The sequence below is a fragment of the Taudactylus pleione genome, unplaced genomic scaffold (genome assembly GCF_031769625.1).
Source record: "Taudactylus pleione unplaced genomic scaffold, aTauple2 ptg000202l, whole genome shotgun sequence".
Lineage (NCBI taxonomy): Eukaryota > Metazoa > Chordata > Amphibia > Anura > Myobatrachidae > Taudactylus > Taudactylus pleione.
This window is the reverse complement of record NW_028284604.1, coordinates 6,842,856-6,914,944: the sequence shown is the minus strand read 5'-3', so window position 1 is coordinate 6,914,944 and position 72,089 is coordinate 6,842,856. Positions and strand designations below refer to the sequence as shown.

At 43.4% G+C, this 72,089-nt stretch overlaps 1 protein-coding gene across 2 annotated transcripts; it reads left to right on the top strand.

The window, feature by feature from the left end:
- Positions 1-38,506: 38,506 nt before the first annotated feature.
- NREP (neuronal regeneration related protein) lies at positions 38,507-68,305 on the top strand. Of its 2 annotated transcripts, none has more exons than XM_088477721.1 (4): positions 38,507-38,977; positions 40,236-40,298; positions 57,451-57,528; positions 66,383-68,305. In XM_088477721.1, the coding sequence occupies exons 2-4, from the start codon at positions 40,254-40,256 to the stop codon at positions 66,503-66,505; spliced, it is 246 nt and encodes an 81-aa protein (XP_088333847.1). In that variant the 5' UTR covers positions 38,507-38,977; positions 40,236-40,253; the 3' UTR covers positions 66,506-68,305. The 2 variants fall into 2 exon arrangements, with proteins under 2 accessions (XP_088333847.1, XP_088333845.1); XM_088477719.1 differs by having other exon boundaries at positions 38,507-38,981.
- The last annotated feature ends 3,784 nt before the right edge of the window (positions 68,306-72,089 follow it).

Sequence of the window (72,089 nt, the reverse complement as noted above, 5' to 3'; positions counted from 1 at the left end):
CCTGGGGTACCAGACTTGAAACCCCCTCCTGGGGTGAGAAACCTTCATCCGACTTGCAACTGGCAGAATCCGGGATGGGACTGGAGTGGGCAGAATCCAGGATGGGACCTAAACAGGAAGAATCCAGGACGGGACCGACAGGCAGAATCTGGAACGGGCAGAATCCGTAATGGGCAGAATACGGGATGGGACCGGAACAGGCAGAATCCAGGCTGGAACCGGAACAGGCACTGGGACGTTGACACTTGCTATTACTGTTGGAATTGCAAAGGGAACAGTCTTTAATGAAGTGGTCAGAACCTTCACAATAGACAGAGATGTAAATCTTTGCGCTGCTGGCGTTCAGCCACAGAGAGCTTGGGGCGTGGGTAACTTCGATGTCTCACTTTACTTGGTATGAAAGAAGTTTTGGTTCTTAGGAATTCCAAGGCAGAGGTTTTAGTTGAGACAGAGGTAGCTCTAAGAAACTCGGGAATGATCCGAAAAATTTCGATGAATAAAGCTTGTAGCTGTTCCAGCAGTTGATGGAAGGTAATTAGGGGTTCAGGTATGATTTGAGTATCATCTAGCTGACTAGTCAGAATTTGCAAAAGCTGTTGCACTTGATGCTGTACAGCCTCCTGTGAATGCAAGTGAGCGACCAGGTTACGGAAAGCATTTGGCTCAGTATTATGTGCTTGATCCGCCACCATCGTTGGGCCTGAACATACTGTCATGGTTGGTGTCTGAGAGTTACCTGACTTGATGATAAATGACAGGAACAGGAAACTTGTAATGTTGGAGGAGAACCAGTAGAAAACTTGGAGGAACAGGACTGGGACCGGCAGGAAGGCTTGCTGTACTGGACGGGGTACCAGTAGGTGAGCTTGCAGAATTGGACTGAGAACCAATAGATAACTTGGAGGAACCGGACTGGGACCGGCAGGAAGGCTTGCTGAGCTGGACGGGATACCAGTAGGTAGGCTTGCAGAATTGAACTGAGGACCAGTAGATAACTTGGGGGAACCGGACTGGGACTGGCAGGAAGGCTTGCTGAATTTGACTGTGAACCAGTAGGATTTCTGGATGCTCCAGGTATAGCTATTAGCAAGATTGCTGACTGAACTGGTCTGGGAACCAGCAGAATTTCCGGATGCGCCAGGTATAGCTATTAGCAGGATTGTTGAATGAACTGGTCTGGGAACCAGCAGGATTTCCGGATGCGCCAAGTATAGCTATTAGCAGGATTGCTGAATGAACTGGTCTGGGAACCTGCAGGATTTCTGGTTACGCCAGGTATAGCTGTTAGCAGGATTACTAAATAAACTGGTCTGGGAACCAACAGGATTTATGGCTATGCCAGGTATAGCTGTTAGCAGAAATACTAGATGAACTGGTCTGGGAATCAGCAGGATTTTCAGATGTGCCAGGTATTGCTGCCATCAGGAGCCTGGGATACACTTGTACACAGGGAGTCAGAAATAGCATAATCTGTACACCACAGGAAGTAACAAGATGTTCAGGCCCTGCATGCTATCAGAGGAGGATGTTTGTACCATGGGTCTTGCAGGAATTGGTGGATACAGTCAGGTGGTCTAGCAGTAGCATTCTGAGTTGTGAAGGGCACAACATGCAGAGGGAGCAAACATATCTGCAGTACTGAGAGTCAGAACTACACCTGCAATTCCAATCAAGACTAGCAGTGTTCACAGTCAGGAAAGGACCCAGGCGAATAATTACTGTGGAAAGGAGAGCACAGTCCAAATGCATACACAGAAGTGTTGCAGCCACCATGATCAGGATAGATCTCCCAAGCGAATTACATATACAGATCCACGGGACAGTTGGCAGGAGTAAGTCATTAGGCAAAAGGTGAAAAACTAGCCAGGGTCATGACAACAGCTATCTGAGTAGTTGAAAGGCTTAAGCAGCAAGGTTAGTTTGAAGGACCTTTGCACAAAGAGCAAGGGTTCATCCATTTTCTTGCCCAATATTTATTTCCAAACTCATGGAGGACTCTCCCACCAAAAACCAAGGCAGTCTCTCACACCAGAGGCACTACTAGGGATATTTATATACTCTGATACTGGCGGAACAATTGGTTTCTTCAGTTATGCATCACTCAGACACATGAATGTGGTACACACTTCACTTATACAGACATCAGCTACTCCCCTGGAGTGTCATTAGTTTACGTTTTCCTCTCCAAGCACGCCACATTTTGGAGCTTAATGCAGTGTCTCCAAAACTGTGTGCCACAGCGCACTTAGAGGCATGCTAGGCTGTATGGAGCTAGCGCAGTCTCTGGGGCCATGCATTTCTCCCGATTTTGGGAGAACCGCATTAGGGAAACGCCGGGTAGTGGTGTGACATACAGAGCAGCTTCTTCAGGCCTTCTTTTCTGCTGCTCTATGCTGGTGAGACTCCAGAGTTAGAGGAGTGTGTGCTGAGTCCTGATTGTTGGAGCCCAGCACATGCTGCCCTTACCCCAACAGTTGGAAGTTGGAACTAAAGTGGCATGTCCTGGCACCATGAAGGAAGGAGCTGCTGGCTCTACATCAAGGTGAGAGGTACCTCAGTCTGTCTGTCAGGTTGTATCTATGTGTGACCCTCCTTGCCTGTATGTATGTGTGACCATCCCTGCCAGTATGTATGTATGTCTATGTGTGACCATCTCTGCCAGTATGCATGTATGTATATATCTATGTGTAACAATCCCTGCCTGTATGTATATATGTATGTGTCTATGTGTGACCCTCCCTGCCTGTATGTGTCTATGTGTGACCCTCCCTACCTGTAAGTGTGTATGTGTCTGTGTGTCCACCCCTGCCAGTATGTATATGTCTATGTGGGATCACCCCTGCCAGTATATATGTATCTATGTCTGACCCTCCCTACCAGTATGTACCCATGTGTGACCATCCCTACCTTTCTGTGTGTATGTATGTGTCTATGTGTGACCATCCTTGCCAGTATGTACATACAGTATGTGTTTGTGTGTGACCCCGTCTGTATGAATCACGATGTCAGCATCACGACAGGGTTATTACCGACACGTGCAGGTAAGTATCCTAACCCTCCCTGCAGCCTAAACCTCCCCCAAAACCTAACCTAACCCTCTCTTCCCGCAGTCTAAACCTAACCCTCCCCCTAGTGCCTAATCCCTAACCCTCCCCCTAGTGCCTCTCCCTAACCCCAATACTTATCATCGGTCAGGATTCCAGCGCCGACATTACGAGCGCCGGCATCCCGACAGCCAGGATATGAACTACATCCCATGTATATGTATGTCTTATGCACACATAAGGTTATCATTGTAAGAGAATTGTATTGTATTGAGAATTACCAATTAAACCTCAACGCTAACTGAATCTATCCCATGGCCTAGGGGTGCCGCAAAACAATTCTTAGACAATAAGGGTGCCATGAACCAAGAAAATTTGTGAACCACTGGCTAGCTTACTTAAAATGGCGATTGTCACACACGCATGTAAACTTCTCCCAATGGATGTGTGTCTTCTTACTATATTCACACCAGAACCCAGATAATTTGCTTCTCCGTATTCTAGTCATCTGCACAGACAGAGGTTACTTTGAAGAGAACTTGACGGAATTTAGCCATATTGATTGTTATATGCTGTAATTAGCAGTTTCTTTTTATTGTGGTAAAGTATGTGAACTGTGCAGTGAATTGTTGATTTATCTCATGAATATTGTTCAGGATTAGTGTATTTTCCTATTCACTTTCTAGCAATTGAGTTAAATATTCTTTATGTGTGGTTTTTAATATGCTTTCTGTATTTATATTACTGTATTTTAATTGACGTCTCTCGGTCTATCTAAAAAAAAAAAAAAAAAAAAAAGATTATAGAGGACCTATCACTTTTTAGATAAACTGACTACTAAGTAGTGTTTTTTGAACTACTAAGTGTACAAAATGAATCTGAAACCCTTGTGAGGCAGGGGAGCAGTTATATATGGAAGTAGAAATAGCTCAATACTGTATGCTTTTATATATAATGTCACAAGGCGGGAAAAATCAGGTCCAGCAGTACGGTAAAACAGTGAATAGTTTATTCACTTCAGCTTAGCAGCCACTTCATAACTACCATCAAGTCAAGTCTGGTATTACCATAGGTCACAAACATCATACAAGATGAAGCAGTAACAGTACCTGGTTTGCCACTCTAGCTTACATACAGCATGCATAAGATTTGTGGACCTTCCAGGTCCTGGCACCCTAACGCTAACCACCACTCCCAGCCTATCACTTGGCCAGCTTGGCTGGCGCCAGGAGCACTGTGCTCTGCTTCCAGCAAAGCCTTAAATCCAGCTCACAGGTGGTGCTGATTGCTTGGTTGGGAACCCCAGCACACTGCAAAACCTGGACAGGACCTAACAACCAGCCTACACCAAGATAATCAAGTGGTGAATATTGCCTCTGTCTTGTGGCACCGTGGCCTCCCTGTGTCGAAGCTGAATAATTGGCTGAGACAAGTTCAGTTTAAAATTTAATCGCAGCGACGCCATCTTGCGAATGGCCACAAGCCTCCATTTTAGAAATGCGATCACAAGACGCCATTTTGTGAATGGCCGCCTAAGCGCCATTTTAGGTGAACTCACAATATAGTACATGTGGCGATATTTATATTAGCACAATGCGATCGCTTCTTTCATCATTTCTCATACACACAATAATACTCACAAGAGCGCTATTAACTAGTCGCATATTAGCGAATGCACGCATCTGTCCCAAGTTAACTAGCGTCCTTATACCAAACCCTGAACACCCACACATTTCATATTCACTCATAAGGTTCAATAAGCATCAAATGTATGATTCAAGTTGGTTTAGTTAGTTTAAATGCTGAGAAATAAAGGTTTTTGATAACTAAGGTATTATACATGATAAGCAAGGTGTGTTTGGTCTTGTTCTGATGCGTACGTTTTTTACAGCATCCCGGTGTTATCGGTGGAGAGATCACATCATGCAAACTCAAGTTACGGATCGCAGAACTCACAAGCAACAAAATGTTTAGCTGTTGGAATGTTACAGGAGGCGTTATTAGAAAGATTCCCCTGCTGTTAGAGGCAGGGGGAGTCTATTTGAACCAGCCTGTTAAATGTGCGGTAACATATGCTTCTCCTCTGGGAACCAATGACATCAGCAGGAAATTTCCCCTTTGTCCTGTTTTAGTCTGGGGGGGATAAATACATGTGTCCGAATACTGGTTAGTGAGTCCATGCTGAATGCTGTATGTACTGAGGGTCTCTAGTCTGAGGTCTATCTCTGGGTCCGGAGGCGCGGCGTATGTATACTGTACTTGGGGTCTGTATAATTTCCTTTTACGCCTAAATTGTGCATGTATCAATTGCGTGTAACTGACTGTACTTTTACCTGAATAATACTTGTGCGTTGGAACCACAGATTCCACTCCTGTCTTTATTTGCGGTCAGACTGCGTATGTAAATTAGCGTTATTCTTAGAGGTTTATAGGAAGGGATATATATAAAGGTTCTGATCCAGTTTCGTTAGTTGGGGGCTCGTAAAGAAGTCACTTACCTGCTCACGCGGTACACACGGTCATCGATATTTCAGCAAAGGGTGGAGTGGCCACATGCAGGGTTTGCCTGCAACGGCTTTGTGCTGAAAGATCGCTATCCGTCTCCGTGTGAACTAAGGAAGCTGACTAGAATCCAGGGACAAGAGAGGAAAAAGTTTGTGTTCCTCTGTTGATAGAACCTTGCGTTTAGAGGGGTGCCGCAGTATTGCGTACGCGGCTAAAATTTATTTTTGCGTACGCAGTTAAAAAGTCATTATACGGTTGTGTGGTAGTCACATAATTGTGTATGCAGCTGGTCGCACAATAGCGTATACACACTTTCGGTTCTGCTGCCACGTGTTTGAACAAAGCCATTGAGGTTTACATTTTTTTCTATTACCAATATCTGGGTTAAACGTGTATTTTTCTGCGCAGGAAAAAAGTGTGTAACAGTGAATACTTGTTGAACAAAGTTTAGGGTATCGTATGATCCTTAAGGGCTAGGTGCAAGGGTTAGCCTAGCCGCTCGATAAGCAGCTTTACCGTTCTATACACAGTAGCAGGTGTACATGTTGTCTTTGTTGTATAGAGGTGCGTGAGAGTGGCCGACATATAAACTCTCATAGGTCTGGAAGTTACCTTACTAAAGCTTATCCGGGTGTGGAAGTTGCCTGTTTCAAATCTTATCCAGGTGTGGAAGTTGCCTTACTAAATCTAATCCAGGTGTGTGGGCGCAGCCGACTTAAAATCGTCCACAGGTAAGTGAAATATCTTGATTGTCTTTCACCAGTTTAAATTTTTATTGAAAAGCGTAGGAGTTGTCTCAGAATGGGAGCCACGCAAACAGTAGAGATGTTAGGCAATGATGTGCTGCTAATGGAGGCTCCGATTGGATCGGCCCGTTGTATTATGCATACTAAGTACGGTACTTATGCAATAAGGTATTGTGATTTATGGTTTAATATGACGAGGAAGAGTGTTAGACCGTTTCCCAGAATTGGTAGTTTTGACAAAAGTGTGTTAGACAATGTCCAGGATCACATCAGTATGGTGCGATCCCGAGAGAAAAAGATTAAGTATTTTGAATGTTTAAAACTATGGCAGCATGAAGGGGATGCTTGGCTTAAGAATGTGCAAACGACGCAAACTAGAGTTGCGAGCGGATTGCCAGAAAATACGTCCGCGACGCTGAGTTGCAATACGGGCGAGCCGCAAATTGGGCCGCATGTGCTGCAAGGTAGCGTCGTGGAGAGTATTGCCAGCAGTTCACGCTCACCTCCCCCACCTTATGTGGATGGAGGTGCAAGTACAGTTACCAAAAATACCCATAAAAATGTAAAGTAATTTGTACCCCCTCTTAATAACCATAAAGAAAATGTTTATGATGTAGATGATGAGCCTATTGTAATGTCTGCCATTTCCCATGCTGTGCAAATGATAGATGCTGCATCACCACAATCACAGGTGGTGCCGCCATCTCCATCGGTAACAGCAAGGGAAGTGTTAATACACTCTGCACCCATTGAGGAAGTTGTTAATACCATACGTAGCAGCAGCAGATTAAACCCCCAGCCATGTAACCAGGTCAGAGGTAGCAACGCTGCCGGTCTGCATCCCATTCGGACAATAACTGTTCCGAATGGAAATGCGGATGCAAACGGTGTAGTGCCCACGAGGGAAGTAGTAATGCATTGTCCATGGACAAGAGCAGAACTAAATTCCATCATAAATGATTTCCCTGATCAAAAAAAGGAATTAGCCAAATGTCAAAGATTTTTGAGAAATTTGGGTAGTTCTCATGAGCCCACTAATAAAGAATGGCGTTTGGTGTTAAGGGCCTGTCTACCATGCAATACCGACGTGACAAAATTTATCACGGATTGTGTATTGGATGGCGACGTTCCCTTAACAGACCAAGTAAACCAAGGTAACATTTCCCGCATTGTGACTCAATTAGGTGTATATTTTCCAGTAGTAGTTAACTGGAACAAAATCTTCACAATCAAACAAAAGGAGAGTGAAACTGCAGAAGACTATTGCGACAGGGCTCTGCAGGCTATCGCCCAGTACACTGGGATAGAAGATATTAAAGATAGCATTCACCACAGGGGAATGATAGTCACGATATTGATGGGACGGTTTAAAAGAGAATTTAAAAACTCGGGTTCAGACCTCACAGCCTGGCTGGAGGGGACTTACAATAGATAACCTCATAGAGTCTGCCATAGAACATGACAAAAACATCTCAAAAAAGAGGGATACCCAGAGCGAAAAATTAATGGCTGTCAGTATACAAGCTCTGGAGGGAATGACGGTAACATCACAGCCAACAGACAAGCTTGCACTTGCACACACACTCATGTCAGAACAAGTTGCTCTCACTAACCCCACTCAACAACAAACACAACTCTATCCCACTAACCCAATGCAACCACAGGTCCCAGGATATCCACCTACTTCTTATCTCCCACAATACCCTTACCCTCCCTATCCTTACCCATATCCACCACCTTTACCCTCTGCTCAAACTTCACAACAACACATGCTTTCACCTGAATCACGGACATGTTTTAATTGCAAACAAACAGGACACTTAAGTAGAAACTGCACAGTAAAAAGAGTATGGACCCCACATCAGGGCAAACCTAGATATCCCCATAAGGGATATGCACAGAGGCCAGCAAATGTTCAGCAAGCACCAGCTCCAATTGTAGCCGTAAATGCTTTATTGGAGAATGGTAGCCAACGCTAGGGGTCAGGTCATACCTGTAGTATACAGATAGTCAGGTTAACGGGAAGTAATAGGGAAGAACCGGTCTTGATGGTTGATGTAGCTGGTACTGAATATCCTTTTCTTGTAGACACAGGGGCGACCAAGTCAGTGATGAAATCTCCCGTTAATTTACAGGTGACCAATGAGACAATACCAACAATGGGTGTGACAGGTAAAGTGGAACGTTATCCTTTAACAAAGTCCGCAGAGGTTAGTATTGGGCCATTTCATACCAGACATTCTTTTCTCCTGGCTGCCGCGGCTTCTACTAACCTGCTGGGCAGAGACTTGTTATGTAAAATGGGATGTGTCATATATTGCACCCCTGATGGTGTATTTTTAGATATCCCAGAGAGAATGGTATACGAGGTGCGGGATATGTTAGACACTCCTCAAAGGATAATGTATCACTCTACCATTTTAAAAGAAAATCCATCACAAGTAGATGAAATGTCCCAAATTCCAGATTCCCTTTGGACAAAAGATGGACAGGACACTGGATTAATGGCAAACGTAAGCCCAGTAATGGTAAACTTAAAAGGCGGTGGGCAAGCACCAAAAATTCCCCAGTACCCACTAAAACAGGATGTAGAACTAGGGGTGTTTCCAATAATTGAGCGATTATTGCAACAGGGAATTTTAGTTCGTACAGCTAGTGTAGCCAACAGTCCCATCTTTCCAGTAAAGAAGAGTGGTGGGAGGGGTTATAGGCTGGTGCAAGACCTTAGAGGTGTTAATAAGGTAGTAGAGAGCCAATTCCCTGTAGTGCCAAATCCAGCTGTCATCCTGATACAGAGCCCACCAAATGCAACCCAGTTCACTGTCATTGACCTCTGTTCTGCTTTCTTCTCTGTGCCTCTCCACCCTGACTGTCAGTATCTATTCGCATTCACATACAGAGGTGTGCAATATACATGGACACGATTGCCCCAAGGTTTCATAGACAGCCCCAGTATTTTCTCCCAAGCATTGCATGACTGTTTACAAGCTTTTCAACCTGCCAATGGATCAGTTCTAATTCAATATGTGGACGATTTATTGCTATGTTCTGACTCTTTTATGTAATGTGTGAATGATACTAAACTTTTGTTACTTCATCTCTCGCATACAGGACACAAAGTGGCTAAGGACAAGTTACAGCCATGCCAGCCCAGAGTAAAATATTTGGGACACTGCCTAACCCAGGGGTTACGACATCTCACAAATGATAGAATCCAGGCCATACAAAACATGACACTGCTGCAGAATCAACAGCGAATTCGTACCTTTCTATTTTGGCCTTGCCTTTACAGGAACTAGTCTCTTCCTCAAATCCAGATCGCGTCATACACACTGAGGAATCAGAACAGGCTTTTCTTAATCTTAAAGATAGTCTGACAAAAGCTCCTGCATTGGGAATACCAGATTATGAAAAACCTTTTGATTTGTATTGTACTGAAGCCGATGGTTGTGCTGCAGGTGTCCTTACACAAAAACATGGTGATGCCAGTAGGGCCGTAGCATACTACAGTGCCCAATTGGACACGGTAGCAAGATCACTCCCCACCTGTTTGAGAAGTGTAGCAGCCACCGCTTTATTGGTGAGTAAAAATTAGGACATAGTATTGGGCCATGATATGATTGTCTACACTCCCCATGCTGTGTCTGCTCTGTTGAACTCAGCTCAAACCAGACACGTCTCCTCGGCTAGGTTCACCAAATGGGAACTACCTCTAATCGCTCCTGCAAATATTACTGTCAAACGTTGCAGTATGCTGAATCCAGCAACATACCTACCATATGTACAACATGATGTACAAAGGGTGGAAGGAGAAGAGTTGCTGGCGAGAGGTGAGTTCGGCAGACATGATGATACTCACGATTGTATGACAAATCTGAATCAGACCTTTACTGCTAGACCTGACATACATGACACACCTTTAGAGAATGTGGATGTAACTTTCTATTCGGATGGGAGTTGTCATAGACAAACAGACACAGGTGAATTATGTACAGGTTATGCTGTTGTATATGACTCAGACATCATGGAGGCTAAACCTCTCGGTCCTCCTCACTCAGCCCAGGTGGCAGAGTTAGTAGCACTGAATAAAGCATGTGAACTGGCAGCAGGCAAATCTGCTAACATTTACACTGACTCGAGGTACGCGTTCGGGGTGGTGCACGATTTTGGGACTCTATGGCGTCTGAGAAATTTTATGACAGCAGCAGGCACACCAGTTGCACATTCCCGACACATAAAACATCTCTTAGAAGCAATCCAACTGCCCAAAGCAGTGGCAGTAATTAAATGCAAAGCCCACACATGTGAGGATGACCCGGTGTCACTGGGCAACAACAGAGCCGATGAAGCTGCAAAATGGGCAGCAGGGTTAAAAATGTCTTCCCCAATTGAAACAATTATGTCATTCCAAACCATTGATATGCTGAAATTAATTGAGATGCAAAATGTGTGTTCAATTCAGGAAAAATCCATTTGGAAGTCCAAGGGGTGTGGGCAAGAGTCCTCTGGGCTCGGACATGGTAGCCAGTAGCCCCCAAGGCATATTACCCCAGCCTGGCTGAGGCAGCACACGGTCTAACTCACCTAGGTAAACAGGGTATGTGCAAGTTGGTGAGGGCATACTGGTGTGCGCCAGGTTTTTCTTCACAAGCAGAGAAGATAGCAATGTCCTGTCTGACCTGCTTGAGAAAGAACATAGGGAAAGCAATCCCTACCGAACCGTCCCACATTCCACCGACTGATGGACCTTTCCAGGTGATACAAATTGATTTCATCCAATTACCACCCTGCAGGAACCTTAAGTATGTATTAGTGTGCACAGACGTATTTTCCAATAGGGTTGAGGCCTACGCAGCGGCCACTAATACTGCCTACCCAGCGGCCACTAATACTGCTGCGTTTACCTCCAAGAAAATAGTTCAGGAATTTGTATGCAGGTACGGTATCCCTAGAATCATCGAGAGTGATAGGGGTACTCATTTCACAGGTGATGTTTTTCAAAATATGTGTAAGCTGATGGGTATTAATAGCCGACTTCATACCCCCTACCGACCGCAAGCCAGTGCCAAGGTGGAGAGAATGAACGGGACTATTAAAAATAAATTAAGTAAAATTATGGCAGAAACTGGACTAGGATGGTCAGAAGCGTTACCTTTGGTCCTACATAGCATAAGGACCACTCTTAGACCTCCTCTGAATCTGTCCCCATTTGAAATACTATTCGGCAGACAACCTCATTTGATTATAAGTCCCCAGGAAGACTTGAAGGGTAACAACGAGGTAACTGTAAAGTATCTTACATCAATGAGTAGGCAGTTAAAGCAACAGCAGCAGAAACTGAAATTGTTGTCTAATGATATGCCTGAAACTAACTGTCATGATGTTGAACCAGGAGAATATGTAATGATCAGAAATTTCTTGCGTTCAGGTTGTTTGACTGATCGGGGGGAAGGTCCGTACCAGGTGCTGCTGACGAGTACTACATCTTTGAAGGTGGCTGAGAGAGATACCTGGGTCCATTCCACTCACTGCAAAAAGGTCAATCAACCTGTGGAGAAACAAGGCGGAGACAAGGCTGATAGGTGGGACCTGTCGCTCGCGAGCTTGTTACGGGAGGATTGAAAAGGTCGTAGTGAGATACCTGAACTGAGAGAAATTTTTGCAGGACTTGTTGTTAAAATGGACGGGCCTGCTGTGTTCATTCTCATATTCTCTTTTAGAGTGTTCACCATCCTGGTCGGTTCGGGAATATCCAGTTTCTGTGATGGGGGACCGATTGAGGAAACGGGAGCTGATGGCAGTGCTGATGGAGTGGAGAAAGGAGGAGTGCAATGCCAATCAGGGGAGTGTCTTTCCAATCTTAGTACTGTTATTGTTAAAAGAGCTGTCATTCCGGATACTCGTGGAAGGTGTGGAGGGTTATCGTCTGAAGATTCCTGTATTTGTGAGCTTTGGGTCCCTAGTTGATGAGAACTGTATCCAACGGTGCCAACCTAAATATAATCCGTACTGGGGTGGGTATCCTCTAGAGGATTATCATAGCATGGTAGGCAAAGTGTTAAATCAAACTGATTGCTGGGTGTGTTCACATGTGCCACAGGGACAGCATAATGTAGGGTTGGTGCCATTTCCGCTGAATACCACGGAAATTTTAGAATTACAAAAAGGGAAAACATTGGATGGAAAATTCCTCTAATCCAAACCACCTCATTTCAAACTCTATCAATTCCAAGTAGATAGATCACTTTTGTGTTTAAACATAACCAACCCCAATAAACCCGGAGGTTGGGAAGTGACGGGGAATAATCAGACGATGACCTTCTCGCAAAGAGCTGATAATGAGTCCATAAACTATGATCTGTTACGCTCAATTAAATCAAGTGGGAAACATTTTAGGTACCGGTATACATTGAGTTCCACCAAAGAAATGATTGGTAAAGTACCAGATGGTTATTGTGCTAAAATAATACAACCAGAAACTTGCATATACCAGATGGAAGAGCCTGAGATAGGATTGTTTGCAAGAGAAATGTGTTTAATGATAATGATGCATACCATTCCTTATGTTCTCCCTGATAATGTATATTTTATATGTGGAAGAAAAGCATATAAATGGCTCTCCCCGAGTTCCGAAGGTTTGTGTTATCTGGGAAGAGTGGTCCCAGAAGTTATGACCCTCACACATGTCAAAATGTTGGGAATACATAAAAACACACCGTCACCATATCTTCACACACAATATGAACACAGAGGCAAGAGAAATATGATACCTGGTGATATGCATAAAGCCGCTCAGTTAATCAGTGAGACAACTGGCTTCCAAGTTTTAGTCGCCCTGGATCCCACCAGAATTGCTAGGGGTACATTAAATTTTAGATATATCCAGGAACTTGCTAAATTAATAGATAATATCACCGAGATGTACAATGACACATTCAGGTACACAGGGAGAGAATTGCAAGCGTACAAGAAAGAACTAGTGCAACACAGGCTAGTGGTGAATTATTTAACTGCTGTTACTGGAGGGTATTGCGTAACATTAGCCACCCAATTTGGAGTAAAATGTTGCACTTATGTCACCAATGATACCAGCGACCCTAAGGAGGTGATAGACCAGAAGATGGATGAGATTCTGCAGCTAAAGTGGGAATTTCGTAAGAACCATAACGCATCAGTGGCTGAAGCAGGGGAAAAGATAGAAGGATGGGTGTCATGGCTGAACCCAGTGAAATGGTTCTCAGATCTAGGGGAATGGGTCCAGGAAGTGATCGCCAGCATAGGCAAATTCTTAATCCTTATACTGATTGTCATCATAGTAATTGGCATATGCGTCCGGTGTGTTCCTATTGTGTTGAAGTGTGGAAAAGGTAAAAACAGTGAAACGAAAGAATGAAACTATGATGGTGGTCAGAAATGACAATATGTATACCGAGGTAGATACAGAACTGTATTACAACCCTGAGCTAGGAAGTACCATCATTTAAATGTATAATATTTAGACATGCATAGAAGATATTATTGAAATGTTATTTATAGAACACCTCAGACAATGTAAAGTCTCAAATTCCCCTTCAAGACTGCTGTTATAAGACTGGTGCATCCCCACACCTGTCACATGATCTCCCAAGATCCGCGGTGTGTGTATAATAGTAGTTTTATGTCCCCACTCAGAGACACATTATTGATGGATTAAGAACCACCTTGTGCCATCCCAGAATAACACTAAATAATATGTAAATGTAAGCCTAAAATAAATTTAAATAGCAAATTGTGATAGTATGTTGTTTGCTATCAAAGGGTGGACTGTCGAACCTGAATAATTGGCTGAGACAAGTTCAGTTTAAAATGTAATCGCAGCGATGCCATCTTGCGAATGGCCGCAAGACTCCATTTTAGAAATGCGATCGCAAGACGCCATTTTGCGAATGGCCGCCTAAGCGCCATTTTAGGTGAACTCACAATATAGTATATGTGGCGATATTTATATTAGCACAATGCGATCGCTTCTTTCATCATTTCTCATACACACAATAATACTCACAAGAGTGCTATTAACTAGTCGCATATTAGCGAATGCATAAGACTTTATATGAAACCGCTGAAAAAGTAGCTTTATGCGCACGCATCTGTCCCAAGTTAACTAGCGTCCTTATACCAAACCCTGAACACCCACACATTTCATATTCACTCATAAGGTTCAATAAGCATCAAATGTATGATTCAAGTTGATTTAGTTTAAATGCTGAGAAATAAAGGTTTTTGATAACTAAGGTATTATACATGATAAGCAAGGTGTGTTTGGTCTTGTTCTGATGCGTATGTTTTTTACAGCATCCCGGTGTTATCGGTGGAGAGATCGCATCATGCAAACTCAAGTTACGGATCGCAGAACTCACAAGCAACAAAATGTTTAGCTGTTGGAATGTTACAGGAGGCGTTATTAGAAAGATTCCCCTGCTGTTAGAGGCAGGGGGAGTCTATTTGAACCAGCCTGTTAAATGTGCGGTAACATATGCTTCTCCTCTGGGAACCAATGACATCAGCAGGAAATTTCCCTTTGTCCTGTTTTAGTCTGGGGGGGATAAATACATGTGTCCGAATACTGGTTAGTGAGTCCATGCTGAATGCTGTATGTACTGAGGGTCTCTAGTCTGAGGTCTATCTCTGGGTCCGGAGGCGCGGCGTATGTATACTGTACTTGGGGTCTGTATAATTTCCCTTTACGCCTAAATTGTGCATGTATCAATTGCGTGGAACTGACTGTACTTTTACCTGAATAATACTTGTGCGTTGGAACCACAGATTCCACTCCTGTCTTTATTTGCGGTCAGACTGCGTACGCAAATTAGCGTTATTCTTAGAGGTTTATAGGAAGGATTTTAGAAGGTATAGGCAGGGGTATATAAAGGTTCTGATCCAGTTTCGTTACCTGCCACTATATATATATATATATCTATATATGTATATATAGCAATACACATGGGACCGGCAGCACTCACTGAAATATAATGTCAAGGAGTGCAATCACATGTTACTGAAAAAAGTAAAAACGAGTCCGCACATCCATAATAATCCATAGAAGAGTATATTGTTCATAAAGAAAAGGTGCATATTCAAACAATGTCAAGGTAAGAGAGGGGCTTGTAAATCAAGTGGCAGCAATAATAGCATCATGGACAAGTACTCATCCCAAGCAGACCCTCTGGTGTATCCCGCCCTACACCAACTTTTTCTGTTATTTTTCCCTTATATTTACTAGAGATGAGTGGGTTCTCAGAGATCCGAACTAATCTGAACTTAGTGATCCGAGCCGAGATCCAAGTCAGCTCAGGTTTTCCCGCCTGACTCGGATCTCAAAACGAGGCAAATCGTCACCATCCCGCTGTTGGATTCTCGTGGGTTTTGGATTGTATAAAAGCTCCCGCGATCGCCGCCATTTTCATTCCTGCTGTGGAGAGTGAAGGAGGGGGCTATGGTTGCTGTGTATAGGGGCCGGCTGTTGTCCATAGGGGCTGGCTGTGCTGCTGTGTTGTCCAGGGGCTGCTCTGTCCATCAGGGGTGCTCTTCACCTCCAGTGTGCGTGTTAGCCACACTTATCAGCAACGTAGCTACGCAGAGGTGCTGCCTGTGTCATTTATCAAGGGGCTGCTGCCTCGTTCAGGGGTGCTCTTCCCCCCAAGTGGCCAAAAAAAATTAATCCAATCAATCATTGTTTTTTGTTTCTGTGTGTGTGCGCATTAGCCACACTTATCACCAACAATGTAACTGCGCGGGGGTACTGCCTGTGTCGTTTATCAAGGGGCTGCTGCCTCCTTGAGGGGTGCTCACCCTCCCAAGTGCCAAAAACAAATTAATCCAATCAATGTGTTTTTTTTTTCTGTGTGTGTGCGCATTAGCCACACTTATCACCAGCAATGTAGCTGCGCAGGGGTGCTGCCTGTGTCATTTATCAAGGGACTGCTGCCTCGTTCAGGGTGCTCTCCCCCCAAGTGCCAAAAAAAATGAATCAAATCAATCAAGGTGTTTTTTTTCTGTGTGTGTGCATTAGCTCCACTTATCACCAGCAACTTAGCCGCACAGGGGTGCTGCCTGTGTCGTTTATCAAGGGGCTGCTGCCTCGTTCAGGGTGCTCTCCCCCCTCAAGTGTCAAAAAAAAAATTAATCCAATCAATCAAGGTGTTTTTTTTTTTCTGTGTGTGTGCGCGTTAGTATGACATCACAAACGCCTCAGCTGAGATTGCAAAAACATTTTCAAAAGGTGAAAATAGAGGCTATGGATTAAAAAATGGAATAAAGCAGCTAAAACTGTGTTATCTGATTATAGTGTCCCTACTCCCTACCCATGGCCCCTTTACCTGAATTTCGGTGAGTCAGAGGGGCAACTCCATGCAACCATATTCCAGAGTGATGCTGCTCCTCTTGTAGCCCAGGTCAGAAGATGTGTAGGGGGTTTGGTGATATGGACTAAAATGGAGCTCAAATCCACTACAGTGGACAATGAATCCTCAATCTAACCTAACAGGGAGCGCAGATGTAATTAATACACAACATAGGATGGGATGACGATATAGGCTTGGGTGATGGTATATTCTGGGGTGATGGGGAATTTGTCCCGCTGGAATTCACCATTACAGGTGCCTCTGTAATTTTTGCACGTAATTGACGGTAAAGGTCTTTCTCGTAGAATTTGTAGTTCATTTTGATGGACATCATCTTTTCCACATTCTGGGGAAAAAGTCTCAAGCCGGTACACACTGGAAGGTGGGTAGCTCAAGTAATGCAAAGGCAGTTTGTGTCTACAAATTGCCTCTTTTTCCTGCCAGCAGTTCTTTACATCTCTTCAGATCTGTGTCCGTTGGGAAGAAAAAAACAATGGGCCTGATTCAGAGCCACTCGTAAGCGGCCGCTCGTTCGCTCCGAGCGATGTTTGCCCAACTGCGCATGCGTACGGATCGTTATACGCATGCGCGAACCAGTCAGTGCAGCCGAAATTCATGTGCTCGCAAAATAGCGAATGTCTGATAATTTGAGTGACAGAATGAGGCGTATGTGGGTGGTAACAGGGGAAGGTGCTTGAAAACGGGGAGTGGAGATCCGATCGCAGGCGTGCTTAAAGGTCAAAACGGGCGTTTTATGGGTGTGCATAATTAAAACAGCAGCGTCATTGACCACGTCACTGGGTTATTTAATAGCCAGAACTGCTGGCAAAATTGTGGTAGCAAAAACCAACCACAAGAATAGCGAGCAGTTCATACCCTGGTCGATGTACTCGATTAATCTAATAAATAGCGGACATGACGTAGGATGCGAGCGGCCAAGGGGCGTAGTTTCCCAAAAAACGACCGCAAGTTTTGTTCGCTCGTTCAGACCTAGAGGCGTGAACAGACCGCAAACAGCGAACGGTTCATTTGAATAGCCACCCCTATTTTCTGGACGAGCGAGCGCTAATTGCGTCCGGCTCTGAATCAGGCCCAATATCTTCAATCCTTCTGGGATGAAAATCCACTTCTAGCAGCAGGCATGGTGCTCAAGAATTCTCAAGAAAGACACAACATAAGACTTAAACCTTAAATGTTGCATTTGTTGCTCTGTCCGCTTGTCCACATATCTGCTCTGGTTAATTGGACAGTGGGTACAAACTGTCCACTTAACCACTGGAATCCTGCAGAGAATCCACACTTTACAATACTAATGAACATTGGAGCACTATACATTTTTTTACCATTAAAAGTAGAGCAACCTCACATTTACTAAGTGGCGGGCTTAGTAACCTCCGCAAATCCATGAAAAAAATTAGGTGGTTGTGATGCACGAGATAATGTAGCTGAGAAAAACATGCTGTTTGTGCGAGCAATCACAATTCACAAATACTAGGGAAATTATGTATTGAATAAGCACGAGATACTGTAACACTGATCATTATCTTTTGGTGGAAATATTATTTTAATAATATATTAGTGGGAAAATGATTGTTTATTTTTACTAAAAGAGCAATATTATTTACTGTATTGATTATATTAAAGAGGCAATATTGATTTTTAATTGGTGTTTAAAAATGTTTTTATGATAGGGAAATATTTATCATTTTTTGATGTGGTTGAAATAAATATAGCCATAAAATATTAAATGTTGAATACATTATAAAAAAATGTTTTAACACCAGTTAACAATTAATTAATACTGCCTCTTTAATATAATTAATAGAGCAAATTCTACAAATTGTAAACTTTGTGGTTAGGCCATGTAGCAACAAAACATCATAAGATGCAAACTGTTGAAAATTATTGTTAATTGTATGAATCACTACAGAAAAACACAATTATTAAAATAGTATAAGAGAATTATTATTGTTATCTGCCTCCCTATTCAATACATAATAATAGCTCTTAATAATAAATGTATTGTGATTCCTCACCTTTTTATTGGCCAGATAAATGTGGAAGTTTTGTGGCGGTTTTGGTAAAACAAACAAGGAAAAAATCCACCACAAAACCAATGAACATTGATGGCGATTTACAAAACCCTATCAAAACCACTGAATAGTAAATTTAGTAATTTGGTTTAGTGCTTCAATTTGCCGGAGATGAGTAGAGCTTTCAAAACCCTAGCAAAACCACTGCTTAGTAAATTTTTCCCTTAATGTGATTTTATCAAAACTCTGACTACAAGGAGTCAAACTAAATCTTTGTTAGTGGCTTGCACAAACTTGTAAATACCAGCATTACCATCTATGGATCTGCAGTTATTAGTAACTACAGCACACTGTTTGCATGCAGCAGGTCTCCTTTTGGAGCATAAAACAAATGGATAGGGTTTGGGGAATACTTTTCATTGCCCGACCAACAAGCTGTGGGATATCAACTATATTTATAAAAGGGCACATTTAATAATTATAAATTAATATCAGCAAAATAATTAGATATTCAGGAGATTTTGATGCTGAATAAACAGGAAGTTTGCCTTACCCTGACATGGCTGAACATTTGCTTTGCCCTGAATATTGGAGTTTATAGTCATTTTTTTTTATCTTTTTTTTTTTTTTTTAATGTATTATATTAAACAAGGCTCAAATTCACAAATGGCACAATTGCAGAATAAAGCACTCTACACTATGCATTTTAATTTTGTAGAAAGCACAATTTTTCCTTTGACCTAGCCTTTTGGTTGGGATTATTTTTATATTTTTAGCTACAAGGCTAGGCCTTATGGCTCTATTTATTTCATTTGTTTCACATTTTCCCACTCCTCACATAGGGCCCGATTCAGTACGGATCGTAATTGCGATTGCAATAGCGATTACGCACGCCTTCTCACTGTGAAGATATGCTAATCCTCTGTGATCACTATGCCGTCGCAGCACAACATAAGGACGCCCACCTTACCTTACACACATCAGTAATACTTAGCAAGACTGTGAGACCATCGGTAACATCGAGTACCATCACAGCCTCACGCACACTTTCACAAGGTCTGACCTTACTCACCTCATTACACGCAGTGAGTACACAAGCGGCTTATGGCATCTCAGTGGATAATTTATGCATGCCCATGCAACGACATTCAAACGCACTGGCACGCCTGCATTTCGCTGACCACCCCTTCATCACCACCCCCAAACGGTACTTCCTGTGAATCACTTTGCGATGGGTCCGCAGTCCCGATCACAGTGGAGTGTTTGCGCACTGCGATGCATACGCAGAATGCAATAATCATCTGATTGCGTGCGTACTGCTTGCTGAATCAGGCCCACAGTAAAGTTTGTGTGTTTTTGTTTGTTAGGTTTTTTTTAGGTGTTTGGGAGAGTCCTTTGCGGGCAAACCTCACCACAAGATGTTGGAGGCTCACTCCTTATGGGAGCCAGTCTGCCAAAGCTTTCCCAGGGAAGAATGGGGCTGGGAGTGTGCTGCTGGGGTGTTGGTAAGGAGGGGGGAATGTGCTGCTGGGGTGTTGGTAAGGGGGGGACATTCCATACACCGCTGGTTTTGTATGCGGAAAAGTATCGGGCGTGCTCCCGCTATTCGCCATATTCAATTAGAAAGGATGCAAAGAACGGCACCCAGCGAAACTCAAACAGGCGAAAAGTCCTGTCAAAAATGGGGAACTCAGCCTGACACCCCCCTAAAAGATGCACTAACATTGGGAATCACTATAGATGCCCCCGATTAGCCCTAATGAAGGTATTAAGTTGTGTCAATTGGTGCCAATTAGCGCATTAACACAAGTGATGAAGAATAGCATTAAGCAGTTTTTTTATGTGAAAATAAGTACTCCCAGCAAATTTGGGGTACTTGAAAATGGGTGCTAGCATGTTTTTAAGTTGCTAAAGTGAAGTTTTAAATTATGTAAAAAATCTACCTTCCGCAAGCACCTGCAATCAAAAAAACACCTGCCCCATACTTGGGGACCCACCAGAAGTCTATTTCGATAGTTTTTAAGTTTATCTCCCAACTTTGAACTTTTTCACCCCCAAAAATGAAAGTACCTTTTTGGGGTGCTGTAAAGTTTTTTTTTTTTTTTTTTGTAACTATTTTTGACACAGTTTATCTTTGGGGGACTGCCCCAAGGGTACAGGGGGGTTTCCAGAAGTTTGCACCCCAAAACCGCAATTCTGCACTTTTTTCCGCCTGCTATTCACAGGCGAAACTTTTCTGCCGAGTACAATGCATTGACTTTTCGCGTACGCGAAAAGTCTTTGGAATTGAATACGGCGGAAACTTTCTGCCTGGCGAAATGACGTCATCCGCTATACTTTTCCGCGTCTAATTGAATACGGGCCTTACTGATATAGAAATCAGGCTGACTGTTACTACCAGGCATTTGCAAGACTTTATCAGCCCCTTGTGATTTCAGCGAATTGCTATGGATGTTATGTTAATCACAGCACTCTCGGCCTGATTCAGAGCTGGACGCTCTGAATCAGGGTGTTTTTTTTATTTTTTTTTGGTGCGGCCTCCAGGCCGCTCGCATAGCTGTGAGCTTCTCGCTCAACCCTCCAGAAAAAGGTTCATACGTAGGTGCTGGGCTTTCCTCCAAGCTCTCCCCTCATGATGAATAATTGCCATGCACAGTAATGTGCCTTACACAGTAATGCCCTTTACAATACATTGTAGGAGCCGGTCTTCAGTAGTATCTGGGTATGTGAATGAGACTGCCTTCAGTAGTCAGTCTCTAAGGTTAAGTGGCACCTTTGTATGTGTAGGAGCCGGTCTCGAGTGGTGAATGGTATTTGGGAATGTGGAGGAGTCTTCCTCCAGTAGAAAAGGGTATAGAGGTAGGTGGCGAAGCCTGCCTCCAGTGGTGAGTGGTATCTGGGTATGTGGAGGAGCCTACTGCCTCAGTGGTAAGGTGGACCTTGGTTATGTTGCCACCCAGTGATAAGGGCTACAGGTGTATATGGATGACTCTCAGTGGTAAGGGGTACCTGCCTGGGTATGTTGCTGAGCCTGCCTCCATTACTCGCTCCCCCCTTGACCAACACCCTAATACCAGCGGCAATTAAACCCCCCCTCCCTTGCAACAGCCCCCTCCAAAACACCAGCAGCAGTTACACACTCTCCGCCTTACCAACACCCCAGCACCTGCAGCACACTCCCCCCCCTTACCAACACCCCAGCACCAGCAGCACACTACCTTCCCTTACCAACACCCCAGCATCTCACTCCCCCCCTTACCAACACCTCAGGATCTCACTCCCCCTCTTACCAACACCTCAGCACCAGCAACACACTCCTCCTTACCAACACCCCAGCAGTACACTTCCCTTCCTTACCAACACCTCAGCAGCACACCTCCCCCTTACCAATACCCCAGCACCACACTCCCCTCCCTTATCAACAGCCCAGCAGCACACTGTCCTCCCTTACCAACAACCCAGCATCACACTCCCCCCCGTACCAACACCTCAGCACCACACTCCCCCCCCTTACCAACACCCCTCTCCCCTCCCTTACCTACACCCCAGCACCTGCAGCACACTCCCCCTCCTTACCAACACCCCAGCACCACTCCCCTCCCTTACCAACAACCCATCACCACACTCCCCCCTCACCAACACCCCAGCAGCACTCTCCCTCCCTTACCAACACCCCAGCACCACACTCTCCTCCCTTACCAACAACCCATCACCACACTCCCCCCCCTTACGAACACCTCAGCAGCACACCTCCCCCTTACCAACACCCCAGCACCACTCCCCTCCCTTACCAACACCCCAGCACCACTCCCTTCCCTTGCCAACACCCCAGCACCACACTCTACTCCCTTACCAACACCCCTCTCCCCTCCCTTACCTACACCCCAGCACCTGCAGCACACTCCCCCTCCTTACCAACACCCCAGCACCACTCCCCTCCCTTACCAACAACCCATCACCACACTCCCCCTCTTACCAACACCTCAGCAGCACACTCCTCCCCGTACCAACACCCCAGCACCACTCTCCTCCCTTACCAACAACCCATCACCACACTACCCCCCTTACGAACACCTCAGCACCACACTCCCCCCCCCTTACCAACACCCCAGCAGCACACTCTCCCTCCTTACCAACACCCCAGCACCTGAAGCACACTCCCCCCCTTACCAACACCCCAGCACCTGCAGCACACTCCCCCCTTACCAACACCCCAGCACCACACTCCCCTCCCTTACCTACACCCCAGCAGCACACTCCCCCCCTTACAAACACCCCAGCAGCACACTTGCCTCCCTTACCAACACCACAGCAGCACACCTACCCCTTAACAACACCCCAGCACCAGCAGAACACTCCCCTCCCTTATTAACACCCCAGCAGCACACTCCCCTCCCTTACCAACAGCTCAGCACCACACTCCACCCCTTATCAACATCCTAGCACAAGCAGCACACTCACCTCCCTTACCTACACCCCAGCACCTGAAGCACACTCCCCCCCTTACCAACACCCCAGCACCTGCAGCACACTCCCCCCTTACCAACACCCCAGCACCACACTCCCCCTCCTTACCAACACCTCAGCACACACCCCCCTTACCAACACCCCAGCACCTGCAGCCCCCCCTTACCAACATCCCAGCAGCACACTCCCCTCCTTTACCAACACCTCAGCACTAGCAGCACACTCCCCTCCATTACCAACACCAGCAGCACACACCCCCTTACCAACACCCCAGTAGCACTCTCCCCCCCTTACCAACACCCCAGCAGCACTCCCCCCCCTTACCAATACCTCAGCAGCACACGCCCCCCCTTACCAACACCCCAGCAGCACATTCCCCCCTCCTTACCAACACCCCAGCAGCACACTCCCCCTCCCTTACCAACATCCCAGCACCAGCAGCACACTCCCCCCCCCTTACTAACACCAGCATCAACTTCTAACAGTTCACTACCTGATGCTCGTCTTTCAGTCCGAGTTGCCTCTGTAGTCTGCGCAGCCTCCCACACACTTGTTGCAAGCAGCCATGCCTGGGTGGGAAGCTCCCAGAGCACTGAGAGCAGAGCTCAAGGGGGCGGAGCTTCTCAGGCTCAGCCTCCAAGACTTCGAGTATGCTGCTGCTGCTATATAAATCCGGCTAGGGGCCGGCACTCCGGGTGACAGCCCTGTTAGCCTGCCCCTAGAACCATCCCTGCCCGAGGTCACGCATGTGCACAGCAGCCAGGGAGGTAGCGAGGAGGCGGTGGAGGGATCCCCGGAACTCTTTCTGTTTTCTGAGTTTGCTGAATATCAGGGGTTCATTCCGGATCCGATAATGAATGGTCCGGTAACTAAAATAATTTTACCGAGCCATTTATTGTTGATGAATTAGCTCTCTTGCCTAGCCTCACTTCTATCTGCTTACAGTCTACCTTATTATCTGAATTCTGCACACATTAGATCCCCACTTTTAATCCACTCAATAACAAACTTGGTAATCTGCATACATATTTACCAACACTGTTCTTTCACTTGTATTTCTACAAATCTCTTGTGTTCAAATTTAATTTAAATTTCCAATTACAACCCTCTAGTTTACTTAACAACACCATGACTAGGTTTTCTTCAACTCCCTCCTCCAATCAGTCTCTACCTAATCCTCTGTTCAGCCCCCTACTTCCACCTTTATCCTTTCCCCCTGGTCTCTTCCACCTCCTCCTTCCCTTCTCTCCCCTCCTCTCCCATTACTCCACTTTCATCCTGTTCTACCACCCCTTTGTCCTACTACCCCACCACTAATCCCTCCTCCTACTCTCCTCTACCTGTCACTTCACCCCACTGCCGTCCACAGCTCCCTCCCTGCCCACCTCCTACAGGTTCCCTTTCTAGCTCAGGTGCCCACACATCACTAAACTCTATTCATATCGGTTCCCCAAATTAATCTCACCTCCATGTTACAGCAACCTGGATAATCTTATTCACATCTCCCCCACAATCGCTATCTCTCTATCCTGTGCCCTCTGGAATGCCAGGTCAGTCTGTAATAAACTGGTCCCCATCCATGACCTATTCATCTCCAACTCCCTACATCTCCTAGCCATTACTGAAACCTGGATTTCACCCTCTGACACCACTTCTCCTGCTGCTCTCTCCTCTGGGGGCCTCACCTTCTCCCGCACCCCCCGGCCTGGGGGTCGCCATGGTGGTGGTGTTGGGGTCGTTCTATCCGCCAATTACTCCTACCAGCTAATACCCTCTGAACCATCCATTACATTTCCCACATTTGAGGTTCGTGCTATACGCCTCTTCTAACCAGTAAACCTCAGAGTATCTGTCATTTACCGTCCCCCTAGCTCTCCCTCTAAATTCCTTGATAACTTTGCTTCCTGGCTCCATCAATTTCTCTTCTTAGATCTTCCCTCCATTATCCTAGGTGATTTTAATATTCCTATTGACATTCCCACAGAATTTTCTGCCGCTAAACTCCTTACCTTCACCTCTTCATTTGGTCTCGCCCAATGGACCTCATCACCCTCCCATATAAGTGGGCATTCACTTGACCTGGTCTTTACTCACCGTTGTGATATCTCTGATTACTCTAATTCCCCATTCCCCCTCTCTGACCATCACCTTCTCTCTTTTAACTTATCCCTCTCTCATTCACTTCCTAAGGCTACCATTACTAAGCATAACATTGAGGCTATTGACACTGTTGCTTTCTCCTCTCTGCTGGACTCACATCTTTCACCTATCCCTTCTCTCTGCTGTCCTGAACAAGCCACTTCTCTGTACAATGCCTCCCTTACTTCTGCTCTTGACTCTGTTGCTCCGGCAACAACTACTCACCCTCGCAGATCCACACCACAACCCTGGCACTCCAAACGCACCAGATACCTGCAGAAGTGTTCAAGAATTGCTGAGCGCCAGTGGAGGAAATCGCACTCTATGGCTGACTTCCTCCATTTCAAATTTATTCTCTTATCTTTCAGTGCTGCCCTGTCCCTCTCCAAACAATCATATTTCAAGAACCTCATCTCCTCCCAGTCCTCAAACCCCCGGCGTTTCTTTGCCACTTTCAACTCACTCCTCCTCGCTCTCTGCCCTTGACTTTTCCACATACTTTACATTAAAATTGACTCCATATGTGAGGACATCTTATCCCATCAGACACTCAGCACTCCTACCCCTCCTTTCCCTGACCACCCCTCCCCTTCTGTCTCACCAACTCTGACATCCTTCTCCCCTGTTTCTTGAGAGGAAGTCATGGCCCTCATCCAGTCCTTCCCTCCTTCCACCTCCCCCCTTGACCCTATCTCTTTCCATCTCCTCTGTTATCTGCCTCCCTCTGCCTGTTCCCATCTTGCCCACCTCCTCAATCTCTCCCTATCACCTGCCACTGTCCCTTCTGCATTCAAACATGCCCTTGTCTCCACCATTCTCAAAAAACCTACCCTTGATCCTAACATACTCTCCAACTACCTACCCATCTCTCTCCTTCCTTTTGCTTCCAAACTCCTTGAGCATATTGTTTACAACCGCCTTACCACCTTTCTTTCTTCCCACTCCCTACTTGACTCATTTCAATCTGGCTTCCGCTCTCTCCACTCCACTGAAACTGCCCTCACAAGTCAGCAATGACCTCCTTGCTGCCAAATCCAAGGGCCACTGCTCTCTGCTCATTCTCCTTGACCTCTCTGCTGCATTTGACACTGTAGACCACCCTATCCTCCTGAAAATCCTTCACTCTCTTGGTTTATGTGGCATTGCCCTCTCCTGGCTGTCCCTCTACCTTTCTGATCGTTCCTTCTCTGTCTCCTCTAAGGACTCCTCTTCCCCACTTCCACTAACAGTAGGAGTTCCCCAAGGTTCTGTTCTTGGACCTCTCCTTTTCTCCCTATATATGTCCTCTCTAGGTGAACTCATTAACTCTTTTGACCTCCAATATCATCTCTATGCTGATTATACTCAAATTTACCTTTCCACCCCTGACCTCTCCCCCTTGCTCCTTACCCATATCTCCAACTGTCTCTCTGCTATCTTTTCATGGATGTCCCAGCACTTTCTTAAACTTAACATGTCTAAGACTGAGCTGATTATCTTCCCACCCTCTTCCATTACCACACTTCCCACAATTTGATGGCACAACTATCTCCTCTATCCCCAAAGTGCGCTGTCTTGGAGTTATCATAGACTCCTCCCTCTCCTTTAAACAACACATTCAGCACCTCTCGCAGTTCTGCCGCTTCCACCTAAAAAATATTTCCAAGATTAGACCCTTCCTCACCCAGGATACCACTAAATCCCTCATCCACCCACTGGTCATCTCCAGACTGGACTACTGTAACCTTCAACTAGCTGGCCTTCCAGTCTCCCATCTCTCTCCACTACAATCGGTCCTCAATGCTGCTGCTCAGCTCATCTTCCTCTCCAGACGTTCTAAATCTGCTTCCCCTCTCCTTCAAGCCCTACACTGGCTCCCCTTCCCCTTCAGATTCCAATTCAAGGTTCTTACACTCGCCTACAAAGCCCTCACTAAATCCTCCCCCACATACATTTCTGACCTTCTCTCCCTTCACACTCCCGTCCGTCCACTTCGCTCAACAAATGCATGGCGCCTCTCTTGCCAACTGATTACTTCCTCCCACTCCCGCCTCCAAGATTTTGCCCGTGCTGCTCCCTACCTTTGGAACTCTCACCCTCTCCCTATAAGACTCTCCACCTCACTGCATATCTTCAAACGGGCTCTCAAGACCCACTACTTCATCAAGGACTTCCAGCTCTCATCCTAACCCACATAATACTCTCTCCTCCCTATCTCCCCTTCTGTGTCATGTCTGTCTGCCCCTCCCCTTTAGAATGTAAGCTCTCACGAGCAGGGACCGCTTCCCTCTTGTGCTTCTCCTTACACTTTCTTCTACTCCTTACTCCTCATAAGGGCACCTAACACGTCTCTGCCAACTCCCTGCTGTTTATTGTGAGTGTTTAAATCACTATTGTGGCAATGTATATAATGTCCTTCACTGTACTGTAAGTTACTTGTTTTTATTTTGTTCACTTATTAGTTTTATGTACTATGTAAGGAGCTGCAGAGCACTTGTGGCGCCATATAAATAAAGGGTAATAATAATAATAGGCCCCATAAAGAGAAAAAAAGATTGGATTTCCCTCACAAAAATCAACCACTTGTTTTCCTTTTAAGTAGAGATAAGGGTATTCAAGTTTGATTTATATACCTGTTTTAATTATAGCCCTAATCCTATTTGATTCCTGTCTAAATAGATAGGATTGCTACTGATGACCCTCAAGTAGGATCCTAAAAAAATACAAAGAGAGAAAAAAGGGTTCCCTACTTAGTGCACATATCCTTATTTTTAAAACCTACAGTAATATTATTTCTTAATGTAAGGCATTTTTATTTAGTTTCTTGTTCTGGTTATACAGGTTGAGTCTCCCATATCCAAAACGCTTGGAACCAAGGGTATTTTGGATATTGGAATATTCCGTATTTTGGAATAATTGCATACCATATTGAAATGTCTTATGCTGGCCATACACGCTGCAATTATCGGGACGATCCGCCCGATATCGGCGGATCGCCGCGATAATTGTAGCGTGGGGGGGGGCGACCGAGGGTTAAATATTGCTCGGTCGGGCATGCTGGATTGTCCAGCATGCCCGTCCGATGCGATATTTACCCGGTAACTGTCGGCCGCATCGGGCAGTGTATGCCCAGCGCGGCCGACAGACAGACATTTCCTGTGTTCCTTCCTACGGAAGGAAGAGGGAAATGTCTCCTCCCCCGGGGGCGGAGCGCAGATGTCGGGCTATACACTGTGAGATTTCTCTCGCAGTGTATGCCGCGGACATCTGCGGCTGGCAGCCGGCCAGATAAAATGTCTGTCGGTCTGACAGACATTTTATCTTGCCGTGTATGCCCAGCATTAGGAATAGGGCCCAAATCTAAACACAGAATGCATTTATGATTCATATACACCTTATACACACACTGTGGGAATAGGTGATAGAAATGGCGCGGCGCACAGACCTCTGCCAATCAACTCCAACAGACCTATCCCAATAGGTCTAAAGATAAAATATGAAAAGAGGATGTGGAATAGAGTGGGGGCGCTGACTGTGTGTAAAGTCAAGGGGTACCAAAGAAAAAAATACTTATCTAAACAACATGGGATGGTTTCCTTCCCTTTTCACAACCATATAAGTGATGCTAGAAAGTCTTCTTAAGGGTCGTCCGTCAAAATAGTTTCGTGTATATGCAATAAAATATACAAAAACAACGAAATGTGTAGATTCTTCTATTACATCTCTATAATACTTGAACAGGCAGGTCAAGAAAAAAAGTTACGTAACTTCACCTTATGGGAAATGACTAGAGGTGATCTCAAACAAAGTTTCCAAATAATAAAATTGGCTCCAGAATAGAGATTGCTCATATAGATAGAAAGACACTCCAAACCAGATGGAATGGACCAGGTGATACACCTGGTTGCCTGGTTATGGAGATGATTGAATGGGTGCATACAACTGGTGGTGGTAAAAACGTCTTCTTAGATGTATACAATTATCAGATAGATGAATGATCTATCACCATAAATAGCAGATCACACACCTTACTTACACATGTTCGGCGTGTTATAAAGCATGTAAAGGTTTCTTTCAAACAGGCAGTGATTCAAAAGAAGACAGTCTTATCTGTCTAATGTGTATATGGTAAATGCGTACCCATACTCACACACTCTGGTGATAGTTAAAACTCATCAAGGTATCTTTGTGAAAAACTTCAAAATTCCTCTGTTACGATGCACAAATATGTTTATTACATGAAGCACAAAACTGATTAAAATCTATAAAACAGACCCAAAAAGGTCAAAACAAGTACTGAGTTAAAAAATTACCCCTCAGTTAAAATGTGATAGGGGGGTACTACAGGAAACATAGGTGAAGAGTCATGTGATCCAAAAAATGTGATTGGGTGGGCGCCAACGCAATCACATGGATGGTGATAAAAAAATGGGGGAACACATACTTCACCTCTATTCCAGTACCAGACCACCTATCAACAGCCTCCGGAACCAACGCGTTTCGGATTCAAGCTCCCTTTATCAAGGTATGGAGGTACTGTGCCAGAAGTCTTCTTTTATAGTATCCACGGCTCGCGCCCCGATGACGTCACTTCGTCATTCCACAAAGTTACATTTACCGGCTCTGGGGATAAGATATATGTCTATCCGTTTAGGTCTCACTTCACCCGAAGCGTGCATAAGCTGTTCCTGCACAGCCAGATCCCTCGCAGCAGGCCGCGATGTATTTCTCCGAAAACCGGAAGTTCCGCCTGACTCGCAAAGGATCTTGGGGCTTGTAGTTCTTACCACTGCCGATTTTTTGTGGAAAATCTTCTGAGTGTCACACTTCTTTTACTTGGGTTTATGCTATAAAAATATCATATAAGATACTTTAATAAGTATTAAAGAATGATTAAAACTGTTGTGCAAAACAAATATGTGGTTTGCATCCTTCTTAAAATAACAATGGGAAAATCCTCAATGGTAAATCACAAAGATGATTGGGAGTTGTAGTTCCCTATATGGAAATCTTACTTGGAGGTATTGTGACACATTTATTGTAATAAGGAAGTGTGGTACAAAATATATGTATCTGCGTATCAAATAATGTTATAAGGAAACTAATATCTATATAGATATGTTATATAACATGAAAATTGGCCCAAATATAGTGAGGAAAACACACTATTAGCCTGGGAGAAATAAATGAACTAAAAAAATGAATGAAAAAAAATGAAGAAAAACATATGCAATAAAAGACTCAGTACTTGTTTTGACCTTTTTGGGTCTGTTTTATAGATTTTAATCAGTTTTGTGCTTCATGTAATAAACATATTTGTGCATCGTAACAGAGGAATTTTGAAGTTTTTCACAAAGATACCTTGATGAGTTTTAACTATCACCAGAGTGTGTGAGTATGGGTACGCATTTACCATATACACTTTAGACAGATAAGACTGCCTTCTTTTGAATCACTGCCTGTTTGAAAGAAACCTTTACATGCTTTATAACACGCCGAACATGTGTAAGTAAGGTGTGTGATCTGCTATTTATGGTGATAGATCATTCATCTATCTGATAATTGTATACATCTAAGAAGACGTTTTTACCACCACCAGTTGTATGCACCCATTCAATCATCTCCATAACCAGGCAACCAGGTGTATCACCTGGTCCATTCCATCTGGTTTGGAGTGTCTTTCTATCTATATGAGCAATCTCTATTCTGGAGTCAGTTTTATTATTTGGAAACTTTGTTTGAGATCACCTCTAGTCATTTCCCATAAGGTGAAGTTACGTAACTTTTTTTCTTGACCTGCCTGTTCAAGTATTATAGAGATGTAATAGAAGAATCTACACATTTCGTTGTTTTTGTATATTTTATTGCATATACACGAAACTATTTTGACGGACGACCCTTAAGAAGACTTTCTAGCATCACTTATATGGTTGTGAAAAGGGAAGGAAACCATCCCATGTTGTTTAGATAAGTATTTTTTTCTTTGGTACCCCTTGACTTTACACACAGTCAGCGCCCCCACTCTATTCCACATCCTCTTTTCATACCTTATACACACAGCCTGAAGGTAATTTTATACAATATTTTCAATAATTTTGTGGCTCAAACAAAGTTTGTGTAGATACATGAAATTCATTTATATGTCATATACACCTTATACACACAGCCTATAGGTCATTTTATACTTTATTTTTAATATTTTTGTGCCTTAAACAAAGTTTGTGTACATTGAACCATCAAAAATCAAAGGTTTCACTATCTCAGTCATGCTAAAAATATTCCGTATTTTGGAATATTTGGATATGGGAGACTCAACCTGTACTTTGTTTCAATGTTATATATGCCCGGATGTCAGGTTTCAGAATGGGGATTCTGAGAATCATTTTAAATGAATGGGGTTAACTGGTAATTTAAGAGTATCTGCCCCTTTCTCTAGTACTATCTGGCCATTATGCTCAATGTTTACATCCATAGGACAACAGTCTGGAAAAACTCAGAGAAAAAGATGCAAGCACAGGGGGGAGCCCATGGCCAAACCTATGCACAGGCGACCTAGGAGAGGGGGGGTGGGGGAGGGAGGCAGAGCTATGGGTGCCGTGATCAGATGAAAAGAAGGGTGATGATCCATCATCACTCTTCAAATATGCAGCACTACAGTGCCAGGAGGAGGGATGTGGGCTGGAGGAGGGGAAAAGGGGAGCCAGGAGGAGGTCAAAGGCAGCCTGGGAGGAGTAGGGAGGCAGGTAGGGAACAAGAGGAGATAGATGGGCTGGAGGAGAGGTAGGTGGAGCCAAGAGGAGGACACAGGCGGGGCAGGAAGAGGGGATAGGTATGCTGAGAGGAGAAGGGAATCTGGGTTATACAGTGAATATGAAATTATGATTAATATATTATATTGATACATGGGATTGGTTGCAATTTAATGGGCTCCAGCTAAAATCTTTCCCTCTCACCCAGAGTAAAATGTTGGTGCGACTCTGCTTTTTGGTGCAACTATTTCCGGGAGAGGGGTGGGTCAGCTAAAATCTTGCCTAGGACACCAAATTATTCAGGGCTGGCCCTAAAGGAGGCAAAAAGTAATTGAATTTGGGACTGGCTGGGGATTACGGTTCCCGCTGGACCAACATGCTACTGCCAAAATCAATTTTGAGTCAACTCTGTTACAATCTGTAGATTTTTGCAAAGGTGTATGCTTGCCAAAAACAATGCAAAACATTGGCTGAACCCCTTCTTTACAAGGCAGAACAAATATGAAACATAATTTGTTGCAACATTCAGAATTTCCAAGGATACTGGTAAGGTACTGTATAGATCCCCTTCAGCACATGTACCTGGAAGTGACATGGAGTGAGGGCGGAAGTGCGGTTCCATGCCCATAAATGCCACCAAAAGAACTTTGTCCCATTGCGGGCTCGGTTCGCTCGCCACACTTTGGGCATGGTGGCTCACTTCACTTGCCACAGGTTTATATTCCCCTTATTGCCACTTGGATAGTAACTAATGACGTTGGACAGTAACTGATGACGTCAGGATACATCTACTGAAGAGGATCTATCCACTACCATTCTGGTAATGCCTCTCTACTTGTATGTACATGTATGCGTACCCCCAGCGTAGTAACTTCAAGTTATGGCACTCGGTGCTGTCCACGCCCAACTCAGCACATGACGTCATGCCACAGGGGGGTGGGGCCACTAGCGTCTAGGAACAACAGCGCTGCACGGAGCATCCTCAGGATGCTCTGGTGTCCTGGTACGGCTGCAGTATTCCGTTGGCAGCTTCCAGAGTACGCTCCAGGCGGCAATGCATCTGCCATTCTGGCTGCCTGCTAGCCAGATACAGGGACCGTGGCTAGTTGGCGGTGCCGCCCATAGAGCGCTGCGCTCTATGCCGCGGCACCGGTCGTCCATAACTAGTTGCGGCCCTGTGTACCCCTTATACTGTAGGTGTTTGTCAAGGTTATTCATATTATCATATGTATTAATGTGGTAATTAACATGTTACAAAATAAAATATATTGTTACATTGACTACATGGCTAAGTGTGACAACCAGCCTTCCCGTATCTAGGGTCCTAATACCATAAACCCACAGAAAGTCCAGTTACACAGAGTACTCCTTGGTAGTCATTTAAGGAGCATTTGACAGACACCTCGAATAGACTTTGACTAGGTATTGTGACAGTTATCTGTGATCAGGTGTTCATCAAGCTGCCTGGCAGTGGTTCTTTCAAAAGTGCGGAAAGTTTAACAATGTCGGCCACACTATCATCATTTGCAGAGCATGCAGGAGTGATAGGAGCTGTGTCGTTATTGTAGAAGACATGAAAGCTCCCCAGATAAGTAACCTATTGGAAAAGAAAATTAACTTTGAAATGTAGTTTTAGTTGGGAGGACACAACGAGATGCAGTACACACAGTTACTGCACCCTTATACTGCAGATTAGAGATGAGCAACATTTTCTACACTATTCCACTATATTCTTGCATTGCTCTGCATTTCGCCATCAAGTATTGCTGAGGGAATTTGGTGTTGAGTATTAACAGTACGCAATCACACCACATATCCGAGTCATATTCTTAAAGCTAGTCATAGACTATACATTTTGTGAAATGGGAATTTAGAAATATATTGTGCAATGACATTTTGCAGAAGGGCAAATGAAAGTGTAAAACTCGTCAAGCAAAAGTGGAACAAGACAAGTATTAATATAAATCCAATATCGGTCATGTAAGTAGAAATGCAGATTGTCCTGCACAATAGTTGTATTCAGAGATTATTCAGATGGAAGAAGTAATGACATTATGTTATAAGCATTGATGTGTCAAAGTGTACTATGGGCCTGATTCAGTGTTGTACGCTAATCGCATCGCAATGTAAAAGGATGCTAATGTAAATAGATTGTCTTGTGTAAATAGACGCCTACTGCCGACTTCTGTGATCCCCTGCTGAATCTGAGGATGCATCCTTCAGATAACTTGCCTGAACATCAGCCATCTGAGTAACCCTCAGGTTATTCAGGATGGCTGTGAAAGTCACGCTGCCGGGATCAGTGAAGCAGCATCGGAAGACGCAGATACTGGTATGCAAACCATCGGTTTGTGTACAACTCTGAATCAGGCCCTCTATTATATTGTTATTACTAATGGAGCGTACACACGGTCAGATTTGTCAGACTTGTCAGATGAACGACTGAACGATTAAACGATTTGAACGATTTGGACGATTTGACCAAAGTTTTGAACGATTTGAACGATTTTGACTGCATTAAAATGAATGGAATCGTCAAAGTCTGACTGCAAACCCATCAGATGTCAGATATCGTTATCTGACAAACGGGAACGCGCATCGTTGATCGTCCATCGTTCAGGCATGTCAGATATGAACGATTTTCCTTCAGATATGAACGACTGAACGATTTTTAAATCGTTATCGTCCATATCTGAAGAAAAAATCTGTTCGTGTGTATGCACCATAACAGTTAAGGGGGGTATCCACTAGACGATAAAGGTGAACGATTGAACGATAACGATAAAATCGTTCGATAATCGTTCGAACATTGTTTGAAAATTTTGTCTTTTAGACATCTATCATCGTGCAAACATGCTGGTCAACCTGACGATATCGTCAGGCTCAGCATGTTTCCAGATGATGGATGACCCTGCACTGAATGTCTGCTCGTTCAGTGCAGGCACATCACACGACTGACAAGCAACTGCACGATTACAATGTCGTAATCGTGCAGGCGTTTTCAGATCTTGTAGTGGATGCCCCCCATTACTTATATAGCGCCAGCACATTCAGTAATAGAACAAGACTGGGTAATAACAGACAGAAAAAAGTAAGAGGGTCCTGTTCACAGTCTTATAATCTATAGGGAAATAGGCACTGATACACAAGGATAGGTGCTACCTATTGCATATTAGCCCAGCCAGATTGCAGAGGCTCTTGGTGGGCTGTATGACCCAGTCACACAGTAATCCTGTCCTAGGGTTAGGATGTGAAAGTGAAGAAAGAGAAAATATATACAGTTATGTGTGGACAATATGCTGTGCACATAACTGAAAGAGTAGTTAAATACAATGCCAAAATAGCTCTAATGGGGCATACATACTAGACTAGTGAACGATATGAACAATATCATTCAACGATATATCGTTCATATCGTCCAGTGTGTATGCACCAAACGACAAACGATGCACGCTCCCGTGTGTCATTAACGATGTTTGCTGTCGTGCAAACATGCAGGCCAATCTGCCGATATTGTCAGAAAGTGCCTGTTCAGGGATGTGGCAGGATGACGTCACTGAACGATATCATTCAGTGTGTACACCCAATATCTTTCACCAATATCGCTCAGCACATCGTCTAGTGTGTATGAGCCTTAAGACAAATGTTAAATCCCATCAAGGACAAGGAGAGATGCAGGCATCAGCGCAATTCCGACAAGTCATCAGAATGTTTTAAAGGGCAATAATTTAAAAGGCAAAACAGCAGACACACTGGAATCTCGCTGATGCCTGTATCTCGCCAGCTACTACATTTCCCCCAAAGACTAAAAATGTTAATCCTTACATAGGCAAAGTGGCACTCAGGGATATTTTGCATTGCACCCATGGGCTCAGTCCCTCTACTACAGTGCGCGTTGCTCCTTCTCTCATGCTCCACTCTCTTCACTCACAAAGGAGACCTTTTTTGGTGCACTAGACTGTGGCGTAACTAGGGTCTTCATAGCCCCGGGCATCAGTGCGCGTCAAAAATGAGCGTGGTCACATACAGGACGGGGAGTGGTTAATGAAATTGGGCGTTCCAACATGACACGCCACCCATTTCTTGTCACTCTGGGAACATTTCTTTCCATTCCATATGCACCATACCTATACGGTGGTTTCTCACAATGTGGAACCTTTGAAGAAATGTATCCTCCCTGGGACGACAGCGTCTTCAGTCGGTATTCAATATTCATGTAGGTCACACCGTCCGGAAGATGCCTGTTTGTGTAGGAATATTAACAAGGTCATCATCATACAACAGCGGTTCAACCAGACTTGTGCCCCCTGTGTAACTTCCTTCCCCCTGCGACTCTCAGCCACACCATCATCTCACTGCATCGTCTCTTAGCTATACCATCATCTCCCCCCTGCGTCAACTCACAGTACACCATCACCTCCCCTCCTTCGTCAACTCCTAGCACACCATCATCTCCCTTCCTGCGTTAATTCTCAGCATACCATCATCTCCCTACTGTGTTGTCTCTCAGCACACCATCACCTCCGCCCACATCGTCTCTCAGCCACATCATCACCCCCGTGTAGTCGCTCAACACACCATCACCTCCCCCTGCATCGTCTCTCAGCACATAGTCACCTCCCCCCTGCGTCGTCTCTCAGTGTTTAGTCGTGAGAACTGGCATTCTACCACTAAAGTGTTTTCCCACGAGGCTGTTATCGCCGCGCTAAAAAGGAAAACAGCCGTTCGGCTGGCACTTTTGTCTGATTTCTCCTCGCACCCTCAGGGGAGTGCTAGAAGAAATCCTTTAGTCCATAGGTTCTCAAACTCGGTCCTCAGGACCCCAAACAGTTCATGTTTTCAAGATTGCCTCACAGAGTCACAAGTAACATAATTAGCTCCGCCTGTGGATCTTTTAAAATGTGTCAGTGAGTAATGAATACACCTCTGCCTGTGCTAGGTGACCTGGAAAACATGAACTGTGTGGGGTCCTGAGGACCACTGCTTTAGTCAAACAGCGCACTGAATTGAATAGCTCCAGGAGCTCCCCTCTGGGGCTATTCAACATCGCGCTGAATTGAATCGAGCCCATTGTGTTGCTATATGTTGCAGGGGTGGTGGCACTCTGTAAATGTTTTGGGCTAGTAATGTTGAACGTCTGGCATTCAAAGTAATTACTTCATTAATATAGCAGACATGTTTAATATGTTAATCAGGATGGATTATTTATAGATCAGATGCAGGCAAGGGTGATGTGATGCTGTGTTTACCTCGTTGCAGAGATGCATATTTTTGTGGGTGGCGTGTCTTACAACATGGCTTAGCAACGTTTGCCTATGGTGACCCTGCTCTAAGAAAAATAATTTTTTACCTACCCATTAGGATGAAAACCGTTGCCGACCCCTGTTGTAAGATATGCCACCCACAAATATGCACCTCTGCAGCTAGATAGGCACAGCATCACATGATGGTATGCTGAGAATCCATTCTGATAACTATATTATATGTATCTGCTATATAAAGTATGTGCAATATTTTGGGGTACATAAAAATTCAAAGACATGCACAGACTTGTACCTAGGTTGTCAGATAAAGACTGTCTGAGACTCATAACTTGATCATATGTATGACAGATATAAAAATAATATATTGTGAGCTTGAATAAAAGAGGTTTTCGGATCAGTGCAGCCAGTAACACCAGATGTCAGTGCTACTGTAAGGCAATGAGTAGTTAATTATCTTATGTACAGTAATAGTTTTACCAGAAATAAATCTATTAGGGATACGAGTATACAATATATGTGAAAAAGTAAATGTATTACCCCAGAATACCTAACATGCATAGAAATGCAGCATACCTCACCCCACTGACATTTGGCATGAGATGACTATATATTTATCCCCACAGCATTATGCATGATAAAATATGATGAAATACAATTTATATTTAGACTTAGAAATAACACAAAGAGAGACCCAGTTCAGCCGTTGTGAAGAATAATTCCTGTACAGCTGGGGTGCCATTTGGTTATTTCTTAGAATGAATGAAATGGTATATAGGCAGATAGGCTGTGGTGAGAAGGCAGCCATAGCCAGCCAGTGCACCATTTTCCTCCTCACGACAGACATGCACAAATAAGGGAAGGAGGCAGCGGCACGTCTCTGTCCTGGTTGCCTGAAACGACCTCTGCTGCAGGTCTGACATTACAGTGTGAGCCCCCCCCCCTCTCCTCCCCTCATCCTCCTCCTCCTAGGCTGGCAGTCAGCCACGTCTGTGCAGCAGCTTGGCCAGGGTTCATGGCAGGAATCTCAACCAATCTCCTCTCACTGTATTTGTAGTTAGGGGAAAAGGGGATCTGCCTCCTAGTAGTAAGTGATAGTGCAAAGCGCCAATCACCTCATGTGCTCTGACTGGGGAGGCCGGTCTCCGGCTGCAGAGAGGGAGCAGCAGGGATCATGCGAGGACTGAGCTATGCACTAGTACTGGGGGGCTTCTTCTATACACCCCACCCGCAGCAAAGAGGAGGGGATGCAAAGGAGGAGCTGCGCCCTGAGAAGGGCTGGGCTGCAGGCGGCGGCTGTGCCCGGGATTGGCTGGGAGGCTCTGGCTTTCAGACACTGGGGGGACTTTGAGTTGCAGATTATTGCAGACTAAGCAGTCTGGCTCTGCAGTAGCTAAAGCGGAGGCTCTGTGGGAATCCGGCCAGGGACCATGAAAATCAGCCCATTAATTCCGAATATACATCAGAGGTGAAGCCCTGCCTTGGAGAGAGGAGAGGCAGACACAAGACTTCCTCACCCCCCCTTCTCCCCACAGGGCTGCACTTCTTCCTAGAAGTACTAGCACTACTCTCCAGGAGAGATCCCTTACAGCACAATGCCCCCTTTACAATCTCCTCTTTGCTAACTATGTAGAAGTAAGGAGAGAGTGGGAGCAGAGAGCAGGGGCGGCCGCCTGTACGTAAGTATGCCCTCACATCCTTCTGTCTGTCTCTATCTGACTGTGTGGTGGTGGTAGTGGTGGTGGTGCTGCTTTCCCTACCCCTGTGCCTGGCTCCTTGCTGCAGCATTGTCAGCTCTTGTGCAGGAGCAGGGGAAAATGGCTTGTTTGCCTGCTGCTACTAGTTGCAGCATGACATCATCCCCGGCTCTGAGGCTGCTAAACCTGCACAGACTGAGCAGCAACACCTCGGGCTCCAGGCAACAAGGCTTTCTGGTTACTCTTTCATGCCTTACATCAGACTAATGTGCACTTCAAGGTAAATAACTGTTGAAATAAATTATAGATATATCTGCAATGAATATTGTAGGGGCTTGTACAGGACATAATATCTCAATACCTAACACAAATAATACATGCCTCTGAACTTTCATTTGGAAACTGGTAAATATATATATATTTTATTAGTCTGTTGATTTTAAAATTTTAATTGTTTTAGAATAAGTTGAAGCTGTAGCCACCAGCATACATAGTAATGCCATGGAGCATATATAGTAATGCCATGGAGCATATATATAGTAATGCCATGGAGCATATATATAGTAATGCCATGGAGCATATATATAGTAATGCCATGGAGCATATATATAGTAATGCCATGGAGCATATATATAGTAATGCCATGGAGCATTTATAGTAATGCTATGGCAAAATGAATTGCCCGACTTTGGTTCCTGCTGCTGGCACCTATAAAGGTTATGTAGACTGGAGTTTCTAAAAATAACCTCAAGTGTCAGGAACTGAGTGAGGTTTGGGTTTTTGTTCCGCTGCTCTGTCTATGACCGTACAATGTCTGGGGATGACCAGGGGTACATTTCTGCACTGGTTGCAGAATGTGGTGGGGGGTAAATTTTATGCCTTTGTCTGATTCAGTCTATGAATCACTAGGTGCATTTCAAAGTTGCGAAGACAGCTATTAATAGAGCAGGCTCTGCACAAGGACATGCAATGGGGATGCACTGTATTCCCATGCTAAGCTCTGAAGAAATGGAATACAGAATATTCTCATCTTTGTGCTGGATTATACCCACAATTACTGGGCAAAATGGAAATGAATATTGCAAATACTATACTTTTTCTGCTCTAACTACAGTATGCTACTCAATAACATGTTATTTAATATCTTCAAATCACATTAATGATTTCAGTTAGATATGTCAGTTATTTTACATTAATTTTTATATTTATATATATATATATTTTATTTTTTTGCAGATTGTTCTCCTTGTGGTTATGGCCACAATGCAGTCTCTGAACTGCTGCCAGGTTGTTAGAATGGTAAGATAAAATATTTAGAAATGTATCTCTTGATTTATCATGGTTATATGATTTCCAGTGCAATAAATATTTTACTTCTGCCTTGTGTGCTGTATGTTGTGTAACTCCTCCCATCTCAGAACCTGGGGAAAATATCTACCTTCCAGTTTTCACTCATGTTTGTTTGACTATCACAGCAATAAGTAGGGAAGAATATCATGAAACATCTGGTAAAATGAACATGTCATCTTTTTAGAATGATGTCATCAGAGCAGAATGAAGGATGTAGGTTATGCACATAATTAAACTTACGCTTGTGTTTATTCACATCATTAACAATAGGAATTCCCCAGGTAATTCAACACTTAACACCTGAACTCTATCCATACTGCAGTATTGCAACTGTTGCTAAGTACACTGTGGTTGGTGTACCAAGATAAAGGTTTCTTTAGGCTTTGTCTAGTGTCTTTCTATTCCTGATAGTGTAGAACCCTACTGTATGTATAATATTATAGTTAAAGTAAGTTGTTCCCTGACTAATATTTATTTTGGCTTAGTTGCATAGATAATAACATAAGAGTTTATTTGTTTAATGATAAAGAGGTTTACATTGCATACTTGGATTTTCTCACTTTATAATCTGGTGAGTGTAAATGGGTCATATGTACAGCAACACATATAAGTAAATCCAATAAGCATAAAGGTCTTAATGATATTTTGTATAAGTGCCCATTTAGGCTTTAGTAAATGTGTGCACAATACAGTGCTTAGTAAAAGTCATATAGATATTGATATAAAACAAAAAAAAATTTTTTAATCTAATGTACAGAGGTGAACATTTACTATTAACATTCCATCATTTTACCTTTAATATAATTTTTTTTTTTTTTTTTTAAAGATGCACTACTATGATGTAAATATTGTCCTATGCTGACTCCTCCCCTAAGATGGAGCTTCAGGAAAAATCACTGCATTATATAGTGCTTTAGCTGGGGGAGGGGCTTCAGCTAGAAGGAGGGGTTTTGGCTAAGAGGAGGGGCTCCTTGAAAAAAAAAGAAAGGAAAAAAAATCCTACATCATTAAAAGAGCCCAACTGACATAACGTGCCTACTTAGGTGATTTTAAGGGACATGCAAAAATAAAAAAAATGCTTCATTTTACAGTGAAAATCCTAAAGATTAATTTAATGCATACCTAGAACAGCCATGTTGTGTCCTCAAAGTTTGGGTATATTTATTTTTAAACTTATAGCTCCATATTGATAACATACAAATTACACATGCAACTTGTAAGCGACAAAAAAATAAGCACATTACCATATTTGTTGCAAATTACACGGGTGTCTATATATTTGTTAAATTTTAAGAATTTATGGTGATTTTAAAACACTTTTGAATGGACTGTTCGTAATTTGTGCACTATTTCTCTAAATGTATTCATCTAAAATTCAGCACATTTTTTATTTTAATGTACATTTAAGTGTTTTTTGTAATTTTTAGATTTGTTTTTGTTTTCCTATTGTGCAATGCTAACTTTAATATATATATATATATATATATATATATATATATATATACACATATATATTTGTTCCTGTGCAAAATAACATAATAAAGGTCTTTCATGAATGCATAAACTGTGCAACTGCTGTTCTTTCTTCTATTGTGCCTCTATGCGCTCATTGTTGCCCTTTTGCACCTGTTTTTTTCTGGGAAGCACCTGTTTTTTTGTGTCTAGTTAATGCCATCTGAGGGAAGCAAAACTTTACCCTTTCCAGTAGGATATAGGATTGGGAGGATACATTTGGGATACTGGCAGTAATGCACCATGTCCAATGTTTTTACACTGCTGCATTTTATTTTGTTTCCCATAATGTTATTAATATTTGTGTATTCTTTCTACAGTTTTGTGTGTATCCTGTTATGATTATATTAATTTAATATTTGTTCTACATTTCACTTATAGTGGGTGATTCTGAGTTTGACGCAGGTAAAACATCAGATGCAAGCACCCAATGCTTTACCTGCGGATGCGTCACAATGTTTACCGCCAGGGATGCAGATCGAAATTGCATGGAAATCCACCCAATTTCATTTTCGGTGGTAAGAGGCTTCCTTGCGGAAGAAAGATCTTCCGATCCCTCTCCCGCAACATTCAACCATTCCGGAAACTAACACTGCGCGCATGCGCTGCGTCAGTTTTCTCCAGAGGAATCTTTCACAAATGTCATTATTGACCAAATTAAGCTGATTACAAACTACTAAGGCCCGTATTCAATTAGCGGCGAAAAGTCAGAATCCACAAAAAAGTATCGCCGATTTCGACTTTTCGCCAGGTGGAAACTTATCTCCGTATTCAATTGTAAACTCTTTTCGTGTACGCGAAAATGCACTGTAATAGGCAAAAAAGATTTGCCTATGAATAGGTGTCGAAAAAAAGTGCAAAATCGCTATTTAGGGGTGCAGAGGTGGAAAGACCACTCTGCACCCTTGGGACAGCCCCCCAAAGGATAACTGCATAAAAAAAAAAACTAAAAAAAAGAGGAACACCCCAAAAAATTATTTAGAATAAGGGGGCGGCGAAAAAGTGCAAAGTGGGCGTACAAACTTAAAAACTAACTAAATAGACTTTTGGGGGGGGGGTCTGTAAGTATGGGTGAGGTGTTTTTTGGATTGCAGGTGCTTGCTGCAGGTGCCTTTTTTTACGTTTTTTTTAAACTTTAGTGACTTTAAACCATGCTTGCACCCATTTTCAAGTACCCCAAATTTGACAGGACTACTTATTTTTTTTTTTTTTTAAACTGCTTAATGCTATACTTCACTACTAGTGCAAAGATGCTAATTAGATGAAATTGACACACCTTAAGTACCCCAAATACCTTTATTAGGGCTATTCGGGGGCATGTACATTGGGGATCAATGTTAGTGCATTGTCAGGCTGATTTCCCCAATTCTTTTCGCCTGGTTTGCATTAGCCGGGTTGCGTTTTCGCATGCTTTTGAATTGAATATGGTGAATAGCAGGGGCGCGCACGATAAGTTTCCACAGCTAAAATACGTGATGTAGGCGAAAAGTCCGGCACGCAAAAAAGTGCAAAATTAATTGAATACGGCCCTATGTGTCTAATCACTAGGGAAGGGGTATCTCAGGTGTTCTGAACCAAGTCACAACATTTTTACCTTTTAGAATAGGGTTTTCCCCAACTTTGCTTGGCTAATTGAATAGCAAACAATTTGCACCCAGATGTGTTAAGTTGAATTTATCCACGTTAACCTGGGTAAATGGGCTACCGCAGTTAATTGAATTCCCCCCTTATACCCCTTTTACACCACAGCTAAAACCTGGGTTATTGCCGGGTGAATTTGGGTTGCTGCTAGGTGTAAAAGGGGCCAGGGTTAGATTCCTGGGTTGAGTGACCTGGCAATCCAACCCGGGTAATTGGCAGGGATTAACAAGGGAACGACCTGTGTAAATGGGTAACACGGGGTGCGCGACCCGTGTCTCGTTTACAGGATGGTGATTTCCTGTTTTTCCAGCGCTTGGCGATGATGTCATTTCCAAGCGCCGGCAGACCAGTTCCACTGCACCCGTGTGCATTGTAAATGGCGCCGGCAGACCAGTTCCACTGCACCCGTGTGCATTGTAAATGGCGCCGGCAGACCAGTTCCACTGCACCCATGTGCATTGTAAATGGCGCCGGCAGACCAGTTCCACTGCACCCGTGTGCATTGTAAATGGCGCCGACCCGGGAATAACTTGGGTCATCGCTGCGGTCTGTAGGGGAGCTGTCCCGGGTATGACCCGGTTTGAAACAGTGTTCCAAATACATGGTCAGACCTAGGAATTTAGTGTAAAAGAGGTATGAGTAAGAAAAAGGTACTTGCACTTATAAATGCCAGAATTATAAACAATTGGGATAAAGCATTTGCCCGGTTAACCAGGATCTGTGTTTCTGCTGTGCATTGAGGCCCTCCCCCTTTCAGCAGGTAACCTCTTTCTACTTGTTTATACACTCAGAATTTGTAAGCGTAAGCAAATGTTTTTCTATATACAAAAATAAAAAGATTACATTTGATACTTTGTCTATCCCTCTAACGCTCTCCAGTCAACCTTCTATTATAAAGCTGGTTACACAGTGATAGATATATATCGCCCGCTCGTTTGAACGTGCGATATATCTATAGTGCATCGTCGGGTGTGCACAGCAGATATGTCTGTGAACGACCCCGTTCAGACATATCTGATCTGCTTTTCAGCCCAGCAGATGGCCAACATATTTGAAAGCAGTGGTGTAACTATAAATTCTGCTCCCCCCCCCCCTCCCCCCCTGCCAAAAAAGTTTCTGGACCCCCCCCCACAAAGACGGTGCACCCAAGACACCTCGGGGTCTGCGGAGGCCATTGTTGTGCCACTGTCTGAAAGGTAAATCAACCATCTGCTGGTGTGTATGGGCAACCCACTGATCGCCCATACAGATGCTGCGGCACCTAGTGGTGATTAACAGCTCAACTGAGTGGGCGATTTTAAATGCCCGTCAATTTGAGCTGTCGAGCCCGGCACATCGGGCCGATGAATTGTCAATTGTCAAGTTGACCTAGTGTGTACTCAGCTTAAGAGTGTAACAACAATTAAGAATACAAGTAATGTTAGGTACATACTGGTCGATGTATTGGTCAATCAATTGATCAGCCAATATATCTGCTGGCCATCGGCTAGTGTGTACAGGCGATATGTCTGTGAACGACGTCGCTCACAGACATTTCGCATTGACTGTGCTGCACAGCCGAGGGACAGATATGTCTGCAGACATATCTGTCCATCGGCAACTGTGTACAAGCGGGCTGCAGAACACCCATACACATACACCGGCAGCTGCGAGGAGGGGGGCAGGACACACCCCCAACACTCCCCCCGGCAGCTGGGACCCGCGGGCAGAAGCAGATGATGGCTGTTTAGTGTGTATGAATGACCATCATCTCCAGATATATCTGTGTAGTGTGTACCCAGCATAAGAGTGGTGCTGCCCTTATAATATGAAAACAGAGGTATTGATATGGCAGAATTATGTAATCAAGACATGTGAATTAATAAACAAATCACACAACATATAACAACGAGAGTTATCACGTAAATATCAATATCTAAAATAAGGTATTCTATAAACAGTTGTCTAAAACTAATCAGATAAGTAAATGGACTCTCCATCTGTATACACAATAAAGCTGTCTGTATACAAGCTAGAGGTGATTGATAAATCAAAGTCTTGAAACTTGTAATTTGGGACATGTGCAAGTACACCATTTGGAGCATATTTAACCATTAAAGCAGTTTCAAGACTTTGATTAATCCATCACCTGTGGCTGTTTATAAATAACCGCTCTCCCTATTCTACTGCAAAACTATAGTTGTTGGGTACGGGATGCTGGCACTCGGGATTCGGGTAGTCAGAATCCCAACGCCAGCATCCCGACCAGGTTACAATGCCGACCCTTAAAGGTAAGTACTCCTAACCTTAACCCTAATCCTCCCTCCTCTGTGCCTAAACCTAAATTCCCCACCACCTAGTGCCTAACTTTCTGAAGGAAAGAGGCGCCTCCTGCAGGCATCTCAGATCCGATGCCTGCGTCCAGATGCAGGATCGGATCAATATCGCAACTATTGGCACGTTTTGCCCCCTTCCGAGCCAGATAATCTGCTTCGGCCCCATTTTCTGGAAATGCAGGCAGCGCCGCCCTGGCCTCGCTCCTAAACGGCCACAACATGTCAATCACGCTGCGGCTTGGGGCACTGTGTGTGTGCTGGCAGGATTCGTTATGCACATGCACAGAATTGGTCATGTGCGTGCGCAATCCTCCCCCCGTCATCTAAGATGTATGCAAATGATCAGGTCTGTGTACACCTCTGAATCAGGCCCTAAATACGCACAGCGAGAGATTACCGCCACAGGCGATGGGCATCTCAGTAGGAGTATCATCGGCTGCGGCTTTGGCATGAAGACGCAATAGCGGTTGTAGCAAAGGATGCATGTTACTGCTGCACCTGCACCCACCTTTAAATCAGGCCCATTGTAGCGGGAAGTACAAGATAGGGCGGAATTCAATTGATTTCGCGGCCCGCATCTCCCGTCTAAAGTGACAGGAGATCGCGGACCGCTATGCAATTGTGCCAGCTTTTCACGCTGATCGCGCCCATAGAGGTCAGGTTTAGCCACGTAACGCAGCTAAACCCGACCAAAGTGCTGGGCGCGATCGCGAAAAGTGATGTTTGGGCGCCCAAACATGTCACTTTTAGCACATTTCAGCTCTCATCCCCCAGGGGCTGCGAGCTGAAATGTAGCGCTTGGTAGCTGATCGCGCCCGACAGGAGCAAGAATAGAATAGCTCCGTCGGGCGCGATAGGGACTGGAAAGAATTGAATTCCGCCCATAGAGCGATAAAAGCACAGTGTTATAGCTGACCTCCCCAAGAATCATGCCCGTGGTAATAAGTATTCATTGCACTTGGGCACAGTGAGTAACCATAAAGAAATCTGAAGATGTCAAATGTGAGAAAGTAGGTGAAGAACAGATCAATCGACTAATTGGTTATTTTCTGCTGACAAGTTCAGCACATGAAGGCTGTCAGCTGCGCTGTATTAGCTGAACGCTGTGATTATATATTCCTCTGTATTAAGCAAACTGTTGGCACTTTTTTGAAGTTAGAAAGTCTGAATAAAGCATAACCTAGGGGAGGGGGGAAGGTAGATGGTGGTGGTAGTGCTGTCTGTCTGTGGAGGGGTGGTGCTGGGGTGGGAATGGACATGGTGGTAGTGCTGTCTGTGTATGGGGGGCATGGGGTGGTGTCTGTCTATGGAGGAGGGTGTGAAGCCACATACTTTAATTACTTATGGCAGGCCTGGTTAATGCATTTTTTTTTTTTTTTTTTTTTTTTTACTAGCGTTTGCCTGCGGCTTCGCTCACACGGATGTCTATTATTGCTCACCAGAACTAATTATATTGTTATTTATATTAAAACACTTGAAGTACACAATAAAGTGTATGTTGCAGTCTTATTCTGGTTAGACTTTTGTCATTGGTTCTGCAACCAATTATTTGAAACCCCCCCTTCCAAAATCCAGCGTTTGCCACTGCAGATGGTAAGTTGGAATGTCCATTCCTTTTTTGTTTATAACGATGTGTAGATTTGACCAGCTCACAAGCAATCATATGCCACTCTCTGTAGTACTGTACGGCTTCCTCCAGCACCAGGCTAACCACTTTAATTGTCAGCAAAAGCAGCAGCATTTAACAAGAGTTGTTTCCAACTGCTTTAACACATATACGTGAATAAAGCCATGTACATAACACAGGGCCTCATTTATCAACAAGTTTTATCATTGCGTATGATAAATGGTGCTCCGGCCAATCCGCTCCCAATCGTCATTATTCAAACAGATGACCGTTAGGAGCTGAATGGCTGGAGCACCATTCTCAGGGTTGGATATGAGTTACCGGCGGTCAGGATGCCGCTGGTCAGAATACCAACAGCGGCATCCCGACAGTGAAAATCCCGGCAACGGTAGGTAAGTATACTACCACTAATCCTAACCCCTACTCTAATCCCCCCTTCCTGGTGCCTGTGCCTAACCCACCCTCTAGTGCCTAACCCTAAACCTAACCCTCGATACTTACCTTCGGGATACTGGAGTCGGGATCCCGACGTTATCGGGATTCTGGTGCCGGTATTTAGTTTGTCGGCATCCCGCACACCGGGATGCTCACTACATCCCCCATTATCATATGCAATGAGTTTTATCACTCATTGTAAATGATAAATAAGGCCGTAAGGGTGAACAAAAAAAGTAAGGTTATCTTGGATTTCGAATTTTGTTTTATAGAGGTTTCATTTGAAGCCTTATTTAGAAAAGGGCAACCTTTGATGTAAACTATTGTTAAATTGTACTGTTCTTCATCCCACGAACACCTGCAGTTACAATATCTGCCACAAGAGAGTATATATCGCATAGCACCGATGTATTCATTCTAAGAAATACCTAAGGAACATTATATATAATGCTACATTTTTAAATTAATTATAATTATTAGGTGTGCCATCCTCTAAGATAAATCCAGTTTTAAGCTTATCCATTTAGGTTTTTTATAAACTTGTTCTAAATGCTTGATATTAGTAGCAGTCTGTGAGTGTTCTCACTGTGTACACAGTATCTGTAACTGTCGTCATACAAGTATTGATTGAAAATATGGAAACTCCAGTATATATTGTCACTCACTATTGTATAAATATGTGCCATGTCACTGAGTGTCCCAGGGTCTGGGATGGTGCTGGAGGGGTTGCATCCAGGGCTGCCATCAGAAATTGTGGGGCCCAGAACTGACAAAATAGGCATTGCCAACCCTTCCCACAGCCCCCCATAACTCCCCTTTAACCACCTTCCCCCGCTATCTTATTCATGCTCAATAAAATATTGTAAAAGACTAAACATTATATTAGAGGCTAGAGCACATCTAAAAAATGGAGGCATTTTTAAACTAACTGGAGCCTACCAGGGAGCATGGAGATAATTCTATGGAGCACCAGGAGCAGGGACAGTCTGATTCTCCCAGACTCAGGCCCTCATTCGCTTTCTCTGAATGAAGGTGGCCGCTTCATTTTTGAAGTGCGGCCTCCTGGTTGTTAAGCTGTGGGTTACCACCCACAGCTTAACGACCGACCAGGTTGATGGTCATCACCATCGCGACCATCGGGACTTACGACGAGACCCTAAGGTTGGGTCTCGGCACTCGTAAGCCCCAGGGAGCTTCCTGCTCTGTTTGAGCAGGAAGCTCCCCACTGACATCATTGAAGTCAGTGCGGCCGCCCACAAACAGTAGGCGTTCGTATGGGAACGCCTCCGTTTGTGCTGCCACCCCCCCCGGCCCGCCTACCAAACAGGGTGAGCTGTCGATCAACAGCGAGCTCCGGAGTGAGAGAGTTTCTCTGTCTCTCTGGGGCTTGCGCACGCGCAGTGCGGCCGCTGTATGTTTGCAGGACTAACCATCGAGTCAGTTGCGAGTGCATCGGCGCTTGCGACAGACTCTGAATGAGGTCCTCAGTCCCATCATGCTGTCTCCATTGTCTGTCTGAATACTGCATCAATGGCCTGGGTCTCGGACTCTGGGAGAAAGGACATACAGTCAGTGACACACACTTAACTAACTTCACTCACTCCTTCTTTCATTCCTTCTTCTTTCCCTCTGCTCCGGGTGTTCCTCAGGAGTTCTCACACCAACCGCCCGTCGCAGCTCATCTCTTGTTCAGCGGTGCGACGCCACGCTGGCATCAGTGATCAAGGGAAAACTATAATGAAGGAATTCCGGCCAGTAGGTAAATTAGGCGGAGCGGGAGGGCAGCTGGGCTGGGTGATGAGTCGCTTACGAGTCACTCACTGTATTGTGCGGCAGCGGTGGGGGGGCCTGGCCGGGGGGATAGTACTGGGTGTGGACGGCTTGTCAGTTGTCAATATCTTCCACCGTAGTCCAGAGGAGGGGTAGTACCCCCTGATGGCGGCCCTGGATGCATCATCTAGTCACTCAGCTAAAACTTTGTTCAGAATCTTGTCCTTCCAGAGTATCCCATGAATGCTTGTTTGGGTTAGATCTGGTGACTGAAGACCCTGGCAAGTGGATAATTTCACTGTCATGCTCCTCAGACCATTGAGTGATCTCATGTACTGTGTACAGTATGTCAGCGTGCTGGAAGACACCCCTCTTATCAGGACAGATATGTTGCATTGCGGGTTTTTTTCCATTACAGTTAGTTGATATGCAGTTGTTTATTTGGGGTTCGGTATGAAATCCTGGCTGTCGGGATGCCACTGGTCAGCATACCGACAGCGGAATTTTGACCGCCAGAATCCCGACACCCATAGCGAAGACAGGTAAGTGTTTATTTTCCTAATCCCTCCCCGGTGCCTAACCCTAACTTCCCCCTCTGGTGCCTAAGCCTAACCACCTCCCCACACTCTAATCCTAACCCTCCCTCCTCGGTGCCTAACCCTAACCCTCCCCCTAGTGCCAAACCCTAGCCTTCCCCTAACACCCCGATACTTACCTTCGGGATGCCGGCGTTCGGGATACTAGTGCCGGTATCCCAACCTGATGGGGTTTCGGCGCCAGTATTCAGACTGTCAGCATCCCGCACGCCGGGATGCCGACTCCATCCCGTTTATTTGTTGTGGGCTGCACTGCGAATTAATACACCAATATCCCAATCCTGGAGTATGCGGCTCACCCCATTGTTGCCCTCTATTAGTAATGTCTTTCTTTTGGACATCTATGCTGACTAATTAAACATTCTCACATTTGAGATGTCTTGGTCACAGAAGCTCCTGGCAGACGTGCCCCAACACTCATGCTGGCATGTTTAATTAACGTGGGAGCCAATCCTGTAAGGAATATGCTTGGGGACCCTCATTTTACTCAGGCCACTGCCTGTATCACAAACTTTTAATAAAATAAAACTGTATAAAGCTGCCCATTCATTCGTATTTTCTTGTGTGTAAAAAGGTTACCAAGAATTAACTCACTCTTAAGTATATTTAATAAATAATTACAATATGATTCACTGTTAATGCTATATAATAATCTGTGATGACTACTGAGAGAAAGTAGAATTTATTTATGGTTAAATTAGCCATGATTTCTGAAACACACAATATTCCTTGTTTATGGCCTACAAATCTGCTCTACAGAAATATTTAAACGTTTTAAACCTAAAAGAGTCCTGTTTAGAATATCTGGAGAGAACTATCTACATATGACCAATGTAAGAGTGCAATTCTATACAGTGTGATGTACGTTCTAAATTCTACTGATGTTAACTACCTTGTAATAAGGTCTGGTAATGAAGTTAGCTTTTAGTCAATTTATCCCGTTAAGTTTCCCTTTTTGTGCTAATTGGAAATTATTATTATTATTATTATTATTATTATACGACATATTGCTTTGTGGTACAATGGTCCAGAGATGGATGGTAATGTACCCGAACTCACAGACGCTCTCAATATTGGTTGTATGAACATGCAAATGCTGCGCTCAGCCTTCCTGTTATGGTCTATGGTGCGATGGAGTATACAAGTGGTGAGATGCCCACTTTCAGGCTACGTGGTCTGCATTTGCGATGGAGATTGTAACACACTAACAGCAACACAACATTGGTCGTACCAGACACTCCCATAACACGCCCATGAAACAGCCCTTTTTTGCGATCACTTTAGGTCACCTCCCAGTCTCCGCCCTGTTACGCCCAGGGATCATAAACCCCTTCTCAAGTGTTGACTATTTTGTACGCAATTGCGAACACCGTATCGGACACTTGGGTTCAAACGTGCACAGTAAGGGATTACTGGAATTTTCGCGCATATGCAGTAGCAAAACATTGCTCAAGTGCATAAATATCGTCAGTGTGCCCATCTCTGAATCAGGCCCAATGTGCACAATGTTGTGGAATGCAGCGATATACCTTGTAGCATTGTCTGGCTCCCATTGGTCCACATGACATGATTATTTGTTAAAGTAGAAATGCCACAAATTCAAATTTAAATATAATTCTTACAGTCTGATCATAGAGGCAAATACAAGGGTGTAGATTTACTAAATCTTCTCAAAAGGAAAAGTGGATCTATTGACAATAGCAACCTATCAGAATCTAGCTATCATTTATCTAGTACTTGCTAGAAAATAATAGCTAGGATATGATTGGTTGCCGAGTGCAATCCCTCAACCTTTACTGTTTAGATATTTTAGTAAATCTGCTTCCAGGTCTAGCTGTAAGATATTAAACATACTGAAGACCTATTCGATCAAAGACATTGGGGGCAATATAGTTTGGTGGTACGTGCTGCAGAGCATCACTTTCCTGTGCACCTCTTTACGTGCGATGTTGCTGTGCGCAATGTGTTGTTTCATTGTACAATATTTTAAGTACTTAAAGAAACTGAGGAAGCTATTGTGTTAATAGTACCACTTTAATAAATTGCCGGTCTAAAATATTCACTAATACAGTCAGGTGCATAAATATTGGGACATTGACAGAATTTTCATATTTTGGCCTCTATTCACCACCACAATGGCTTTGAAATGAAACAAACAAGATGTGCTTTAACTGCAGACTTTCAGATTTTATTTGAGGGTAATTACATCCAAATCAGGTGAACGGTGTAGGAATTACAACGGTTTCTATATGTGCCTCCCACTTTTTAAGGGGCCAAAAGTAATGGGACAAACTAAACAATCCTAAATCTAACTTTCACTTTTTAATACTTTGTTGCAAATCCTTTGCAGGCAATTACAGCCTGAAGTCTGGAACGCATAGACATCACCAGACGCTGGGGTTCATCCCTGGTGATGCTCTGTCAGGCCTCTACTGCAAATGTCTTCAGTTCCTGCTTGTTCTTGGGGCATTTTCCCTTCAGTTTTGTCTTTATCAAGTGAAATGCATGCTCAATTGGATTCAGGTGAGGGCATTGACTTGGCTATTGCATAACATTCCACTTTTTAGCCTTAAAAAACTCTTTGGTTGCTTTTGCAGTATGCTTCGGGTCATTGTCCATCTGCACTGTGAAGCACCGTGCAATGAGTTCTGAAGCATTTGACTGAATATGAGCATATAATATTGCCCGAAACACTTCAGAATTCATTCTGCTGCTTTTGTCAGTAGTCACATCATCAATAAATACAAGGGAACCAGTTCCATTGGCAGCCATACATGCCCACGCCATGACACTACCACCACCATGCTTCACTGATGAGGTGGTATGTTTTGGATCATGAGCAGTTCCTCTCCTTCTCCATACTCTTCTCTTACCATCACTCTGGTACAAGTTGATCTTTGTCTCATCTGTCCATAGGATGTTGTTTCAGAACTGTAATGGCTTTTTTAGATGCTGTTTGGCAAACTCTAATCTGGTCTTCCTGTTTTTGTGGCTCACCAATGGTTTACATCTTGTGGTGAACCCTCTATATTCACTCTTGTGAAGTCTTCTCTTGATTGTTGCCTTTGACACATATACACCTACCTCCTGGAGAGTGTTCGTGAAGGGGTTTTTCTTCACCAGAGAAATAATTCTTCTGTCATCCACCACAGTTGTTTTCCGTGGTCTTCCGGGTCTTTTGGTGTTGCTGAGCTCTCCGGTGCATTCTTTCTTTTTAAGAATGTTCCAAACAGTTGATTTGGCCACACCTAATGTTTTTGCTATCTCTCTGATGGGTTTGTTTTGATTTTTCAGCCCAATGATGGCTTGCTTCACTGATAGTGACAGCTCTTTGGATTTCATATTGAGAGTCGACAGCAACTGATTCCAAATGCAAATATCACACCTAGAATCAACTCCAGACCTTTTACCTGCTTAATTAATAATGAAATAACGAGGGAATAGCCCACACCTGTCCATGAAATAGCTTTTGAGTTGATAGTCCCATTACTTTTGGCCCCTTAAAAAGTGGGAGGCACATATAGAAACCTTTGTAATTCCTACACCGTTCACCTGATTTGGATGTAATTACCCTCAAATTAAATCTGAAAGTCTGCAGTTAACGCACATCTTGTTTGTTTAATTTCAAAGCCATAGTGGTGGTGAATAGAGGCCAAAATATGAAAATTCTGTCAATGTCCCAATATTTATGCACCTGACTGTATATGGGGATGTATGCAAATATGAGATACTATGGGGGAGATGTACTAAGCTCTGAAAAGTGTTAAACTGCCAGCCACTCAGTTCCTGTCATGTTACAGGCTGTGGGCGGTATTCAATTAGCTTTGCACCCGCGATAAAGTTCCGCCTGCCAGACTTTTCGCCTACATCGCTCTTTTGGACACGGAAACTTATTGTGCGTGCCGCCGCTATTCGCCATATTCAATTCCAAAAGACTCGAAAACGGCGACCCGCGAAATCAGAACAGGCGGAAAGTGGTGTCAGAATCGGGGAAATCCAGCCTGATTCCCCCAAAAAGCTGCAGAAACATTGGGGATCAATGTAGTAGTGCCCAAATAGTCCTAATAAAACTGTTTGGTGTACTTAAGTTGGTTCAATAGCCTCTAATTAGCGTCTTTGTACAAGTGAATAATGGCATTAAGCAGTATTTTTTAGAGGAAATAAGTAGTCCTGGCAAATTTGGGGTACCTGAAAATGGGTGCTAGCATATGTTATTGTCTCTAAAGTGAAGTTTTAATAAAAGTGAAATTCCTCTGTCATAAAAGCAGCTGCAATCCCAAAAACACTTGGCCCCTTCTTAGAACCTTATTTCACTAGTTTTTGAAGTTGTCCCCCCACTTTGTTCTTTTTATCACCCCCCAAAATGAAGGTACTTTTTTTGGGTAAGTTTTTTTTTTTTTTTTAAGGAATTTTTTTTGCGCAGTTGTTCATTGGGGGGCTGTCCCAAGGGTTCTGAGTGGTTTCCCCACCTTTGCACCCCAAAATAAAAAAAAATGCACTTCTTTTCTCCTGCTATTCAGAGGTGAATCTTTTTTGCCTATTACATTGCATTGACTTTCCGCGTACGCTAAAAGTATTTGGAATGGAATATGGAGATAAGTTTCCGACAGGCTAAAATTCGCAATCGGCTATACTTTTTCGCGGATCTCGGCTTTTTGCGTCTAATTGAATACGGCCTTGTGTTTGAAAAATTACAATTGGGAGCTGATTTTGACAGGTGGTTTATCACTCTCCAGTTTATCACTTTTCAGATCTTAGTACATCTGGCCCAATTATGAGGGTGGCGGATAGCTTTGACTATTTTCTTTAACCTCTTAAATTAAGCTCTTTTTATCTCTGCGATCCTTTCTCATTAGTAGAATTTTTTGCTTATATAACATTTTTGTTATTGTGGTTATGGTTACTAACAAATGGAAGATATAGATTGGGCATTAGTCTTATAAATTTGACTGTGGGCTTCATTTAAGAACAAGACATAACTCCTTTAGCATTTTTTTGATAGGGTTTATGTCCTCCATTCTGTAGTTAGCCAACAATTTAGCTTACAGCTGTTTGTAACTGTAATGCCATCTATAGATGAGTTTAGCTGTATGGTCCCCATTGCTGGCAGTGGAGACCCAGCAAAAGACTTTGACCTCTGCAAATCCTTCCAGCTCTGTTTTTTGGGATGGATATAAACATTTATGGAACTGCTGATATTATGTCGTAGTGACAGTTGCACTGTAATAAGAAAGGTGGGTAGTCGGGGTCTCCTGTCTTACTAGTTATGCATGGGCCTGATTCAGAGTTGTACGCAATGCCGATATTTACAGAGTTAAGTGATTACTTGTTAACTGCGCATACGTCAAGGTACATTACCGTAGTCTCTTGCAGCGACTATTTACTTTCAGTGTGATAGGCCGTGTTTAGGTGAGGTAATGGTGAGTATCAGCAAAAAACGCAGGCGGCCGCGTCCATTTCAGGAGTGTGTCACATCCTGCGTTTGTGATCTCGCTCACAATTTTGCCTAAGAACACAGCCATGAATAAAGAATGGTACCTAAACATCCTCCAAGAGCAACTTCTCCGAACCATCCAAGAACAGTTTGGTGACGAACAATGCCTTTTCCAGCATGATGGAGCACCTTGCCATAAGGCAAAAGTGATAACTAAGTGGCTCGGGGAACAAAACAGCACAATTTTGGGTCCATGGTCAGGAAACTCCCCAGACCTTAATCCCATTGAGAACTTGTGGTCAATCTTCAAGATGTGGGTGGACAAACAAAACCCCACAAATTCTGACAAACTCCAAGCATTGATTAGGCAAGAGTGGTCGGTCATCAGTCGGTATGTGGCCCAGAATTTGATTGACAGCATGCTAGAGCGAATTAGCAGAGGTCTTGAAAAAGAAGGGTCAACACTGCAAATATTGCATAAACTTAATGTAATTGTCAATAATAAAAGCCTTTGACACTTATGAAATGCTTCTAATTTTACTACAGTATACCATAGTAACATCCGACAAAAAGATCTAAAAACACTGAAGCAGCAAACTGTGATACCAATACTTGTGTCATTCTCAAAACTTTTGGCCATGGCTGTACTGCTAACAAATCCAGGTACAAAGGCCTGATTTAGAGATGTAAGCTATGCACACAGCAGCTGGGTCTATGGACGTACAGATGTGTCCTTGCTCATCTAACTTTAATACGCCATGCAGCACGATATGCCTGGCGTGAGCGAGCCGCCAGGTCCAGTGCAACTCTGCTAGCGTCAGGTATCTTTTTTTGCGATGCACTTATAACGCACCAGGAGACTGTGCTGATTAATTTGATATGTCTGTGAGCACCTGAGTCTGTAAACGGAACCTGGCGTGGAAAAAATCTGCGGCCGCTGCATCGTAGCATTTTGCATGCTGATTCAGAGACTCAGTCACACACAGATATACAAGTGTCACATATCAAATTAATCAGCACAATCTCCTGGTGCGTCCAAGTCACATAGCATTGTCGGGCCAAAAAAAAGCGCTCGGTGCTAGCAGTTACATGGGCCCAGTTGTGCCGAGAGGGGCTTTTTGGCGCGACTGCATTAAAGACGAGTGAGGACACATCTGTTGCTGCTCTGTGCATGTATGCAAATGCTAGTGTGTACCCAGCAGAACCATGTGCACTGCCTCTACAAGTCACAAAAGAAAAAAGAGTAATAGCTGGTAACTGATCTCTATACCTCGGATGTCATTTAAAAATCCTGTTGTTTTGCAGGGTTAATCTGGTCCTACAGGTGCCTAATAAATTGTAAATGCCTGAACAAATGCAAGCCCTCTACCCATTCTGCTTTATTAGATTGCCTCGTCCTGCAACATGAAATCTTGCTTTTACATTTGGTGCAGAATGAGATACTTGTACATTACTGTGACCATCTAGCAAGACGCTCCCAAATCTGTGCTTTTCCTCCCTTCAATCCTTAATAGCAACATGTGCTTGCTGCTACTGCTGCCATTTTCATGTTTAAACCTTGCTTACCAGTCAGAACGGGGAAAGTTACTCGCAACAAGGTACATGATGCCACAAAAGCAATTCATTTTCTCTCCAGGCCTAAACTACCTTTTACAGTGCTCATTTCTGAAGTATGAAGTACTTTATCGTAATCCGTAATACTTGAAGCCTTTTATGATTTTGTACAAAATGCAGATGAATGTATCACTGATTATAATTATTGTCTTTATAGGAATACTATCCATGTTTAACAACCTATGGTACAGGAGACCCATGTGACACCACAATGGTAGATGGAAGATTTCCTAAGGTAACATCTATAATGCATAGACTTGCCTTATGTCATAACTGTATGTATGGAGTTTGCATGTTCTGTCCATGTTCATTTCCTCCCACAATCTAAAAATAATAGTAGAAGGTTAATTGGCTTCTCACCTCTGAATACAAACCCACACAAATCTCTCTTGTTCTTGTTTTTGTACCATAGAGATTGATCCTTCGCCCATATCAGATACTCGCACTACAGAATTTGGTTTACAGTTGCAATTTTCAGCATTTATATTAAAATAGCTGGGATACCCGGCGTTGCATGGGTTGAAGAATGGACCTTAAAGTCCAACTGCAGCTTTCATTTTTTACATTGTCCTCACCTATAACCCCATACCATTGATACTGAAACAGATCCCACTGTTTGCTAACCTGGTTTTAGTCCTGAAAAGGAGCCATCTATTACTATTTGAAATGGGGTATTTCAGGAGCAGAGCGACTTAACAGGACAGAATCAGTATAGCTTCCCAAATCACTATGGTATTAGAAATCACTGCAGAACAGAAATCATTGCCGAGCAGAATCTCTGCAGACCAACATTGGAGAGCATGGCATATGAAAATGTGCTTGGAGGAAATTAGTAACTGTCAGCGCAGGTGCAGTGTGATAGTTGATCCTCCAACTCGCTGGTCTTCTGTTAAAGCTCTGCCTACCCCTCACTGGTGCATATCAGCCTGTGCCTTCAGATCAGTGCAGTTTTAGGCACTGGAAGACATCCTGAGCAAACTTGCTTAAACCAAAATTTCAAATCCGAGACTCCCCTGCCTACTTGGTGGGCACCATGTAGACCTCCATGATCCTGATGATCTTCAATCATAGTCAAAAACCTAATCATGCTCCAACTAAACCACACCATGCCAAATTTGGTGGAGCTAGGTACAAAACTCTGGCTGTCCATAAAAGACAAATAGACACACACACACATTTTCTAGCTTATAGCTATGGACCCGGCGTATGTTAGGTCATCCCAGCCTCACCCCGCTGTACTACTTGCCTGTGCTGGTGCTTTTCTGGTCTGATTAACAATGTTTTAATTGCTGCCTGTCACTGCCTTATGCTGACCAAGTGACCACTTCATCAAATCTTAATATCTGTAGCCAGTTTTGGACTTATATTTCGGCTGTACATACTGAAAGATGTGGCCGATTTGTCATTCCGATACGGCTGGAAACGACATATCATGCCGACATCGCTCCAGTGTGTACCCGGGATTATAATATGCTCTACAGTAGTGCATGTAGTGGGTGTTTCTGAGTACCTGGAATCCCCGTCTTCCCGCCCCCCCTGATCAGTACCGACCGGCAGACACTCTATCTACAGCTCTGACCAGTGGATAGCTCTTATGAGCCAGCTGTGTGCAGATTACAGAGCTGCTGTCAGTGTCACTGCTGAGTGCAGTACTGCCAGGTGCCACTAGCTGCTCCCATTTCCATTTGTGCTGTCCCATCTGCCAGAAGTTGGCCTTGTAGTGCTGACCACAAACTGAAGGCATGCAGCTCAGACGGGAGCACAAAGCTCCCGCCTGGAATGTTATCTCTTTCCCCAGTGGGTAAATAAATAGACCAACTCTTTTGGAGGGTTTCTACATCGATCTATCCACAGTCTCTCGCTCTGTAGGGGTTTTCTACATATTCGCCATTTGGGCCTCAAGATCCTTGCAAGGGCAGCAATGCCCTTTGGACCTTGTAGGATGTTGCCCTATTGTTGCTGGTTACAAAAGGGCCCCCATAGCAGTTCAAGCTTCAAGTCCCCAAAAATGTAGATCCACCACTGCTTGTGGCTAGATGAATGCAGACATGTCCCGACCATTTTGTGTGCGTGTCTTTGCCACCTACTGTGTCTGTGTATGCAGTTATGTCCAACAGACATTCCGAGCAGCCATAGGATAGCTCACATGTTCAAAGGTGCGCCTTTGTATGCAAGCGGCGGATCAGTGATGTCGGCGGTGAGCATCTCTGTCCAAGTCCGGGACCAATGTATACCAGTGTATGCCTGTGATATCTGCAGTGTGTCAAGCTGCCAGATAAAATGTATGTCACATTTTGTTAAACTGTCAGTGACATATTAGTAAATAGAATCCGATTGGTTGGTACTTTATCTCTCTCCAAGGCTTAGTACATAGACCCCCTAAGTCTGGATTAAGAAGGCTTATTTGTTGAGGGTTATAGAGACGGATTCTATGTATGTTTTGTTCTCACAGTCTGGTTGTTGGATGACTCATAATGGAACTCATTTATTCTAGAAGATTATCTGGCAGAAATTTCAAAATGTGACTAAACCAAACAGAATGATATTTTTTTTTTTTTGTAATATCTATTAGTGGTCTAAGCTGTTTTTGCTAACCAGTCTGTGTCATTTCATGCTATTGAAAGCAAATCACAAGGAATTAAATGCCCATGTCAGCTTTATGCATTACTTCTTCTCACCCATTTGGGACCCAGTGTCTTAATTCAATAAACGTGTAGTTAATTTGCAGGGATTAAACTTGCAGAAGATGTTCAGGGGAATGGGATACAGTTGTTGTCAGATTGTACATTCTTAGGGCTCAATTCAGCTAGGGGCGAGTTGACATTGCAACGGCGTATAAACGCCGGCAGCGGTACTCTCCCCCTTGCGGCTCAAGCTCGCGCCCAGTACTATGAGGCTTTGAATAAAAATCAGTGAGCTGGAGCTACCGTAAGCATGGAAAATTAGTCACACTTACTGGTCCGGACTCGAGGGGGTGAGTTAAATGAATCAACCCCTTAATGTTGCTTTTATTAGGGATCTTCCACTCACAGATGCTTTGAACAGAAAAGTAACATGAGAAAAAGTGATCTCAATGGTTTATCTACTTCGGCTGACATGGAACTTGTAGGAGGTAAAACGTGTTCATGATTTATGACATGATACCGGTGCACACCACAAGACATTGTAGCTTTTGCTCTAATGGGCCTCAGTAGTGTGCCTACTAGTGCACAGGACACAGCCTGTGTAGAGAGGAGGAAAAGTATAAATATCACAGTAAAGTCCTAACCCTTTAGTACTCCACTGCCTTTTGAAATCAATAAAGTTTTTAATTTTTTCCCCTAAAATTCTGTTTGGTTTAACATTCCTTATGCCTTAAAAAATTAGAGTGAGAGGACGTCGTGCCTGTTTTTATTATGTGTTACTGCGCACCGAGTAATGCAGTTCTCCCTCTGAGGCCTATACTATTCCCATTCAGCAGAGAAGGGCATTTTGCAGATGCATGCCAGGCATCCTGCAGATCCCATGTACAGTAGAGGCCTTCAGTGGAGATCAGCATTTCTAGTGGCTAGTAACACATGTACTATAATTAAACAGTCCTGATGGCTCCTCACTCGGATTTATTTAAATAATATAAATAGGACTAAACTGAGAAGTATCTGACTAAAATAAGTTCTCTGCACAGCTCGAAATAAATAATGGGCAGTAAATGACACCAGCTCTGTGTTATATTTTATTTAAATGGACCCATAAGGGTTCTGTAGTGCCCTACATAGTGAATGAGACATACATCAAAATGACATAGTACATGGGTGATTAAAATGGGGGAAAAAGGAAAATCTTGAGAACTAGATGCAATTAAAGATTATAGATTTGTACATATAGGTTTATAGTTAATCCACTATATAATTACAGTAAACCTCATTGATATATTGGTAGTAATATCTTATGTGGAGGTGCTTCCCTGAGCATTTATATGCATAGTCCCATATTCTGTCTTCTTTCTTCTACCTTGGGATAGTACATGGGTGAACAGACAGGACCGCTACAGACAAGTTCTCAAATATATACTGTATAATTATAATCTGTTTACAAAATTACGTAGAGATCACAGGTGGAGAGAGGGCCCTCTTTGCAAAAACTTACATTCTAGAGGGGTTATGGGTGGACTCCTAAAGGGAGACAAGAGCAGATGTAGGTATTGCAGATGCCGAGGGGTAGTAGGCTTGGCTGAAGAGAAGAGTTTTGAGGGAATAGTACATATTATTTGTGTCAGCCCCATGTTGATACCGCATTATCTCTATTGTATATGGATAAGTGGCAGCTCTATGGCTATAGCCACTGACTGCGCAACAAAGACACTGAGATTACTTGCTGGACAGCCAGTTGGATCCCAGTACAGCACTGCATAATCTAGAAACGTCAAATCTTCATTAGATTATGACTCTGTCTGAGTCAAGCTATGGCAAATGCACCTTTAGCAATCCCATGTACCCAATACCAAGACAACTGAAAGTAAAAATGTCCACGAAACGCGCCCCAAAAAAATGAGCACAAAAAAACCTGGATATAATAAAACAGATTTTTTTTTATTTATTTTTTTTCTATTGATCTATAAAGCAGTTTAATTTTTGGGGTCAAAGAGCTAGAACCAAAGCCTTGCCAGCACCTTTTAATTAGGTGGTATAGGTTATCCATATCGGTACAATTGATGGATGTTTCTTGCAGTATAAGTAAAAAAAAGTTCAAATAGCTACAATAAAATATATTTATTAGTAAAAATATATAAGCAAATAAAGGGATATGTTGCTATAATTGCTTTGAAAATGTCGCTGACCTTTTCCCATTGGGCAAAAAAAATACACAATGACAAAAATTTATATAATCTCATCCCAAATTCAGTTAATGGAAATTAAGTAAATGTAAAAGTTTAGACATGTTCACTCATTGGGCAGAGTGCAGAGTTGAACGCAATTCAGCTGTAGATGCTCCTGCTTAGTGCGCACAGAAATAAATGTGTATATTCGGCCATATGAAGAGTTGTATGAGTCTTTGTGGTCCACCAGCCTCGATCCGTATGCTCAATTGCTATTTATCATCACCATCAGAGCACTCTGGCTCCAGCCTATACTTGGTGCAAATGATGTATTTGTGCTCATGTCCCCGCTCTGTATATTCCCCAGTTGTGTTAGTATGCTCATGCTGAACTCTGGCTCCATTATATAGCACAATAACACCTTTTAGGTCGCAAGCAGAGATGCTTTTGAAATGCATATGACTGTGCATTGCACACACTTTAGTAAGCTCCGTTCCAGAGCGGGCATACTTGAAAACACCAGATACACAAAATCTCTACATCACACTCTTTAGGGTCTATGTACGAAGCCTTGGGGAGAGATAATGTGGATTGAGATAAAGGGGTCTATTTGCTAAGCTTTGGAAAGAGATAAAGTACCAACCAAACAGCTTCTGTCACTTGAAGTATGACAGGAGGTGATTGGTTGGTACTTTATCTCCATTCATTTTATCTCTCTCCAAGGCTTAGTACACAGACCTCTGTATTTGAAAAATGACAGGAGCTGATTGGACTATTCAGACTATCCTAGACTATTCTATTTGAACCCCAGTGAAATAGAAAAGCAATATCCCATCACTTACATGCTTGCTCAGTGTGTTCTACTCAATCCCATTGACTCCCAAGTTTCTCATGTAAGTGGATCACACGATTTGTTTCCATTGCCCATGTGCAGTCATTTCACCAGGAACACTATTACCATTTATTTATATAGCTCCAGCATATTCTTTTACGCTATTGACATCACTGGTGTTATTGGCAAATTGGCAGACTACTGCTGCGCCTCTGTGACCCCAAATAATCACAATACCCAATAGAAATCTGACTGAAGTTAGACCAGATCACATCTATGCATTATTGTATATACCTGCAGCATAGTATCCACTATCACCTAGAGCTACAACCACACTGATCGGTCTTAAGTCATTCAGTTACTCAGTCTTATAGAGCTATTTGATGGATTTACCAATTAATCCACCCATGTGGCTAAATTGCAAACATCCTTTCATTAACCTCTCAGGCCAAACCACTGGATTGTTCTCCACAGGCCTCCTAATACACTGTCCATCTTGGTAGTTATTGCACCGAGTGTTTATATCCTGTTATTTCCCAATCTTGTGGAAATGGCTATAACAGCACGTTTCCTCTGGAGTTTTGAAACAGAAGAAAAGGTTTATGTCTTAAACATGTGTTGTCTCCTGACGGACGCTCAGGATGGTTTGTCAGCACAAAATAAATATTACAGCATGGTAGAGGCAATTGATGTGGGCTCTTATTTGAAATATTCAAGAGAAAACATTCTAACGTCTTGTTTTTAAACACCTGGAATGGTCCCATTGCATTTCAGCGCATGATGACCTTTCATCTGCCTTCATGTTTTCACAGCTGAGAGGAATTGCCCCGCACAATACACTGGGACCTTTTCCCAGACTGCAGTCTGCAGTTATGTTCCTGCCTCCCACATCCTGCAGAACTGCCTGGCTAGAAGAAAAACACCCTGTGCTATAAAATTCTATTTTCTGACAAGATAGACAGCTCTGTTGATTTGATCATTTTGTAATTAGAAAGACATATTAGTGTGCTCCTTCTGGCTAATTTGGATTAAAATGTATTTTCAGCATAAACATGAACTGTTAAAAATCACTTGTTTGCTACAACATAGATCTGTGTTCTGGATGCCGTTCTATAAATAACATTATCATACTCATATGTCAGACACAGCAAAGTATTTATATGCAGAGGACGTCATATATGCTACAGCCATGTAATTGTGGCCTAAATTCTCTTTTTTTATTTATTTATTTTTTTATTAATCTTTTGTATTGAATTTTGCGTATAAGGAGGGAGAAGAGAAATAGGGTCTGGTGAGAGGAAGGATGTACAGCACAATTTGTCATTACGTACAGTATAAATTGGTAATATTGCCAGGAGAGTGTACAAAACACATTATCTATGGAATGACAGCACAAATTCAAGTAAAGTATATGAGAATATGTAATAATGGGGAGGAAGCATAAAGAGTAGTTCAGCCTCTGGGCCCAAATGAAATACAAGCCCATATTGCAGAAAATGTAGAAGAAGAGTTATTAATTTATCCAAATTCTATTAACCTTCGTAACTGTGGTGCTATATTTTATTAGGGCAGGTAGAGCCCACAGAGCATCACAACAAGCCTGTCCATGTAACCAAATTCTATGTATGAATATGACATGATAATAGTGACTATCAGGGGTATATTTACTAAAGTGAGAGTTTTTAGAAATGGAGATGTTGCCCATAGCAACCAGATTCTAGCTATTATCTTGTAGAAGGTGCTAATTGAATGTTAAATAGAATCGGAATGGTTGCTATGGGCAACATCTCCACTTCTATAAACTCTCACCTTAGTAAATATACCCCTCCGTATCAGAGGATAAAGCAAGGGGCGAGTCCTGTGCTCCAGCCAATCCAAAGTGGTCCTCTTACCCTTATTATTTTTGTAGGAACACGTAAGATGGGAGGTGGGTTTTCATAGGAGGACTAGGTGTATAGATTTTGAGCTTGCGAGCAGGGCCCTCTGTCATTATTACCCAGTCTTGTTTTATTACTGACAAATTAGAAAGAAGGACAAAGAAAAACACAAATAAAATATCATTAGGAACTCATCAAAGTGATTTCCCTTTATGCATCCACACTCACCTAAAGTCGGTGAGGCAAGTGCAGTGCACATAACGGTTTCTTTTGACTTTCTTATCAGGAATATGAATAATTTTAGATAGACGTGAATCCTCTCTACCATATATCATCAACCCCCATCCGCTTTTTTCGTTAGGGATAACACTCACCTGAAATCAGGTAATTACGTGCCTCAAAGAGTATTTTTGTACATGGGTCACCCTAGAAACCGGTCTGTCACAGTAAGCAGCAACTCCCCTCTGTATGATGCGGGCCAAAGCAAAAATAAAACCATGCAATGATCCAATTCATCCATTTAAAAAACATCTTATAATAAAAACTAATCCATAAAATTCCAATGCCTAAAAAATCCCCCAAGGTTAGTTATTATCTGTCCCTCCAGATACACAAATATAATGGAGACTCAAACCTCCTTATACCCTGGATGGGTGGGAAGACTTCAGACAGCTGGAACAATGGTCTCTGGTCAGGATAAAACTTTCATCACCAACATGTTTCTGATAGTAATCCTTCCTCAGGGTGTGGATTCAGTCTTCCCACCCTTCCCAAGTATAAAGGGGAGGAGGAGCTTTGATTCTCCATGATATTTGTGTACCTGTAAAAGCTGCAATGATGCATGGCTGTGGCCTTATTGTTATTGCAGTGTACGCCACTTTTTACATCATCCACCAGAAGTCTTACATCTTACTACCAGATTAATGAATGAATGATAACGACATTGTTATCGTTCATTATAATGTGCAGTGGATATTGTGCCCACACTGAATGATATGAATGGGTAGACTTTTCAAACTAGTTTATCTGTGACTAATGTAATAAGATGAATTGGGCTTCCTGCGTTGCTACCATGGTACTCATGGCCATGAGCAGCACTGTTTCAATGTAATCATTATTGCGCAGTCAGTAGTAGTGTACATGTCATCCTGTATTCTAGTCTGTTGTGATTTGGCTGGAACTCAGTCACAACTAATGGACATATTTGTGTGTGACTATGAAGGACTGTCCTTAAGTTACCAATTATTTTTAGAATAAAAGTGTGACAGCTATGGAACTTGAAGATTGCCCATGCCATAAAATCAACCCACTATTTCCTGTAAGTACCCTTAAAGGAACAGTTATTAGAAACTAATCCTTCTTGTCCTATGAATATGGGTTTTTCTGGAAAGAGAGGGCACTGTCCTGAGACAATCAGGATACAGAAGAGCCATAATTCTGCTAAAATGCTTCCATGTCATGTACTGTAGCACAGTTTATGTGAAATCCATAAATTGTTACATTTTTGCCTTTCTACTTTGGCATCATAATCAATTCTACTGTGTTCCTGTTTACTAGCATCAAGTCTCTCTTCTTTCTTTGCCAGGGATCTCTCCATCTGCTCAGAGGGGTCACCCACAAAGAGGACAATGAGGCAGAAGTATCCCTGACTCCAGAAAATGGCTGCGGACTTCATTTCACTGAAATTAATTACCTCTTCCTATTTTAATCATATCTCTTCCATGTGTAGTTCATTTGGTTTATGGTTGTTGACATGCTCATTCCTATATTGGGAATAGCTCCTGTGTAAATCATTGTGTAAGAATATATGGGACTCTGAGCCTTGCTTAAGAGAATTGTCACGGGCAAAGTTGTACCATAACTCTGTTTATACAGTTTAGATCAGGTGAATCTCTTCACACTGTGAATCCATGTTTACATATAGTACAGGTGGGCCTTGTGGCCTGTTTCTACCACAACAACGTCTTCCTATTCTGAAGCACCAGTGTTGACAGTAAACCGGTAACCAATTCATCACCATTGCTTACACACAGTAGCGCCAGCCATTTTGTACATGGAAACATTATTTTTGTCAAAGTGGCCTATTTGTTCACTAGGAATTGGTGATATCACTCATCAAGTACTTTGTGCCTCAGTGATGTCATTAGTTACTAGTGAACAAATAAGCAACTATCGCATGAATACTGTTTCAAACCAGAAAATGGCTGCCTCCACAATGTGTGACAGATGCAATTTCAAAATAAACTATCCTCTCAGAGGCTAAGAGTTCCCCTTATATTATGTATTCTTTTCACCTAGATGTAGCATACATGTTTACTTTATTTTCATCCATTGTCTGTATAGCTCTATAGTTTATCCATGTACACTTTTTAATGTATAGAAATAGTTGTTTGAAACACATTGTTTCCTTGTGGTAAGTGACAGAGATGCTGCCACAGGATTTGAGACACTGATGAATGGTGCTATTTTGGACTTTTAAAAATGCTCCTTGGCAAGTTAGCTCTGTTGGGGATTTATTTTTTTTTTTATTTTATTTTCATGTTTTAAGAAGGTGTTGGTACATTTTCCTGATTGTTGTTCTTATAGGCAGGATTTACTTTTTTTTTTCTTCTTTTGTCTGTGTGGCTTTAAATAAGTTGTATAGGGTAAATAACTGCGAACAGGCCAAGTTAGAACTTTTTTTTTTTTTTAACAATTCTGGGTAGATACACCAACAAGCAATTCTAGTGGGAGCAATCACAAAAATGTAATTTATATAAGTCTTTAATCTTTAAGCCCCTGTCCGTACATTAGTAATACAGCAATAATAATTCACAAATCTTGCAGAAATCTTACACTATTTTTCTTTTCCATTTTAGAAGGTGCGCATAAAAGAAAAGGGCATGTTTTTAAATGTCCTGGGATCCGTGGCAGGTGTTACTTTTAGAATTGAGGCAGCTAAAAAATGTTTGCATATTCCCTCTCCTCATCCCACTTTTTTTTATGTCCTAATACTCAGAAATATCTACTTTTTTTTTTTTTTTTAACACTTTTGTTCTTGCTCTCAGCGACAAAATAAAGTAACCTACTTATGGAATGCTGTTGTGTTAGATACGATCTGAAAGCCCACTTTATTTTTCTTAATATTTTTTTTTATATATATATATATAACCCTGTCTTTAGCTCTTCCTTCACAAGACAGACTATGCTCTGAACTGTTTTAGCCTTTTGACTGTTAATATACAGATGCATGCTTAGCCTATGTTTTTCTTTATCTTGTATACTATTTTTTTTCCTTTGTTTTGGGTGTCATATTGTATGAGTAGAAGATATCAGCTGTGCTGTATATAGTAGAGCAATTAATCAGTATTAAGCAGTTGTGGCATATATGTATGGTTGCAGTTGTGTATTGATAAAAAGGCAAGCTTTTGTAAAAATGTGATCTCTAATGAAGCACTTCAAGTACCCAATGTATTTTAACTGTTTTAGTAGAATTTGTTCAATAAACATGCAAGTTCTAACAGTTTAAATCTGTGTTATTATTTCTCATATATTGGTAAAAATCATACACTAAGCCTTTTATTACTAATGCTAGCACAATATTTTGGGATAGATTCAATTAGCTGCGAGGTTCCATCAGAACCGAGAGCACTAATGCTGGTTATCTGGGCAGGAACTCCTTGCTTATTTTGCTTGCATCCAATAGAGGTACGCCTAAGAAAACATGCAAGATTTTCCTTCCTTAGTAACCCATTAGCACCTCAAACTTTAATTTAATACAACCCTTTAAATTATTAAATCACATTTCAGGCAGCCATATATGTGGGTTGGGCTAATGAGTGCAGCCTATCGATTTTTTTTTAGTGTCCTGTAGTACACAACAAATACGGTAAGTACAAGGGTATTAAATGAAAAATAAGAGGTTATGTTTGAATGTAAATTAATGTAATAATATTTTATGTTAATATTGGTAGATGACTCCTTTTTTGAGGTTGTTGATTACAACTCGGTTTTATGTAATAGTGTTACATGTATATAATTACATTTAATAATCCAAATTTATATAAAACAAAAAAATCTTAATCAGTACAATATAAATAAAGCCTGTTTTTAGTAACCAAACATGTGGTTCGGTGATAACATGTACAATGGGGAACCTAGGAAGGCCATTCATAACTTATACCCCCTACACAATTAGTCAATTTCTTCATAGGTTCCCTTTTACAGAGAAACCACCATATAGGTAGGGTGTATTTGGAATGGATGGGAATGCTCTCAGAGTGACAAGAAATGGGTGGTGTATAATTTTGAGTGGCCACGCCTACGGCGCACGCATACATTTTTTCTACTTGCACCACTGATTAGAAGAGTAGAAACCCCAGATTTATTATCACGCCACTGACAAGCCTGTTTGCAAGCTCTGCACAGAACTGTATGAACCCTAAGAAAAAAAAATTGTGTGGGGATCCCCTTCAATTTCATAGAAACAGAATTTGAGGACAGAGAAGAACCTCTTGTCCCCCCCCCCCCTCTTTTTTTTTTTTTCTCTAACCAGCACTAGGCTGAAACAGTAAGGGCTGGTGACACTATAGCAGGTAGTTACGCAGCGTGGGGTACCCCCTCTCTAAGGACTTCTTAATGAAGAGATGCTCCAGTTATAAAAATTATTATAAGGAACTATCAATGACCAACATCCAGAACTGTTAAATGGCCATTCAAAATAGAGTAAAGGGGATTATTTAATGAGGAGAAACCCATTTTAATTCACAATTTTCTGCGAATCGTGTGTCCAGATTTAAAATGCCATTTTTTTTCTGGCAAAACCCAGTGGATTTGGTGGAGGCTTTGCCTTTAAAAAAGAAAAAAGCGCCACTTTAAACTACATCTAAAAAAATTACAGAAAATCAGTTATTTTGAAAACCCCGGCTCATTAAATGGACCCCTAAAACACTGATACTACAAATGTGGAGCAATGGAATCTTCCCGTCTTTACTATAGAATAGCAGACAGTGCAACATTCACTGTGTTAGTAACACATTCTGCATTGTTAATTTATACTGTGGCTAACATGGATATTAAAATAAACCTACACTTAGCTACGGAAATAAATGTTATTATTGATATATTACATTCTGTTGTGGATGTTACAAACATTACTTTCTACTTCAGGGTCCATAGGGTATCCACAGGATACCTTGGGGTATAGGTGTGACGTCAGTCATCGGGCACCAAAGAGTTAAGCTTTCAGCCTCCCAGGATGCACTAGGTCCCCCTCCTATACCCCACCCCCGAGCCAAGGCATCTCAGTTTCGTTTGGTGCTCGGTCGGAGTCGGAGGCACCTGCTAGAGGGGGGCTTAGAAGAGCCCCTGAAGCTTTTTCTTCATGCAGCTGTGGCTGCACATCTGGATGAACAGCATGGACAGTCAGTCCTGACGTCCATGCTGTCTTCCCTACACCCCGCCGGTACCAGAACGCCGGTACTGATCCGGGGATGCTGGTGGACATCTGGGGTCACAGCTAGCGGTGACCCCAGATGTTCTGGACCATGGCCGGATTCAAGGGGGACAGAGGTAAGCAGCGGGGTCCTGCAGGGGGTCCCCGCTGATCACATGGTCCTAAGTCCACAGGCAGGGGGCTCCCTGGGGACTGGCTGCAGCGTGGAGCCAGGCGACCAACCTGCACTTCCACTACCCCCTGGGACAGCGGACCGCAGCAGAGCGGTAGCGCTGCGGCGTCCCAGGGGTTAAATGCATGCCAGGGGAGCGCGCCTTCCCTGTCTCACAGCCGGCGCCTCCCCCGCTGCACACAGCCCTCTCTGCACTGTGCTGACTGGCCCTGTGTCAGCGCTCCTCCCCCAGGCCAGCCTTCTCTCTGCTCCTCGGTGGCCATCTTTTCAGAAGCATGGTGAACGCTGCTGGAAGCTTGCATTGGAAGCATCGTGGTCTGGGTCCCCCCGCATACCTCTCCACTGTGGTCAGGTCTGTGTATGCAGCGCTGTGTCCTACCAGGCCCTGTGTCTGTGTAGTTGAGTGATCAGCGCTGTTAGTGCAGGAATTGTTATTTCTCTGCATTGTATGTGACTGTGCTAGCGCTGCTGCCTGTAACTTTTTTCTAAACTGTCAGCTTTATACTGTCCCTGTTTTTTTCTGCTAAGCCCTTGCGGTGCGGTGCTGCAGGGTGGTCTCTCGCCTCTTAAATATATAATTGGTGAGAGGGGTCACATACGTGGTGCCATCATGTCTGAAAGTGATTTTCCCCTCCGGCTACAGTGTACTACGTGTAAAGTACCGTTAGCGGAGGGGGAGGGTAGCGCGGAGGGCCTCTGCCGGCAGTGTTTGCCTATGGCGCGGCCTCTTACGGTTACTGCACCGGTACAGGAGCCGCCCTGGGCTTGTTTCGCCCAAGCGCTTACAGCCTTAGTGGGCCAGTTAGCTCCGCAGCCCGCGTTTACACCGATGGGTTTGTCCCAGCAGTCAGTGGTGTTGTCACCCATACAGGGTTTCCCACGACAATTGGTGGTACCCCACAGTCTCCCTATTTCCCCGCTCCCGGTTTCTCAGGAGCCAGCGTGGGTTAACTCCCTGACTAGTTCTGTACAGCACTTGTCGGATGTGTTGCAAGGGGAGTCTGTGATGCGGCCGCATAAACGGCCGGTGGAGTCTCTGTCGGCTCGTTATGAGGATGACGAGGGGACGTCTGATGATGGGGAGATTCTGGATCCTTACGATCAGGAACCTCTCCATGCTAAGGACACTGAGGCTAAGTCCAAAGTATATATTCCTGGACTTATTCGGGCGGTCCACACAGCCTTGGTGATTGAGGACGAAGTTCCCCCAGCGGCTAAATCTAAGTATGCCTTTTTCAAAGATGTGAAGGGCGATGCCACAGTCTTTCCTCTTTCAGGTCAGTTGGTGGACCATTTAGAGGAGGCGTGGAAACAGCCTGGCAAAAGATACCAGCCGCAGAGACGCCTGGCGGTGGCTTATCCGTTCGCGGATCCTGGAAGGCGGACGCAGATTCCAAAAAGGGTCTGGAGGCATTGCCGTTTACCGGAGAAGTTTTCTTCGGTCCGGATCTGGATAAGATTGTGGCCACGCTGGCGGCAGCCAAATCGGCTTGTCTCCCGTCGGCCGCTGCTCCTTCTGGTTCTGGACCATCGTCCTTTCGGTCATCTAGGGCCCAGGGCAGGCCCAAACCACAGTCGTTTCCTCGACAGGCTGGCCCTAAGAAATCGGTCAAGCCCCGGAAGCAGGCATGGAGTACCAGACGTCCGGCCCCCAAGCCAGATGACAAGCCTGCGGCCTGACGGTCC

What these genes read in the sequence shown, in the direction of transcription:
- NREP (XM_088477721.1), top strand. Translation starts at nt 40,254, where the DNA reads ATGGCCACAATGCAGTCTCTGAACTGCTGCCAGGTTGTTAGAATG. An exon ending in GCTGCCAGGTTGTTAGAATG is followed by an intron (nt 40,299 to 57,450) that starts GTAAGATAAAAT and finishes TTGTCTTTATAG; the next exon opens with GAATACTATCCATGTTTAAC. An exon ending in TAGATGGAAGATTTCCTAAG is followed by an intron (nt 57,529 to 66,382) that starts GTAACATCTATA and finishes TTTCTTTGCCAG; the next exon opens with GGATCTCTCCATCTGCTCAG.